This window comes from Chenopodium quinoa, unplaced genomic scaffold (genome assembly GCF_001683475.1).
Source record: "Chenopodium quinoa cultivar QQ74 unplaced genomic scaffold, ASM168347v1, whole genome shotgun sequence".
NCBI lineage: Eukaryota > Viridiplantae > Streptophyta > Magnoliopsida > Caryophyllales > Amaranthaceae > Chenopodium > Chenopodium quinoa.
In genome coordinates, this window is record NW_018744268.1 from 3,956,761 (window position 1) to 4,028,849 (window position 72,089).

The window sequence follows — 72,089 nt, forward strand, 5'->3', positions numbered from 1 at the left end:
TGGTAATGAAATTGTGAAAAAGGAAGAGCTAGTAGAGGCCATACTAGGGCTAGAATAGCGAGTCCTCCGTAAAGGAACGTTATTTTAGTACCCTCGCTCCCGAACTCATTTCTGGTTTATGTAGACCAATTTGGGCATGGGTAAACTTATAATTCGTGCCAATTATTCCATGAACTCCAAATGGAAGAAAGGCATGAACGAGGTTTATGAGTTTTCCTAAAACTCATTGGCGACTCCTACTTGTTTCTTACAAAAAGGCGTGATGAGAGTATCATTTCTAATTCAAGGTCTCCCAAATAGTCAGGAATTCAAATCCTACTACACCCTAACAAGTGTAAAGTCCTAGGCTTTTAAGTGGTCAAAGGCATTTTAGGAGAGTACCCCTTATGATGGGATCACCCTCCTTACACCTTGTGTTTAGGGTAATTTTACCCCGCCACGTGGTCCAATCAGAGGATGACACGTGTCAGCCTCAGGATGGCCCAAAGTGGACCAATCCCTGTTTGACACGTGTCACTCCAAAAATCAAGAGGAAAAGGCGGCCTTCAGGCCCAAATCCCGAGAAGGCTGCAAAGCGGCGCAACCCACCAATGATTAGGGTTCAGTGACCTAATCAGGGGCACAAATCCCAAAGACCCTATAAATAGGGAGATGTCCCTCTTTTTGAGAGCACGTTTTACCATTTATTACACATTTACTCTTTGATAGAGACATCCTGAGCTTGGAATCCGAGCAGATCCCTACCTAAATTTCCGCACCTTTTTCTCCCTTCAAGTTTCTAACTTGTGCGTCGGAGGTGGAGCACCACCCAACTGGTGTCTCTGTTTGTTTTGCAGGTACAGCTCACTCCAGATCAGTCTTCGTGTTGTAACTCTCCCGAGGGACAAAAACACCCAAAACATTTGGCGCCGTCTGTGGGGAGGGTACCTCGAAGATGGTTCAAGAGTTTGTACCACCCCCTAACCGTCTGGGCGAAGACCCAGAAGTCTTTACAGACCATGAGGATGAAGATCCTCAAGTCGAAACCTTTACAGCCGAAGACGGCTCTCTCAGAATCAAGCGCATCCGGCCCAGAGAGACTCTGGAGCGGGGTGCCTCCCAGGCGAGTGCAAATAGACCCCCTGGGCAGCCGGATGGGAAACCCATGCGGCAGCTGGATTAGCGCATGTCACCCGAGACGAGCTCATGAGATTTATAACAAGTTTCAAGGGTGAAATTAAAGAGCTGATCTCCCAAAGCAGGGATGGCCCAAGTAGAGGTCAGTCGGCCAAGAAGACTCCTCTGGAAAAGGGGAAGTCAGTCAAAGATCGGCAGCCCACTCCTCATCCAAAGGAGAAGGCAGCCGAGACCATTGATTGGTCCAAAATTCTTCTTCCCAAGGGAAATAACAATAACTCCCGTCGGACTCAACAGCCGGTGAGAAGTAAGAAGTCATCTCTTGATGCCCGGGAGATCATCAACCGGAAGAGAAATCAACAACTGTCTGAGTCGGCTTCCACGTCGAACTTTCCTGACATCTTTAACAATACCTCTGTCGGGAATGCATCTTCCTTGCATGAGAGTCAGAAAGGCGGTAATACCGTACATTCTGGCCCTCATATGATTGGAGTTGTACCGTATGTGCCTACTCAGGTCTACGGCCAGTATCCCCCTCATTTCATGCAGCCGGCCCTCTTTGGAGGTCAGGCGGCATATCCAAATGTCCAACCATTGGACTGGCAGCTTCGTCTGCTGCGCCTGGGTGAACAACCTTCTGCGTTCACCCAGGAGATAACTGAGGCGGCCCAGCCGGCCAAGGTTAAGAATGTGTTGGTTGGTACCTATGATGGTACCACCAATTCGGAAGACCATCTCATGACTTATACCAACCTCATGTATCTGCAGGGGTTGGATGATGCCACTTGGTGTCGGTGCTTCCCGGCTACATTGAAGGGCATTGCCTAACAATGGTTTGGTAATCTGCTAGCCGGGTCCATCGATAGTTTCAGGAAGCTCGCCTTCCTGTTTGCTTCTAACTTCTCAATGAACATCCCTGCTAAGAAAACAAGCCTTGATTTGAGCACTGTTAAGCAGGGAGAGAGAGAAGGGTTGCGCTCATATGTCAGGCGGTTCAATTTGATTAGAATTAAGATTCAGGGACTGTCTGATGAGGTAGCTTTTACAGACTTTTTCAAGGGTCTGAGAGACGGGTCGACCTTTAAGTTCGACCTAGTCAGAAAAGGGGCTTACACTTTACAGGCGGCCCTGAGGGAGGCGGAAAGTTACATTCAAGCTACCGACCTCTGCTCGCCTGGTAACCAGTTGGACTCCAAGAAGTCCGACAAACCGAAAGACAGTCGGTCTGCTCAGCCGGCCAAAAATAAAGAAGAGAGCAAGAAAAGAAAAGAAATCTGGGCGGTTAATGATTCTGTCCAGTCACAGAACAAAAATAAATTTTGTTAGTTCCATGAGGAGGTCGGCCATGATACCAACGACTGCTTCAGTCTTCAGCGGGCGTTGGACCGTCTAGCTGACAAAGGGCCGTTGAAGTCCTACATTTCTAAGTCCCCAGCCGGGGCAAAAAAGAAAAACAAGGGTCAGTCCTCCAAGACTACCCCCCAGCCTACTAGTAGCTCGGATACCGACAAGGAGCTGGTCTACATAATAGCAGGCGAGTTCTCCTGTGGTGGCCCTACCATCCGGGGTACCAAGAGCCATCTTCGAAAGAAGGACAAGGATGATGATGAGCAGGCGTCTGCAAGCACCTCCTTCCAGACGTCTTGATCACTGAGAAGGACAGGGGCAGCGTCCGCCGTCCGCATGATGACCTGGTTGTCATTTAATGTAAGGTTGCCAACCAACTGGTTGGAAGAATCCTTATTGACACCGACAGCTCATCAGACATCATCAGCCTCCGGTGCCTGCAAAAGCTGAAATACAATGTCAGCAGCATGCATCCGGTCACCCACCCCTTGGTTGGTTTTGGGGGTGGGATGGTCTACCCAGCCGGAAGAATTGACTTACCCATCCGGCTGGGGGAGAAAGGCTAGGGACGACATATTGTCGTCAGATTCTTGGTCGTTGAGGAGTTGACCGCCTACAACATTATCCTTGGCCGGCCAACCCTCAACGTAGCCAGGGCAGTAATCATCCCGTCTCTGATGCTCATAAAATATGAGAGGGATGACGACTCTGTTAGTTCCTTGAATGGGGATCAGAAGACGGCCCGGGAGTGCTATCTCCCATCCGTCAGAGACACTGTGGCCCTAGGCGGTCAGGAACCAATTGACCTTGACAATGTCAAGGATGTCGATCCAGCACCTGCCCCACCAGCAGCCGGAAAGAAAAGAAAGGCACCTCTACTGGTGGAGGTGAAGAAAGAGAAAAAATAGCAATCACTGACCGGTGAACGATCAGATGAGCTCCGTCCCCAACCGGCTAGTGAAAGCATTGATCTCATTCTGGATGACAGCCGTCCGGAACGTACTGTAAAGGTTGGGACGGTTGCTCATGCTACTTTGGGTGCACACTTTCACCTTCTGCTGAAGGAATTCAAAGACATTTTTGCCTTTGAAGTGGAGGAGATGCCATGCGTCAGCTTGGATCTTGTTGTCCACAAGCTCGCCGTGGATCCTAAAAAGAAGCCCATCCGGCAAAAGAAAAGAAACCACGGTGAGGAAAGAAGTCAGGCGGCAGCTGCCGAAGTCAAAAAGCTACAATAGGTTCATCCGGCCTTGTAATTTTCCCGATTGGGTGACCAATGTGGTCCTTGTTAAGAAGCCGAATGGCACCTGGCGCATGTGTGTTGATTACACAGACCTCAACAAGGCGTGTCCAAATGACAGTTACCCGCTTCCAAAGATCGACAATCTGGTCGATTCTACAGCCGGTCACGCCTTGATGAGTTTCATGGAAGCCTACTCCGGCTTCCATCAAATACCCCTGTGGAAGAAAGATCAAGAGAAGACGGCCTTTGTCCCTGATCAGGGGTAATTCTGTTATACTGTGATGTCGTTTGGCTTGAAAAATGCGCCTGCCACTTTCCAACGGATGATTAATACGGTCTTCATTAATCATATTGGGAGGAATGTGGAGGCGTACATTGACGACATGATAGTCGAATCAAAGCTACAGACGGATCACCTTGCTGATCTCCGAGAAACATTCACCACCCTCAGGCGGCATAAGGTTATGTTAAATCTTAAGAAATGCATCTTTGGTGTTGAGTCTCGGAAGTTTCTCAGATTCCTGATTGATCAAAGGGGGATAGAGGCTAACCCTGAAAAGATACAGGCGGTGATAGACATGAAGTCACCCCGTTTTGTCAAGGAAGTGTAGAGACTCACCGGCTGTCTGGCCGCCTTGGGGAGGTTCCTCAGCCGGTCAAGCGACAAGTGCCTCTACTTCTTCTAAGCAATCAGGAAGAAGACCATATTTGAATGGGGGGGTGATGCTGAGGCGGCGTTCCATAGGTTGAAAGAGAATTTACATTCTCTACCTAGGTTGGTCAGTCCTTTACCTAGGGAGACATTGTACATGTATTTAGCCGTCTCAGATCATGCCCTCAGTGTCGTTCTCCTTGCTGAGCGAGACGACGTGCAACTCCCGGTTTACTTCATTAGCCATGTTCTTAAAAATGCTGAACTCCGGTACCTCATGGTTGAAAAATTTGGTCTGGCTTTGTATATGGCTTTCAAAAAATTGAAGCCCTACTTTTTGGCATACCGACCAGCCACTCAAGCGGCCAATGTCTACCTTGGACTCATCCGAGAGAATGTTGAAATGGGCTATTGAAATGCAAAGTCTTGAAATCACTTACGAACCAAGAAAGGCAGTGAAAGGTCAGGCGTTTGCCGACTTCATTGTTGAAATGACCCTTCCGGTGGCTCCGGATAATCTTGATCAAGTTTGGAAAGTGTATGTAGACGGGATCTCTACAAAGAACGACTGTGGTGCAGGCTTAATCTACGAGTCTCTTGAAGGGGACAAATTTGAGTATGCACTACGCTTCAATAGGCGGAATATGAAGCCCTGCTAGCCGGCATTCGCATGTGTAAGGCGGCAAGGGCCACAAAAATTGACGCCTACTCTAATTCTCAATTGGTTGTTAGCCAGTATGAGGGAAGCTACGAGGCTACTCATCCAGCTATGATCAAATATCTTAAGGCAGTTAAAGGAGAGACCAAGGCACTTGAGGAATTCCGGCTGTGTCAAGTGCCTAGGTCGGAAAACAACCCCAGGCGGATGCATTGTCAAAACTGGCGTCTTCCGCCTGCCATGATACGCCTCGGTCAGTCTTTTGGGAAGTTCTTGAAAAGAGAAGCATCTATGAGGATCCCATTGGAATTCTAAACCAAAGCTCTACCAAGATGGATGGCATCCGGGCCTATCTTTCTGACGGCACACTTCCTAATTCGCCATAGGAGGCAGCCGTCCTGAAAAAGCAAGCTGCAAGCTTCGAGTTGAAAAATGGAGAACTCTTCAAGGCAGGTTTCCTTAAAACCTCTGTTGAAGTGTGTCACCCCTGAAAAGGGGAAGGAAGTTCTTGAAGACCTGCACTCAGGATTCTACGCCTCCCACATAGGCGACAAGTCCCTAGCCGTCAGAGCCAGACGACATTATTTTTGGCCCACTCTTGAGGCAGACGCCAAGGAGCTGGTAAAGAAATGTGACAAGTGCCAAAAATTTGGCAAACTCATTCACCGTCCGGCTACTTATTTGACGGCCATCCACAGCCCAATCCCGTTTGCAAAATGGGGCATGGACATTCTAGGTCCTTACACGCCTGCTCCAGGCGGAAAGCGCTACATCTTGGTAGCTGTGGATTATTTCACCAAGTGAGTAGAAGCTGAGGCGGTTAAAAACATCAAAACCTCAGACGTGATTTCCTTCATCTGGAAAAACATTATCATCCGGTATGGGGTACCTATGTCTATGGTGTTTGATAATGGTCCTCAGTTTGAGACGCCTCAGCTAAAAACTTGGTTGGGAGATCAGGGGATCTCAAGCTATTTTGCATCTGTCGGCCGGCCCCAAGCAAACGGCCAAGTTGAAGCCTTCAATAAACTCATCTAAGACGACATTAAGAAGAAAATAGAAAGAGTCGGTGGCTTATGGGCAGAAGAGTTAATCCATGTCCTATGGGCCATCCGGACTACAGCAAAGGGGGAAACCGGTGAAACCCCATTTCTCATGGTTTACGGTGCTGAAGCCGTCTTGCCCATTGAACTTTACGAGCCGACCCTCATAGTCATACTATATGATGAAGAGGCAAATTGGGAAGCAATGCGCCTGGCATTGGATTCACTCCCAAAACGCAGGGGCAATGCTGCCTTGCGTCATGAGATTTATCGTATGAGAATGACTAGAGCCTACAACAAGAAAGTTCATAAGCGTCCTTTGAAAGTTGACGACATAGTGTTACGAAAAGTGGAGGCAACCGGTAGGGCCAATGAGCTGGGGAAGCTAACTCCAAATTGGGAAGGCCCCTACCGGATCTATGAAGAAGTAAGGGATGGCACCTACCGCCTGGAAACTCCAGACGGCAAGCGCCTGCCTAGAACTTGGAATGTAGACAATCTGAAAAAGTACTACTTCTGAGAATGTAAATTTTTTGTAAACAGTCAGTTAATGAAGATTCAGACTTTGTTTGCAAAATTGATTTATTGTTTGATTATCCATCTGGGTAATTCCCAGACGGATTCTTCATTTTCCTAACTAAGTTCGATACTTAGTAAAGGTTACGTTTGTTTGACCGCCTGGGTAATACTCGGATCTCATGTTTATTTAAGTTTGATACTTTGTTTATTTAACTAAGTTTGATTATCCGCCTGGGTAATACTCAGACGGATTTTTCATTTACCTAACTAAGTTTGATACTTGGTAAGATTAAATAATTGCATGTCCGTCTGGGTAATACCCAGACAGACTCGTTTTTTTTACACAACTAAGTTCGATACTTAGTGTAAATTCAATACTCCGACTAAAAACTAAGCACAAAAACGTTTAGTGGCTATACAACCGGTCTCAAACAAGACCAGAGGCTAAAATGGCCGGATGGTTGCTCATTTTATAAAATCGCCTGTCCCAACATGGACAAAGGCGTCCGGCGACACCCCTCCGGGTGCAATCGTCGCAGAGAACAGACTATTTGTCGGTTCTACGTACCCATGCAGACGACAAAAATTGAACGACCAAATTGGTCAACTCATAGCCGTCTGACCGAAATGACCTATGAAGAACGATAGTTTCCAGATACTGGATTCCCAGAGGCATCAGTAGGTCACCGGCTGAAATTCTCACTTAGGTTATTTATGCCAAAATTGCACTTCCCACCCCAATTGGGGCAAAAGAGTTGTTCAATGGCTATGAAATCTCTACCAGGATGGACAAACGCCGTCTGGGTAGTGACTGGAACGCCTGTTGGTGTACGGTTGTGCACTTGGTTTGGGGAAATCACTACTGTGATTGATTGACTTACAAACGTATCATGCTCTTTGCAGCATCAGACGTTTTCAAGTCAATCAACCAACTCCACTTGAAACCAATCACACAGCCGTCTAGGGGCAAGGACAGCCGGACTATTGATTAGTTAGGCAAAAATGAAAAATCGCCGCATGCTTTTGATAAGTTAGGCAAAGATGAAAAATTAAAATTTGCAAAAAATAAAATTGCTTTTGATAAGTTAGGCAAAGATGAAAAATTAAAATTTGCAAAAAATAAAATTCAGATGCAAAATGATCAAAACCGACTCAGTCGGTGCATTTCATAAAGACCACCCAACCAAACGGTTGTAGTGGATTAAAATGTTAACCGGACCCCGTCCGGGAGAAAGAGATTGTTAATTAACCCGACTCCTTAGCCGGTAAATACAAATATACTCGGCACGCAGGCCGGAAAAACAAGTTTTGGCATACTGCCGCAGAACTAAAGAAAAAATAAAAAAGAGGGATTGGCATACTGCCGCTGAAAAATCACTTCTGGCCTGCAGGCGGCTCCTCCTGGTCCTCCTCCTCATCATCAAAGGGTATCTCCTGCGCTTCACCCGGACCAGGTAGCTGAGGTACGAGGGGCTCATTGTTGGCATTAACCCAGGCGTCGAAGGACTCAGGCTCTGGATCACCGTTCTCTCTCAGGTACACCACGTCCTCGACGTACCTGTGAGCCAGTGCCCAGACTCCATAATCCGCGTCCGGGTACAGGGCAGCCCAGGCGATCTTCATTCGGGCATCATTATCAGTGTCACTCTCAGCAACAAGGCGGTTTTGCTCCGCCTCTAGGGTTGCTGCAAAGTTCTTCAGAGCCTGAGCAGCCTCCTTCTCCAGTTTTTTAGCCTTGGTCTTCAGGTTGGTGTTCTCTTCAGAAACACCCTGAAGATTGCCAAGGTCCGTCTGGGCCTTCTTGAGCGCCTCATCAGCCTTTTTGGCACTCTCATCAGCCTTCTTCTAGGCCTCCTCCGCCTTCTTCCGGGCCGTCTCAGCATCAGTCGTCCGCTACTTGGCCGCCTCCAGATCTGACTCCAACTGCTGGATTTTAGACGCCTGTGTCATAATGATTTCTTTAGTTTTAAGTTCATTTACGATATTTGAGTGTAAAGCAATATTGTCAGCGTCTATGGCGGACTTCTTGGCCCTTTTTACCTCTTCCCGTTTGCGGGAATAAGGACGTTTGAGCCCGTCCACCCGCAGCATAGCCTGCAAAAAATCAAGCGGTGTGAGTATTGCAGGCGGGATAAAACACTTGGGAAAAATAAAATTGAATTGACAAGTTTCTTACCTCAGCCAGAAGGGATAGAATGCGTTCAAGATTGAACGTCTCTATCCCAGGGATACTGTCTTTATCCCTTTTGCGGACGGCTTCCAGCATGGCCTTGGCATGCTTCTGGACGTCTGGCCAGCGGGGAGATTGATCTGCACCACAATCAATAGTGATGAGTGCGAAACTAAGGCAGCACCTATTTGTTGCCGGCCGTCTGAAGATGACGTCTGTTGAGAGTGGGATTTCACTCGCAAAGGCCACCCCAGCTCAAGCGGGGATTCAAAAGGGTTCTTACCTTCAGAGCCAACCAAGCGAGAACCGCTTGCAGGCGTGGAGAACCCTCCGATCGCTGTTACGGGGTTAACGAGGCTGAGGCCCAGGCTGCCGCCTACCTTCTCGTTACGCCCCGCTATCCGCATCTGCTGATGCCCGGATGAGGCGCCAGGAGTTGACGCGGAGGTGGATTTTTTGATTTTGTTGAGAACGGAGGGGGTCTCCTCCCTAGCCCGTTTGAGTTGTTTCTCAAACGTCTTTCCAACCTCTCCCCCCTGCGAAAATAACCAAGTCAAAGTTAGCATCCGGGAAAAATAGTTTTAAAGATCAATTTAAGAAAGGGTCAGGCGTTTATTACCTTGGCCTTGACCTCAGCCGCAGATTTTTCCGCAAGTTTCTTGCGGATGAATGCAGAGGACCGCTTGGGGGTCTTCTCCGTCTGCAACATATTTAATGCTTCTTCTGCAAAAAGAGAAATTGATTAATATCATAAATCAATTCTGTTAGAAAAGATACTACAGACGGATATAAACTCAGGCGCATACATTTGGTGAACATGTGCCCTAGCCCGCAGGCGGCTAGGAAGCACTCGTTCCTGAACCACGCGCTCTTGGGGATCCAGTTCTTGGGGACTTTTATTGTTTCCCCGGTTGACAAGGTTGCGTCTGTGAGGCCAAAAAAGTCTGCCTCAATGATTTTGTCAAAATCTTCCTCTGGGATCCGGGGAAGAGCGCACTTTCGGCCCATCAAGTCGGGCTTCTTATTGTACAGACGGAACTCATAATTCTCCCGTCTGGTTGGAGCTGACATCAGGTAGAACCTGTGTTTCCAGCCGTCGAATTTTGAGACCTTGTCCAAGGTTATCATGTATTGTGATGCGTGGTTAGAGTATACCACGCCCTCCAGCCACCTGGGCTTCTGCTAAGATAATGCATGCTAGCAAAAGCCTCCCAGCCGGGGTTAAGCCCCTGGAACTCGCTGGCGGCAACATACCCCAGAATGTTTGTCCAAGAGTTGGGGGTAAGTTGCCAAACTCCAAGGCCGTAGCCTCTTAAAATTGCCTTCACCGCCTGGTGAAGGGGGAAGCGAAGGCCAGCCTTGAACGCCGCCTCATAACAGCCGAAATAGTTGTTGGCGTTCTCTTGATCGTCCCCCAGGCGATGGTGCCATTCTCAGGCGGCACCGGGATCCTATACCCGTCTCCTAACGGGTGCATTTGAGTAAAATTCTTTAAGTTTTCTTCCATTTGGATCCGATCCTTGGAGGAGACGTGGATATTGAAGGGGTCGTCCTTCTCGTTCCATTTTTTCCTTTCCTCCTTCTCGCTATCCTGAAGCGGGGGTAAGTCATCACTGCTCTCAGAGGTAAAGGCGGAGCTGTCGCTCTCCGTCTCTCCCTCACTTTGGGATAAGGGGGCAGAGGCGGCCTCGTCGCCGCCTTGGTTGCACTCTTCCAAAAAAGAGTCAGTGGGGGTTGAAGGGGCGTGCGGAGGGGATCTCTCCAGAGCCGTCTGGTCACCCTGACCGGACGTTTCTCCCTCAGGCGTTTGGTCGCCAGAGCCTTCGCTCTTGTAATTTGGATCAGTCGCCGTCTACATTGTCCGAGCCATTGTGTCCTGCACATACACATAACTGGTCGGAATCCAAGGCAAAGGGTGGTCCCAACCCCCGAGACGACACTCCCAGTCCTAGACTCAGCCGTCCCTGGTGACCGGTTGGACTCTAACCTAGGATGTGTCGTGTGTGTTTGTGATGCATCCATTTATTGCAAGAAATATGTACAAGCGTTGAAAAAAGAAAAAGAGCTGAGAGAGGCAGAGACGATACCTTTTGAAGAGATATCTGAAACTAGACGGGTCCGGCTAGGTCTCTGGAAGACGAGCTTTCTTGCTTGCGCCTGACTCAAACGGATGACTTCTTCTCTCTCAAAGTTCTCTCTAGAAATTTTTTTGTAAACGTACAAAATTATGAGGGTAAATCGGATATATATAGAGGGTAAATAGGGGGGCATTTCCGTAATTTACCTAGAAGGTGAACGGTTACTCTTTAATGGTAAAATTACCACCAATCGGAGCGTGACACATGTCACAGATGCCACGTGGCGTGCCACGTCACATCTGTGAGGGGAAAATGTTTAGGGTAATTTTACCCTGCCACGTGGTCCAATCAGAGGATGACACGTGTCAGCCTCAGGAATGGCCCAAAGTGGACCAATCCCTGTTTGACATGTGTCACTCCAGAAATCAAGGGGAAAAGGCGGCCTTCAGGCCCAAATCCCAAGAAAGCCGCAAAGCGGCGCAGCCCACCAATGATTAGGGTTCAGTGACCTAATCAGGGGCACAAATCCCAAAGACCCTATAAATAGGGAGATGTCCCTCTTTTTGAGGGCACATTTTACCATTTATTACACATTTACTCTTTGATAGAGACATCCTGAGCTTGGAATCCGAGCAGATCCCTACCTTAATTTCCGCACCTTTTTCTCCCTTCAAGTTTCTAACTTGTGCGTCGGAGGCGGAGCACCACCCAACTGGTGTCTCTGTTTGTTTTACACTCCGGATCAGTCTTCGTGTTGTAACTCTCCCGAGGGACAAAAACACCCAAAACACCTTGTAAGTTGCTTCAGATGGGAAAGCTCAGAATTTGCTTTAATGGAGGAACGGAAAAGGCTCGGAAGCTTCTTTAATGGAGAAAAAAGATAAGAAAGTCACGTAGCTACAATTCAGCGAAATCAATATTCAAACAAAAATTGAAAATGAAAATTGGAAGAAACAACGAATTTAACAAAATCAAAATTGAGCAGAAAATCAAAAACGAAAATTATTAAAACAAATCAAAATTTTAAAAGAAATACAATTTGTTAATTAAGAGAAAATCAAAGAATTCACCTTGAGGAGAGAAATTGAAATATGAGGAGAGAGATTGAAATCTAAGGTAAAGATTGAGGAGAGAGAGGAAAAGTAATCAACAGTTAACAAAACACAAGCTAAGCATTTTGGTAGAGAGAAGAGTGGGAAACAGATCACCACCAAGCAAAAAAGCAAAAGAATGTGAGCCAACAGTTCACCAACAACAACATAAGGGCATAATCGTAATTGTACTTTTTGTGGGGTAAAACAGTCACTACACTATTACTAAGCATTTTCCAACTTGCCAACTTCTCACTTTTAATAATTATAGATATAGATATACTAAGAACACACCAAAAGATGACATGTGTCATTGCTGGTGTGCCTTCTAATATACTTCCTCCATTCTTATATTATTGCACCACTTGCCTTTTTAGGAAGTTTCACAAATATTCCACAATTTCCTCTTTAGGAAAAAAAATTATTTGTGTTCACACTACAAATACCTAACATACCCTTGCTTTTTCACACTTACTTTTTAGTTTATCAATATGTCACATGGGCAATTATGCATTTTTAACTTTCACTCTCTTACTTTGCTCCACTATCAAAATATTTGTACCCAATCCCTATAGTGCAATAAAAAAAGAACGGAGAAAGTATAGTTATTGATTGATTGATTAGACTAATATCTACATGGAGGGCCGCATACCAAAAAAAAATTAATTAAAAAAAAAAAATCGCCACATGTCCATTTCGAATACGACACTATTCGTCGATGAATTTGGTCTAGCTTTGTGTTAGTTAACTCACCATACCTTTTCTCCGAAAGCCTCTGCTCTGAAACCCTAATCTCACTTTCACCCCCAAAATGCCGCACGGCGGCTATGGCAAACGCCGAGTTGCCGAACGGAAGCCCAGCAGGAGTCATCGTTCCAAGGCTGTTGGAGGTGTTGCCAAGAAACCCAAGGCCACTTCTCTTAAAAATCAAATTCGTTCCATTGAGCGTATGCTCCGCAAGGTATTCTTTTCTTCACTCTCGTTCTTCTGTAATTTGATTTCTTTTTTTTCTTAATTTTTTTTTTTTTGGTTTTTTAGGCTACAATTTGAGTGGTTTTTGATGTTTTGTTTTTTGAAATGTATATTATGCTATTACTATACATTTTGATTTATGCATTTTGCCTTACTTTAAAGTATTTGGTTGTCAATTTAGTTCTATAAGTTGTTGGTAATGAAACTAATGCTATCTGATTGATAATTGTTCAGTAGTCGAGTTTAGTTTGATAATAGAAATCGAGCTTATCCGGTTTATGTGTTGAAATTGAGCTACTTAGTTAATTTATTATTCAGGAATCGAGTTTTGCTTCATTTGGTGAGTGAAGAAACTTTATGCATTTTGACCTAATGACTTAATTAAGAATTATTCGGAAGTCCGGTTAGTTTCATAGAAATAGGAGTAAATTTTTATGAAACCAAGTAATAGTACCATGTATTAATGGACATTTTGTCCATGAGAACTTACGGCGAGATTACAGAAGGACAAAAGTTTTCTCAAACTTGTTTTACGCCCAAAGGCACTACACTAATTCCCATCCCTCTTAACATGCAACCAAGAGATAAATCAAAAGCATAGCTAAGAGAAAAAACACATGTAAAATAGAATCCAAGTCAGTAAGGTAGGAGGACATAATTTTATAGGTATTGCAAGTATGTACATGCAGTAGTCATTGAGAGGTGTTGAATAAATATATTTTCATCTAATTTATTTTGTTGGTCTCATTGTGAAGGATCTTCCACCTGAAATGAAGGCTGCTCAAGAGAAGAAGCTAGAAGGGCTGAAGAAGCAGCAGGACCTTCACACTCGGTTGGCTGTAGAGCGTAAAGTTTTCCTTCGAGATAGGAAGATCAAATTCTTCGGTATTTATTTTTTATTTTTTTATCTTTGTTCCTCTCTATTTTAGGCAAAATTTAGTCGTTTATGGCTGTCAAATTTTGGTTTTTAGAGAGGAGAAAGATAGAGAGAAGATTGAGGCGTTTGGAGAAGAATCTACGCTCATCTTCTGGTCAAGTACAAGAGAAAGAGATAGCTCAGTTGAAAGAAGATCTGGAATACGTTCGGGTAAGCAGTGTATGAAGTACGTGTTACTGTCGTAAGTAGCTGTAATATGTGTAGGATGACTGCAGTTTGGGCTAATGTATGGAAGTTGACATTTCAACTCATTAGGTTGGCCATAACTTTTGACAGAGATAATTGTTTTTTTATTACATAACTGAAGCTAGTATCATAGGGATCGGTAGAGTTTGCTAATCCATCCTTTGCCAATCCATCCCATTTTTACTTTGTATTCTCTGGTGTTCATAATATATCGTGATTTGGGTTCTATTTAGAATTTATTAAGGTTAATTACTACCTCAGAAGGCTAGGTAGCACAAATAGCCACTACCATGTCCTGAACAATTGTACATGAACACCAATAAAACTATAGTGAAGATTTGGTACCTCAAGTCTGAAGTTCCCTAGTGACTTTAGTCTATCTAGTGAAGAAAGAACAATCACGGATTCGTCTTGAATTACCTTTTATACTTGAGAGTCATGCCTCTGTTTTTTTTTCCCCTCAAATTTTTACTCTAGAAAATGCTCTTTTGAATCCTATTTTATGTACTATATTTTGATTCCAGCTGAACTGTCTTGCACCTCATTGCTTGTTAGTTTCTGATGTCCAGGGAAAAACAATATCACCCTGTTTCTTCTTACCTAAGTACGGTATTAATTATTTGTGAGTAGAGTAAAAGGTGCTTTTGGTATTGCTTAATCTTGTCTATTGTACTATAAAAATCATTTTCTAACACTTGAATCTAGTCTTTAATTTAGAAAATAAAGGTTCATTGGAATAAATGAAAGACATTATTTATGTTTGACGATGAAAAGATGTATTGTTGTGGGAACAAAAAAACACTTGCCCTTATTCATTTAATCTATTGCTACCTCCGTTTCATATTATTTGCAGCAATTAGACATTTTTCCTCTCTAATTTAGTATGATGTTATTTTAAGCTTTTGCATTATTGCTAATTTAGTAATGGCTTGCATGCTGGGTAAAAAGCCCACACCTTGATATCAACATAGATTCTGCATATGACAAAATTGTCTTGCTCTTTAGTTGTATTATATTTTAGCTATTTTGAATAGCTCTAGAAATGTCAGTTTTGTAGTTGTCTATACTTTCTTTTGTTTCTCACTAATTGAGCTACTTCATTGTGTTGCAGTTTTTCCCCAAGACAGAAAAATATGTGTCATTATTTACCGGAGATGAAAATTCAGACATAGTAGATAAAAGGAATAGATTGCGGAAGCAGATTAAAGCTAACATAATTGCTGCTGCAGCCAGTGGAAAGGACTTGGAAGGTATCCCCCTTTTCTATAAACTGAAGAAGTCAATGCTAATTCTTCTCATTTGTTATCCTAGATTTGGATTTTGGAACATGGGAAGTCATTTTCCATGGTCATTTGCTATAAGTTTATCTCAGCTGGTTTGTTAAATATAGCACAAAGTCATATTATGTTGGTTAACATGAGGCTTTCATGGCTGGTGCTTATTGGAAAAGGAAGGAGAAAAAAGTTCTATATAGGATGTCCTATTCAGTATCACATTTTAAGTGAATTTGAACTAACCGCATGTCAGCTATGGTAAAAATGAAATGTAGACTAACGTTAATGAGAACTTTATGAACCAATGAGAATTGATTCACCATACAGTAAAAGTTATTATGGTGGATATGATCTTTCAATGTATAATTGTACTGTTCTCATTTAACATGAGTGGCTGTTGTTGCTTGTTCCCTTGCCCTTGGACATGTTTCTTGCTTCCATACTGTAAGTGTAGACTTGAATTGGTGGAGCAAGTATCAGCTCCATCACTGTATGGATTATTTTTAACAATAGGCTCGTGGAAGATAGTATTTATTTATTTATTTTTAAGCACGATTTCAAAATCAATAAAGCTTACAATATCCCTGAACTAATTGCCCCTTGGTTGTCTATTTGCTCCCCTTTTTTACATTATTGTTGGGAGCAAATTTGAACTTCTTTTAGATCCAATCCCTTTTTTTTTATTTTTTTTATGTGGTTCTTAATAAGATTCCTTTGCTAACGAGTTCCAAAAGTGAGTTTAGTTTTCTGTAAGTTTGGTTAGAGTGATTTTATCCTGCTGTAGTAAATAGTAATCACCTGTGTTGGAAAAGAGTGGCAGTTAAGCTTATTCTGTAATACTAGCACATTTAAGATTTCAACACATACTTGTCCAATTACAGTTTCACTGAATTTCAAGTATGCTTGTCTGATGCCTCTTTCCTTCAATATTTGGGTTCTCAGTCAGCGCATTGTCTAATGTGTGAAGTATGAGAATTGTGTTAACTCAAACTTATACCGTATTTTGTTTGTTTGCAGAGACAGGAAGTGAGGATGATGGGATAGCTGATCTCAGTGATGATGATTTCTTTGTATCAGGGACTTCAAGTGATGAAGCAGATGCAGATGATGAGTTAACAGATTTAAGTGCGAGGTGGCCCATCTCTCCCCTCCTCCTGAGGCTTCTGTTTTCATTTCTAATTATATTGAGGATGCAGAATGATTGTAATGGCATTAAAATTTTTGAAGCTCATGAAAGCATATTAATAAACAATTAATATTTTGGCTCCATTTGTCTAAATCCTTGGCCTATTTTAATCGCAAAACTTGTCTGATGTTGTTAGGGAACAAGCTTCTAGTGCTTCTGGACATTCTGGTAAAGCTGCATCTGGCTTATCCAGTGATGAGAGGAATCAGGTATGTGCTTGTCCATTTGGTATATATGCTTTGAGAGAATTTAATTTACTAAATTGCTGTACTTGGTTGATGCAGAAACAAAAGTCGGCTCGATGTTTAATGCCACCTCCTCGTCCTCAGAAATCTATAACACGGAGGAATATCACACCCAGGAACACATCAAACCATCGAAACTTTAATTCTTATAACAGAGAATCCTCTAATTCACAAACAGGCCAGAGTAGCAACATGAGTTCCAATTCTGATGCTCACAAACCACGGAGAAAGCGTAGACCTAAGAAGAAAAAGCAGTAGGTTTCCGTTCTTGCTTTCAGCTTGGTTATATGTTGAAACATTTATTACTGAACAAAAGAACCCAAAGAGATCTTACATGAAAGTAATGTTGAAACACTTATGTGTTGAAGAAGCAACTCAAGGGAGGTCTTACGTGAAATGAATAGCCTGGTGTTACGTGCTGTGATAATTAAGAATATGGAAAATGTTTAGTATGAGATGCTAAAAAGCAGTCAAAAACACTCGAATTTTAATACTCTGTAGAAAATTTCTCGGTTATGTAGTTACGAGCTTTTAGATACTATGAGGATTGCTTGCTATCAAGTAGTATTACTTAATTGATTGTTTTTTTGGCCATTAGTATTTGATCTTATAGTGGCCATGAAAATTGTGTAACCTCACACCAAGTTACTAGCAGAAATTTGACGAGTAGACAAAATATTTACGTACATAAGTAGTAGATTGGGTACTCAAAAACAATAGTTACAAGTCTTTTTTATTTGGAAAATTTGTGTAGAAGGGATTTATATCTTCACTCTTTTGTCAGGAAGGACCTTATATGTTCAAAGTTGTCTAAAAGGACCTTATAAGCATGTTTTGTTGTCTAGAGGGACCTTGACGCTGGATTTCGGCGTTTGACTTTTTTAATCCGGCGTTAACCAGTCACATGATTATCACGTGACTTTAAAATTCTCCCTCTTATTTTTTTCCCTTTTCCCTCCAATTCACATTCTCTCTCTTTTGTTCCCCCTAAATTTTTCCCCAAATTGTTTCTCTCTCATCACGCAACAAGCTGGCTAACTCTGATTTCAGAAATACAAGCAAGCAGCGTTCGATTAAGTCCTTTTCGCTTCAAGTCCTTTTCGCATCAGGTGAGAACAATTCTTACGTTTTTTTTCCAATCCCATTGTTTTAAGCCTAAGTTTAGTTGTTTGGAAATTAGGGTTTATAACTCAATTGTTCTGAAATCATGTTTTTTTGGTTGTTGAAGGATCTTTCGACTAAAAGGAAGTTATCAAAGTGCAATTGTGGTCTTCCTCTTGCGCAAAGGACTTCATTGACTCATGAAAATCCAGGTAGAAGGTTTAAAGCTTGCGAATTTAATAATTTCGAGACATGTGAGAAGGGTTGTGACTACTTTGAATGGGTTGTTGATGAAGATATTTTAGAGTGGCAGAAGGATGTAACTAATGTTCTACTATCTGAAAAACAAAGATTGGCTACATATATGAATGTTTTGCAGGCTAAGGTGGCTTGTATGGAAAATGAGAGGAGAAGGTTGATTGATGAACATGAAACTTGAAGAACAAGATGATGAGGAGTAAGGAAGGTGTACATAAACTCTGATGAGGAAAATTTAGGGGAAAAATTTAGGGGAACAGAAGAGAGAGAATGTGAATTGGAGGGAAAAGGGAAAAAAATAAAAGGGAGGGTGATTTTTTTTAAGTCACGTGATAGTCATGGACTGGTCAACGCCGGAGTAAAAAAGTCAAACACCGGAATTCGGCGTCAAGGTCCCTCTAGACAACAAAACATACTTATAAGGTCCTTTTCCACCACTTTGAACATATAAGGTCCTTCTAGACAAAAGAGTGAAAATATAAATCCCTTCCAGACAAATTTTCCTTTTTTATTAGGTACAACAGGTAATAATTCAAGTAAAATGTATTTAATTACATAACAAACAACTTAGGGTTTGTTTAACATTGCTGTGGTTTTCTGTTTTTAGGTTTTTTGTTGTACAAAAGTATATGATATATGTCACATAATGAATCAAAAATTATTTAAACTTATAAAAATCATAATAATTTTGAAAACTGACAACAAAAAAAGTGAAATCACCTTTTTCTTGTTTTACGTTTTTGGTTTTTAGTTTTCAAAAAAACAGGAAACTGAAAACCAAAATTGATGCCAAACAAACCTTTAGTTATAAAGAATATATTGTGCTTGTATAATTAACAAACAATTGATAATAAATATATTGTTAACAATTTACATATTTCCTACCATCTTACATGATCAATTTTCCACAAAAATCAAAATTGAATTGGAAAAATTGATTTCAATGGTCCTAACTTTTGGTCTTCCGCTAAAAATAGTCTCATCTTTGATTATCCCATAATGGACTCAACTTTTGGAAAATTCTTTCCAAAATGGTCCTAAACCTCAAATGACCAGGTTAATCAGTTACTAATGTCATGTGTTGCAATTATGTTGATTTTTTTTAATAAAAAAATAAAAACGAGAAACTCTTATTTCATATTGGGGGTCGAGGAATAAAAAAATCTAGAAGGTGGTGGTCATGGTAGGCTTGGTAGCTTTACAAGATAGGGTGGTGGGTGATTTATGATCATAAGAGAAAGCCAAAATGAGGTGATTTGATTGTGGACAGGAAGGTGGATAAAGGGATCAATGATTAAGGGGTGTATGGGAGGCAATTAGACTTAAGGGTGGCTTGGTAGGTTTAGTGGTGAAAAAGGGTGAAGGTGGGGTAAAGATAGAGTGGTAAAAGTTATATATATATATATATATATATATATATATATATATATATATATATATATATATATATATATATATATATATTAACATGACACTCTTAATTCATTAGTTATAAGAAGTTAACGACCATTTTGGGAAGAATCCATAAAAGTTGGACCCATTATACGATATTCAAAAGGTAGATTGTTTATGGTGGGTGGCTAAAAGTTGGGCTTGTTAAAATCATTATTTCAATTGAATTTCATTGTTTTGTTAAGAAACATTTCTTCACCACATCATATAACTAATATATAAAGCTAAACTATTAATAGTCAGGTCACGAGGCAACGACACTTGGCGTTCCAACTTTTCGCCAAGTGTCGCGCCACATTGGGTAGATTTAAATAGATTTCGTAAGATAAAAAGTTGGTTTAGAATTCTATTTGGATACAATTTTCGAATAAAATTGTTAGGTTAGAGTTTTAGTTTTGATAAAATACCAATATTTCAGATGTACAAATTGAATTTTAATTTTATTCAAAAAAAAATTATTAGATTATAATTTTCAACAATTATCAATAAATTTATTTTTTTATATCATAATATTTTTCTGGTGCGAAAGAAGTAGTTCTAAGCGTAAAACATACATTTATAATACATACTAATCGGTTAAAATAATATACTTTACGATTTAATACTTCCTTTTTTTTTTTTTTTTTTTTTTTTTTTTTTTTTTTTTTAAGTTGACACCTTTCCATTATTATGCTTACCAACATAGAAATACATGTCTCAGGACTGGAGGCATATATCCAAATTCAGTGAGAGGGAAGAAAGTCAGCAACTCTCTCATCAGTTTTGTCCAAAAGATGAGTACACTTGTCTCAAGACCGAGGGCACGTGACTACATAGGTGCGACATCGTCTCGTCGCTTCTTTATACAGGGGGTGGATTCGACACCCTAACTGTCCGGTAAGTTAGTAAGCGCACTAACTACCGTATCCATTCAAGAAGTGCCTGTTCCTGAAGGTTCGGCGCGCATGTCGACTCGTTGAGCTAACGCCTACAGTAATCCTCTACCTTTTAGTCCCGAGAGGTAGATCTTGCAAAGCTTAAGCTGAGTGAAATTTTAGGCATCACCTACGCCGTACAATTTTGCGTTGTACGATACGCCATTTGCATTTTTACGCTGCATGAAAACGCCTTCCTTTTTGCTTCGGACGTGAAAAAAGAAGAAAACCCGGACATTTGTAACGTTAGTACAGTAAAATGACAAACCTATCTATGGGTGCTTTTATGTAAAGCACCACCACGGAACATCTTAAGGCTCTCTTATAAAAAACGTTCAAAACGTATGCTTGGGGAAGGCACAAAGCACGGTGTGCATGCAATATGATGCAAAAAACTAACAAAAAAGAAAACAAACTACAAAATGCAAAGCAATTAAAAAAAGATTTTGATAATTTGTGCGCCATTACGTCTAATAACGAGCAAAAACCATTCAAAAATGATCAAACGAATCAAAATCAAAATCTCGGTCTTTTAGTGACCAGTATCTGCGCGCAACTTTGAAGGTCGCGCTGGCCAGGTGCGCGCATCTTTCTGAGTTGCGCTGGTATGTCACGCGCAACATCTGAAGTTGCGCGCGACATTTATGTCAGTAAAGTGAAAAAAACGCAGACGCGATTTTCGCTTCACTCTTTTCTCCTTCCTTCGCTATTTTCGACTCTTTCTCTCTCTAGAAAGCTCGGTTTTTGGAGATTTTTGAAGCTAATCTAATTCATATTTGCCGTAATCCAATGTAAGTTTTTTGCTAAAATTTTCTCTTTTTCGACTGAATTCGAACGTTTTTTTGAATCGTTAAACCCCAAATTTCGAATTTGGGGGTTTTCGATTCGACTTATTTTTCTTGAAATTGTTTGCTCTATGTTGTTATGCTATGTTTAAGGAGTGTTTTGCAACAAATTTCATGATAAATGGTTAAGTATTGAACCTTGTATGAGCATTTCGTTGTTCAAGTTCGTTCTTTGCAATTTTTTTTTCGAATTTGGCTTGATTTTCTGTTATTACGTTTGCCCATTTTGGTTATACTTGTTAATTATGCAACAATTGTAGTATTGGAACTAGCTTTACTTCCATAATTAACATTTTGAAAATTTGGAATCCGAAAAAATGGCGCGAAGTGTATACTTAGCCTATTATTGCCATATTCGAACTCCAAAATTGATTGGTAGACGATAATTATGCTTATACTATTGTTATTCGTCTAGAATTAGTTGATTCTTTAAAATTTTGGAATATAATACCTTGAATGCTTAGTTGAAACTGGTATAAGATGACTTTTGTAGGTGCTAAAAGCCCCCATTTACTGAGTTTAACTGCAGGTATCGTAGCCCCCAAGTATGGGTGGCATTCGATTTTCGTGTTTTGCCCTATCGGTAGCCGTTATGCTGCCGAAATAGGTCTTGAATACGTATATTAGTTTAGTTTAGGAAATAAAATAAACTAATTAAAGAAATTTTATCCTTCATAGCATGGACTCGCCTCCGTTTGTCGATACTGAGGAGGTTCTCGTTGGTCCGGACGAGGCGATTCGCCCTCAGAAGAGGGTGACTCGTCCTCGAGAGGAGGTTCGAGAGCGACGCGTCGCGACTGATCGATGTTGCTAGGAGGAGGTGATTTGGGAGGCTCCTCCCAACTAGGACCCTAGGGTCCTTAAATGGGACCTAGATCACCACGTTTCGATCCGTGGGTGGTGCGGCATCGTGAGTTTCCCACGCTTTTTCTTCTTTCTCTTTTCTTTTGTTTCTTCTCCTTTTTAAACCTTAACCGTTTTTTTTATTTAGAGTTAGCCTGGCATGCGTTTGTACGACTCTGGTGACCTGCGAGCCCGTTTTGAGAGTTTGCCCGAGGTGGCAAAGGAGATGGTAGCACTTTCAGGGATTGACTCCCAACTGGCGGCTCTTCGGGATTTATCGAGCCAGTCTACATTGTCAGCTTTCCTCCGTGGATTGCTAGAGTTTTGGTGGGATTCCCACCCCTTGGTTGGTTTTGGGGGTGGGATGGTCTACCCAGCCGGAAGAATTGACTTACCCATCCGGCTGGGAGAGAAGGGCCAAGGACGACATATTGTCGTCAGATTCTTAGTCGTTGAGGAGTTGACCGCCTACAACATTATCCTTGGTCGACCAACCCTCAACGTAGCCAAGGCAGTAATCATCCCGTCTCTCATGCTCATCAAGTATGAGAGGGATGACGACACTGTTGGTTCCCTAAATGGGGATCAGGAGACGACCCGAGAGTGCTATCTCTCAACCGTCAGAGATACTGTGGCCCAGGCGGCCAGGAACCAATAGACCTTGACAATGTCAAGGATGCCGACCCAGCGCCTGCCCCACCAGCAGCCGGGAAGAAAAGAAAGGCACCTCTGCCGGTGGAGGTGAAGAAAGAGAAAAAATAGCAATCACTGACCGGTGAACGGTCAGATGAGCTCCGTCCCCAACCAGCTGGTTAAAACATTGATCTCGTTCTGGATGACAGCCGTCCAGAACGTACTGTAAAGGTGGGGACGGCTGCCCATGCTACCTTGGGTGAAAGCTTGCACCTTCTGCTAAAGGAATTCAAAGACATTTTTGCCTTTGAAGTGGAAGAGATGCCAGGCGTTAGCCCGCATCTCGCTGTCCACAAACTCGCCGTGGACCCCAAAAAGAAGCCCATCCGGCAAAAGAAAAGAAACCACGGTGAGGAAAGAAGTCAGGCGGCAGCTGCCGAAGTGAAAAAGCTACTAGACGCCAGGTTCATTCGGCCTTGTAACTTCCCCGACTGGGTGGCCAATGTGGTCCTTGTTAAGAAACCGAATGGGACCTGGCGCATGTGTGTTGATTACACAGACCTCAACAAGGAGTGTCCTAAGGACAGTTACCCGCTTCCAAAGATCGACAGTCTGGTCGATTCTACAGCCGGTCACGCCTTAATGAGCTTTATGGATGCCTACTCCGGCTTCCATCGGATACCCCTGTGGAAAAAGGATCAAGAGAAGACGACCTTCGTCACGGATCAGGGGTTATTCTGTTATACTGTGATGCCGTTTGGCTTGAAAAATGCGCTTGCCACTTTCCAAAGGATGATTAATACGGTCTTCATTAATCAAAATGGGAGAAATGTGGAGGCGTACATTGATGACATGATAGTCAAATCTAAGCTACAGACGGATCACCTTGCTGATCTCCGAGAAACATTCACCACCCTCAGGCGGCATAAGGTCATGTTAAATCCAAAGAAATGCGTCTTTGGTGTTGAGTCTGGGAAGTTTCTCGGATTCCTGATTGATCAAAGGGGGATAGAGGCTAACCCTGAAAAGATACAGGCGGTGATAGACATGAAGTCACCCCGTTTTGTCAAGGAAGTGCAGAGACTCACCGGTTGTCTGGCCGCCTTGGGGAGGTTTCTCAGCCGGTCAGGCGACAAATGCCTCTACTTCTTCCAAGCAATCAGGAAGAAGACCAGATTTGAATGGGGGGGTGATGCTGAGGCGGCATTCCAGAGGTTGAAAGAGCATTTACATTCTCTACCTAGGTTGGTCAGTCCTTTTCCTAGGGAGACGTTGTACATGTATTTAGCTGTCTCAGATCATGCCCTCAGTGCCGTTCTCCTTGCTGAGCGAGACGGCGTGTAGCTCCCGGTTTACTTCATTAGCCATGTTCTTAAAAATGCTGAACTCCGGTACCCCCATGGTTGAAAAATTTGGCCTTGCTTTGTATATGGCATTCAAAAAATTGAAGCCTTACTTTTTGGCACATCCGGTGGTGATTTACACCGACCAGCCACTCAAGCGGCCAATGTCTACCTTGGAGTCATCCGGGAGAATGTTTAATGGGCTATTGAAATGCAAAGCCTTGAAATCACTTACGAACCAAGAAAGGCAGTGAAAGGTCAGGCGTTTTCCGACTTCATTGTTGAAATGACCCGTCCGGTGGCTCCGGATAATCTTGATCAGGTTTGGAAAGTATACGTAGACGGGAGCTCTACAAATAACGGCTGTGGTGCAGGCGTAATCTACGAGTCTCCTGAAGGAGACGAATTTGAGTATGCACTACGCTTCAAGTTTCAGGCCTCTAACAATGAGGCGGAATATGAAGCCCTGCTAGCCGACATTCGCATATGTAAGGCGGCAGGGGCCATGAAAATTGACGCCTACTCTGATTCCCAATTGGTTGTTAGCCAGTATGAGGGAAGCTATGAGGCTACTCATCCGGCTATGATCAAATATCTTCAGGCAGTCAAAGAAGAGGCCGAGGCACTTGAGGAATTCTGGCTGAATCAAGTGCCTAGGTCGGAAAACAACCAGGCGGATGCATTGTCAAAACTGGCGTCTTCCGCCTGCTATGATACGCCTCGGTTAGTCTTTTGGGAAGTTCTTGAAAAGAGAAGCATCTATGAAGACCCCATTGGAATTCTGGATCGAAGCTCTACCTGGATGGATGGCATCCGGACTTACCTCTCAGACGGTACACTTCCTGATTCGCCACAGGAGGCAGTCGTCCTGAAGAAGCGAGCTGCAAGCTTCGAGTTGAAAAATGGAGAACTCTTCAAGGCGGGGTTTCTTAAGCCCCTATTGAACTGTGTCACCCCTGAAAAGGGGAAGGAAGTTCTCGAAGACCTGCACTCGGGATTTTGCGCTTCCCACATAGGCGGCAGGTCCCTAGCCGTCAGAGCCAAACGACATTATTTTTGGCCTACTCTTGAGGCAGACGCCAAGGAGTTGGTAAAGAAATATGACAAGTGCCAAAAATTTGGCAGACTTATTCACCGTCTGGCTACTGATCTGACGGCCATCCACAACCCTATCCCGTTTGCAAAATGGGGCATGAACATTCTAGGTCCTTACACGCCTGCTCCAGGAGGAAAGCGCTACATCTTGGTGGTTGTGGATTATTTAACCAAGTGGGTGGAGGCTGAGGCGGTTAAAAACATCAAGACCTCAGACGTGATTTCCTTCATCTGGAAAAACATTATCACCTGGTATGGGGTACCTATGTCTATGGTGTTTGATAATGGTCCTTAGTTTGGGACGCCTCAGCTAAAAACTTGGTTGGGAGATCAGGGGATCTCAAACTATTTTGCACTGTCTGCCGGCCCCAAGAAAACGGCCAAGTTGAAGCCTTCAACAAACTCATCTCAGACAGCATTAAGAAGAAAATAGAAAGAGCCGGTGGTTTATGGGCAGAAGAGTTAATCCATGTCCCATGGGCCATCCGGACAACAGCAAAGGGGGCAACCGGTGAAACCCCATTTCTCATGGTTTACGGTGTTGAAGCCGTCTTGCCCGTTGAACATTACGAGCCGACTCTCAGAGTCATGCTATATGATGAAGAGGCAAACTGGGAAGCAATGCGCCTGACATTGGATTCACTCCCAGAATGCAAGGGCAATGCCGCCTTGCGTCATGAGATTTACCGTCTGAGAATGATTAGAGCCTACAACAAAAAAGTACACAAGCGTCCCTTGAAAGTTGACGACTTAGTGTTACGAAAAATGGAGGTAATCGGTAGGGCCAATGAGCTAGGGAAGCTAACTCCAAATTGGGAAGGCCCCTACCGGATCTATGAAGAAGTAAGGGACGACACCTACCGCCTGGAAACTCCAGACGGCAGGCGCCTGCCTAGAACTTGGAATGTAGACAATCAGAAAAAGTACTACTTCTGAGAATGTAAGGTTTTTGTAAACAGTGAGTCAATTAATGAAGATTCAGACTTTGTTTGCAAAATTGATTTGTTGTTTTTTGATTATCCGCCTGGGTAATACTCAGACGGATTCTTCATTTACCTAACTAAATTTGATACTTAGTAAAGGTTACTTTTGTTTGACCGCCTGGGTTATATCAGAGGGATCCTTTGTTTATTTAATTAAGTTTGATACTTGGTATGATTTAATAATTGCCTGTCCGTCTGGGTAATACCCAGACAAGCTCGTTTGTTCAAACAACTAAGTTCAACACTTAGTGTAAATTCAATGTAGTAATAACGATCGGCTAATGCTCCAACTAAAAACTAAGCACAAAAACGTTTAGTGGCTATACAACCGGTCTCAAACAAGACCAAAGGCTAAAATGGCCGGATGGTTGATCATCTTATAAAATCGCCTGTCCCAACATGGACAAAGGCGTCCAGCGACACCCCTCCGGGTGCAATCGTCGCAGAGAACATACTATTTTTTCGGTTCTACGTACCCATGCAGACGGCAAAAATTGAACGACCGAATTGGTCAACTCATAGCCGTCTGACTAGAATGATCTGTGAAGAATGACCGAGTTACCAAATACCAGATGCCCTTGGGCATCAGTCGGTCACCGGCTGAAGTTCTCACAGGATTATTCCAAAAGCGCACTTTCCATCCCAATTGGGGCAAAAGAGTTGTTCAATAGCTATGAAGTCTCTACCAAGACGGACAAACTCCGCCTGGGTAGTGACTGGAACGCCTGTTGGTGTACGGCTGTGTACTTGGTTTGGGGCAATCACTACTGTGATTGATTGACTTACCAACGTATCATGCTCTTTGCAGCATCAGACGTTTCCAAGTCAATCAACCAACTCCATTTGAAACCAATCACACAGCCGTCCAGGGGCAAGGACAACCAGGCTTTTGACAAGCTAGGCAAAAAATCGTCGCATGCTTTTGATAAGTTGGGCAAAAATGCAAAAATTGAAATTCAGACGCAAACACAAAATGATCAAAACCGACTCAGTCGGTGCATTCCATAAAATTCCACCCAATCAAACAGTTGTAGTGGATCAAATATTAACCGGACCCCGTCCGGGAAAAAAAAGAAATTGTTAATTAACCCGGCTCCACAGCCGGTAAATACAAATGTACTCGGCACGCAGGCCGGAAAAACAAGTTTTGGCATACTTCCGCTGAATAAATAAAAGAAAAGATAAAAACAGAGATTGGCATACTGCCGCTGAAAGGTCACTTCTTGCCTGCAGACGGTGCCTCCTGGTGCTCCTCATCATCGGAGGGTATATCTTGTGCTTCACCCGGACCAGGTAGCTGAGGCGTGCAAGGCTCGTTGTTGGAGTTGACCCAGGCTTCAAAAGAGTCAGGCTCTGGCTCGCCTTTATCCCTTAAGTACACCACGTACTCGGCATAACTGTGAGCCAGTGCCCAGACGCTGTAATCCGCGTTTGGGTACAGGGAAGCCCAGGCGATCTTCATACGGGCGTCATTGTCAGCATCACTCTCGGCAACAAGGCGGTTCTGCTCCGCCTCCAGGGTTGCTGCAAAGTTCTTCTGAGCCTGAGCAGCCTCCTTCTCTAGCTTCTCAACCTTGGTCTTCAGGTTGGTGTTCTCTTCAGAAACACCCTGAAGTGTGCCAAGGTCCGTCTGGGCCTTCTTGAGCGCCTCATCAGCCTTTTTGGCGCCCTCATCCGCCTTCTTCCGGGCCTCCTCTGCCTTCTTCTGGGCCGTCTCAGCATCACTCGCCCGCTGGTTGGCTGTCTTCAGATCCGCCTCCAGCTGCTGGATTCTAGACGCCTGTGTCATTATGATTGCTTTAGTTTCAAGTCCATTTACGATAGTTGAGTGTAAAGCAATATTATCAGCGTCTATGGCAGACTTCTTGGCCCTTTTTATTTCTTCCCGTTTGCGAGAATAAAGACGTTTAAGCCCGTCCACACGCAGCATAGCCTGCAAAAAATCAAGCGGTATAAGTATTGCAGGCGGGATAAAACACTTGGAAAAAATAAAATTGACAAGTTTCTTACCTCATCCAGAAGGGATAGAATGCGTTCCAGATTGAACGTCTCTATCCCAAGGATGTTGTCTTTATCCCTTTTCCGGACGGCGTCAAGCATGGCCTTGGCATGCTTCTGGACGTCTGGCCAGGGGGGAGATTGATCTGCACCACAATCAATACGTGATGAGTGCGAAACTAAGGCAGCACCTATTTGTTGCCGACCGTCTGAAGATGACGTCTGTTGAATGTGGGATTTCACCCGCAAAGGCCACCCCAACTCAAGCGGGGATTTAAAAGGGTTCTTACCTTCAGAGCCAGCCAAGCGGGAACCGCTTGCAGGCGTGGTGAACCCCCCGGTCGCTGTTACGGGGTTGACGAGGTTGAGGCCCAGGCTGCCGCCTACTCTCTCGATTCGCCCCGCTATCCGTATTTGTTGATTCCCGGCTGAGGCGCATACGTTTTGTTGAGAAGAGCGGGGGTTTCCTCCCTAGCCCATTTGAGATTTTTCATAAACGTCTTTCCAACCTCTCCTCCCTGCGAAAATCAACAAGTAAAAGTTAGCATCCGAAGAAAATAATCTTTATGGACAATCTAAGAAAGAATCAGGCGTTTTTTACCTTGGCCTTGAGTGCGGCCGCCGCTTTTTCTGCAAGATCCTTGCGGATGGCTGCAGAGGACCGCCTGGGAGTCTTCTCCGTCTGCAGCATGTTTAATGCTTCTTCTGCAAAAAAGAAAGATTGGTCAACATCATAAATCAATTCCGATACAAAAATACTACAGACGGATATAAACTCAGGCGCATACGTTTGGTAAACATGTGTCCTAGACCGCAGGCGGCTAGAAAACACTCGTCCCTGAACCAGGCGCTCTTGGGGATCCAGTTCTTGGAGACTTTTATTGTTTCCCTGGTTGACAAGGTCGCGTCTGTGAGGCCGAAAAAGTCTGCCTCAATGATTTTGTCAAAATCTTCCTTTGGGATCCGGGGAAGAGCGCACTTCTGGCCCATCAAGTCGGGCTTCTTATTGTACTGACAGAATTCATAATTCTCCTGTCTGTTGGGAGCTGACATTAGGAAGAACCTGAGCTTCCAGCCGTCGAATTTCGAGACCTTGTCCAAGTTCATCATGTATAAGGGATGCGTGGTTAGAGTGTACCACGCCCTCCAGTCGCCTGGGCTTCTGCTAAGATAATGCATACTAGCAAAAGCCTCCCAGCCGGGGTTAAGCCCCTGGAACTCGCAGGCGGCAACATACCCCAGAATGTTTGTCCAAGAGTTGGGGGTAAGTTGCCAGACTCCAAGGCCGTAGCCTCTCAATATTGCCTTCATCGCCTGGTGAAGGGGGAAGCGAAGACCAGCCTTGAACGCCGCCTCATAACAGCCGAAATAGGTGTTGGCGTTCTCTTGATCATCCTCCCAAGCGATGGTGCCATCCTCAGGCGGCACCCGGATTTTATACCCGTCTCCTAACGGGTGCATTTGCGTAAAGTTTTTTTAAGTTCTCCTCCATTTGGATCCGGTCCTTAGAGGAGACGTGGACGTTGAAGGGATCGTCCTTCTCGTTCCACTTCTTCCTTTCTTCCTCCTCGCTATCCTCAAGCGGGGGTAAATCGTCGCTATTCTCAGAGGTAGAGGCGGAGCTGTCGCTCTCCGTCTCCTCCTCATTCTGGGTCAAAGGGGCTGAGGCGGCCTCATCGCCGCCTTGGTCGCACTCTTCCAGAAAGGAATCTGCGGGAGTTAAAGGGGCGCGCGGAGGGGATCTTTCCAGAGCCGTCTGGCCTCCCTGACCAGACGTTTCTCCCTCAGGCGTTTGGCCGCCTGAGCCTTCGCTTCTGTAGTTTGGATCAGTGGCCGTCTGCATAGTCTGAGCCATTGTGTCCTGCACAGACACATAAATGGTCGGAATCCAAGGCAAAGGGTGGTCCCAAGACCCCGAGACGACACTCCTAGTCCTAGACTCAGCCGTCCTAGGTGACCGACTGGACTCTAACCTAGGTTGTGCCGTGTGTGTTGGTGATGCATCCATTTATTGCAAGAAATATGTACAAGTGGTGAAACAAGAAAAAGAGCTGAGAGAGGTAGAGATGGTACCTTTGGATTTGATATATGAAAACGGACAGGTCCGGCTGGGTTGATGGAATACGAGCTTCCTTGCTTGCGCCTGACTCAAACGGATGACTTCTGCTCTCTCAAAGTTTTCTCTCTAGAAAATTTTTGTAAACGTACAAAATTATGAGGGTAAACGGCTATATATAGAGGGTAAATACGGGGGCAGTTCCGTAATTTACTCGGAAGGTGAACGGTTACTTCTTTATGGTAAAATTATCGCCAATCGGAGAGTGACACATGTCATAGATGCCACATGGCGTGCTACGTCACATCTGTGAGGGGCAAATGTTTAGGGTAATTTTACCCCACCACGTGGTCCAACCAGAGGACGACACGTGTCAGCTTCAGGTTAGCCCAAAGTGGACCAATCAATGCCTGACACGTGTCATTCCAGAAATTAAGGGAAAAAATGGCGGCCTTCAGGCCCAAATCCCGAAAAATATGCAAAGCGGCGCATCCCACCAATGATTAGGGTTCAGTGACCTAATCAGGGGCACAATTCCAAAAGACCCTATAAATAGGGATATGTCCCTCTTTTTTAGGGCACGTTTTACCATTTATTACAAACAGTCCATGTGATAGAGACACCTGAGCTTGGAATCCGAGCAGATACCCACCTAAATTTCTGCATCTTTTTCTCTTCCTACAAGTTACTAACTTGTGCGTCGGAGGCAGAGCACCACCCAACCGGTGTCTCCGTTTGTTTTGCAGGTACAGCTCACGCCGGATCAGTCTTCGTGTTGTAACTCTCCTGAGGGACTAAAACCCCCAAAACATATACTTAGCCTATTTTTGCCATATTCGAACTCCAAAATTTATTGGTAGACGATAATTATGCTTATACTACTGTTATTCGTCTAGAATTAGTTGATTCTTTAAAATTTTGGAATATAATCCCTTGAATACTTAGTCGAAACTGGTATAAGATGACTTTTGTGGGTGTTAAAAGCCCCCATTTACTGAGTTTAACTGCAGGTATCATAGCCCCCAAGTATGGGTGGCATTCGATTTTAGTGTTTTGCCCTATCGGTAGCCGTTATGCTGCCGAAATAGCTCTTGAATACGTATATTAGTTTAGTTTAGGAAATAAAATAAACTAATTAAAGAAATTTTATCCGTCATAGCATGGAATCGCCTCCGTTTGTCGATACTGAGGAGGTTCTCGTTGGTCCGGACGAGGCGGTTCGCCCTCAGAAGAGGGTGACTCGTCCTCGAGAGGAGGTTCGAGAGCGACGCGTCGCGGCTGATCGATGTTGCTAGGAGGAGGTGATTTGGGAGGCTCCTCCCAACTAGGACCCTAGGGTCCTTAAATGGGACCTAGATCACCACGTTTCGATCCGTGGGTGGTGCAGCATCGTGAGTTTCCCACGCTTTTGCTTCTTTCTCTTTTCTTTTGTTTCTTCTCCTTTCTAAACCTGAACCGTTTTTTTTTTATTTAGAGTTAGCTTGGCATGCGTTTGTACGACTCTGGTGACTTGCGAGCCCGTTTTAAGAGTTTTCCCGAGGTGGCAAAGGAGATGGTAGCACTTTCTGGGATTGACTCCCAGTTGGCGGCTCTTCGAGATTTATCGAGCCAGTCTGCATTGTCAGCTTTCCTCCGTGGATTGCTGGAGTTTTGGTGGGATTCCACCAAAACATTCCATTTTCCATGGGGAGAGATCACGATTATCCTTTTTGATTTCTCTATGATTACGGGTTTTCCTTTCGGAGGCGAGCCTGTAGTTATAGAGCTCGTTAAGGGGTCAGACAAGAGATTGCGCGACCTTGTGGGGGACCGTCTTGCGTCGACCCTTCACGTGTACGCGCAATCTTGTCCTTACTCGGTTCTTGCCGACAAGTTGTCGGCTGACGAGCTTGACCGACAGTGTACACCTAAGCAGCTGGCTCGGATATACATTGCCCACGTTCTTTCCGTCACCATCTTGAGTGATCGAGGAGAGCGCTTTGCATTGGGTTACTTATTTTCCTCAGCGATTTGTGGCAAGTAGGTACCCTGAGTTGGGCGGAGGTGTCGTATGCCCGTATGCTTACGGCTATGGGCAAGGAGACCCGGGTCATGGATTCCACGGCAGCTACTGAGGTGCCTCGGATCTCGTTTACATGGCATGGTCGTATCCTTGAGGTACGTCTTTTAAGCTTTTTTTCGGTTATTACTTTCGTTTTTTCCTTTAGGCTTATCTTTTCTCGATTTCAGGCTTGGGGGTACTCGTACCTGCCTTTCTTAGCCCCCAGGGTGCTTGGGGCTACTCGTTTTCCTATTGGACATCAATTGGTGGTGATTAAGAGGAGACGAGCTAAAATTGTCGGTGACTTTCGCCAGAGGATTCTTTCGGCGACTCGTGCGTCGGTGAGTATTCCAAACTACATGTTCTCTTTTCGTGTTTTGATTTTATTTAGTTTCTAACTATTTTTCATGTGGTTGTGTTTTATAGATCGATCTCCGTCCTTGGAGTTTGATTGTCGGAGTCCCTAGGCTATCCGGTCTGGCATGGTTCGTTACCGTTTCCGGACCCTCTACACAGGACTCTCGATGTTCCAGAGGACCGAGGCTTGGTTCTTAGGCGAGCATGTTCTCTGGCAGCTTTCGACCGAGGAGCCTTTGGTTCCTGCGGATCCCCTGATCCGGATGCTGCGTCCGGACCTGCTGTCTACCGAGGATCGAGCTCAGGCGATCCTTGGTTATCCAGCAGAGCAGTTGGTGCTGCTGGATGCTTCTTATCCGGCTTTTATAGCATCCAGGCTGATGTTGGGGTTTGGTAAGTCCAACTTACCGCGGAAACAACCCCGACCCAAGGAACCACTCGCAATTAATAAAACCATAAAGTATAACAAATAAACATAAAAGGATAAAATCGGAATTTACCTTTGACGCGTGCTTCGCCCTCAAAGTCGGGCTCTTACTTGAAAGCCTTAAGCTCCGAAAATACGCAAGCCTCCAACGTAAGTCCACCCGCAAAAACTACTAGCGACTTTTAAGTCCGTTACCTCAAGGATAGCGAGGTCCGACCAAAACCCGAGTATTATGTGAGTATAAGAGTTTTTGCTAATGCAATGCTCTATTGAACTCCTACTCAAGCACTCTTCCCAAAAACCCAAGATGGGTATTAATAGGCAAGAGGGAGAGTGAGAATTTCTATCCCATCAATGTGGGAGTCATGAAATTCCACAATTTATTTTAAAGCTAAATTAAAATAAATAAGCAAACTAATAATAAATCTACAAGTGGCACTATCATATGTAAAGGGTGGTGAGGACCACATGGAGAGTAGGGGACCATACTTGCTCCCCACTCAATACTCTCCTTGTGCCACATGTCCCTCACCCCACTTGCTTTCCATATGCTCCCACTTGCTTCCCCTAGTACACGGCCCTATGGCCCAGCCACAGCCCGACCGAGAGCCCAGCCCCCTTGCGTGCGCTGCTAGGTGCTGCTAGCACGCATGCTTGCGGCTGCTAGCATGCGTTTCTTGCGGCTTCTAGCTGTGGTGCGCTAGCACGCACCAGCCGGCAATTCATGGCTCGGCATGTTGCACTTGCTAGCCACCTATGCTTGGATATTTTTGCCTCTAGCACTCAGATGCTAGGGGTATTATAGGAAATATTTGCGATTTATTATTATTTGTGCGTCTCGTCATTTATTATTTTTGACTCGACTTCCGAAGCTCGGTTTCAACGCTCTAAGCTCGAAATTCGGACGTTTAAATATTTAATACTCGGGCGACGAATTAATTTCTTCCGAATTAATTCGTCGAGTCGGTTCGTTTACTGCTAAGGGTGTGACCCGAAGGATTCTGTCAAGATTAAGCTGTAATATTAATTATGCATTAATATTACTAATTGGAAGCGGCGTCCACCTATGCATTCCGATCACTTGACCTTACTGAATATATTAGCTTTCTAATGATTTTGAACCCACTAACAGAATAGTACACTTGTTCGAAGGACACCGTTCTTTTAATCTCCCACTTGTCCTTCCGGACAAGTGCGCATTTAGTGTACATCCTTTTTCCTATGTCGCTTAATGTCACTTCATGAACTATAAGGTAAGATTATTTTGTCATTCTTATTACGTCCAGAAGTGTTTCTCGATTCCGAGTCCGACTGTCAATAAACAAATGATTTCTACAATCCATCTGAGCACGGCCATGCATTTTCACAGTCTCGCTCTACGAGAGGCCTTGTATACAACAAAGACATCTTCCCTATTTTAGTAGGGGGACATTCCCAGTCTTGTAATGTAGTTCTTCTTATTGAGAAGACCTAGCCGCCCGAGTGTTGTCGTTATAATCCCCTATTACGACAGACGTTTGACAACATCAAGGCGGACTAGTACTCAAACAAGAGAACTCACAATACTCATGGTCGAGGAAATAGGTTCCGATAGCCATAATGAGGAAGTATACTTATGACGTTTTAATCTCTTAAAGTATTCTCATAGGTCGATCCTGTATGGTTCTAAACCAATACCTGTGCAAATGATTTATGACATTCATGTCCTCGTAGCACAACAAACGGTGTTATAAATTAGACTACACAATAATCTCAATTGGTCATTAATCGTCCATCGTTTAAATGACCTCGATTAGGGATTATTTTCGATTATAATATTCAATGTTCACTTAATAGGTGTTTCCTTACCAAGACTGGTCTTGATACCCTATTTTGAATATTCCAAGAATCGAATGGACTCATTATTTACTCCTAAACCACAATTAAATAGCAAACGGAGTGGTAAAATATTGCATGAAATTTATATTACTCCAAAACTTGAATGGTTTTTCTTAGTGCTTACATTAAATGTTCAAAATTTTAACTAAAACACTAAACAAGGAAATCAAAGTGTAGACACCTAAAAATGTCTCCCAAAACCAAACTCGATGATGAACAACCTTTCACCGCCACTATTGGTCGGGTTCAGTATTTAATCCCGAGAGTGCTTAAAAAATTGTATTTGATTAAATTCAATTTTTGAATAGTCCATTGATTAGTCTTGATGTTTGGTCAAAGCATAGTTTTAATTTCAGCCCAAACTTATTATTTAATTTTAGCCCAAACCTTTTTTTTTTTTATTTTACTGTTTTATTATTTATTTTGGCCCAAACTTTTTATTTATTTTATTTATTTTAGCCCAAATAATAATAAAATCATAAAATGGCCCGAAATTATCAATCGACACTTAAAATGGTGAACGGAATTAGGGTTAAAAATGAATTTAGACGGAAAAGCAGACTGAAAGTTCCCGCGTCACGACAACAGTCCACCGTGTCACGGGAAAATTTCTCGTCTGACGGTGGGGTTCCCTGTGACACGGGAAACCTGCTGTGACACGAGAATTTCCGTGTCCTTTCCGCGTAAACCCTTAACGCGTTTTCTCCCCCGTTCACTAAATATTTCCTGCGTCACACAAAATGTGCACCGTGTCACGGGAAAGTTTCCCGTCTGACGGTGGGATTTCCCGTGTCACGGTACACTTTTCCGTGTCGCGGGATACATTTTTAGGGTTTTTATCATTTTAGGGTTCCGTGTGTTCCCTTAACACATTTTTTCTATAAATACCCCCTCATTTTTTATGTACGGGGCATCAATTAATTCTCTAGTTTTTTCTCTCTTCTATGCTCTAGCCTAAGCACTAGCCTACCCTTATTCTTTCAAAATTCCTTCTTCAAGCACTCCCAGGTGTCCATACTTTACTCGTGGTTCTGTCCTTAAGCCAAGGCGTGAAAGGTAGAACTGTTTGAGGGTTTGGCCCTAAATCAACTCTACTTTATTTCATTTAATTTAATTATTGTTCTATTATTATTTCCTTGAAGTTACTAACTCGTTTATTATTTTGTAGTTGCAAGCAAACAAAATCAAAGTAAGAATTATATTCTTTTATTTTATATTGTTGGAATTATTGTTAAATTGCTTCCAATATTGATGTTATTCTATTGTTTTTAATGATCACCATATTGCATGTTTAAAGGGAATATGTAATTGAAAACCACGCCTAATAAGATAATTTGGATAACCGGTTTAGGTTCCTTTTTAATCTTGTTGCTTAATTCAAGTGATCACAAATATTTTAGAATTATGTGTTGCATTAATATTCAACCAATTTAGCTTAATAATAGTTTAGAGCAAATTGAATCTCTGTTTGTATGCCTTTGAGATCGCAGGAATCACTTTTCACTATAAGAATCTAGTAGAGGCCAATACGGGCGAATGTGACTCCATGACTCACTTCGTACCATCATCCCCGATCCTCCTTTCGTGGTTCCGAACCATATGTAGTTAGTAATCTCATGGATTATGAATGAGGTGTAACCTTCACGGGTCAATCATTGTTGCCTATCGTTGTCTCTTAATCGTGGTTGTCTTTTTATGATCCGTGAACGGTTTACAAGTTCCTTAAAAACTTGTTGGCGACTCCCTACTTTCCTTGTCCCTAATCGCATACGTCAATTCCCACTTCCTATGAGTGCCAAGCATATTCACCACATGCTTTAACATAAGCGCACTTCGAGCGACACCTACACAAAGCCAGTCTCCTACATGCTTGATTCCCATTGCCTTAACGTGCTTGTTGTGCTTCTCTTGAAGCAAAGGTTTAGTAAGTGGATCGGCTACGTTGTCATCCGTTCCAACTTTGCAAATTCTGATTTCACCTTTTGATTTCCATTTTCGAATCATGTGAAACCGCTGTTGTACATGTTTGACTTTCTGATGTTCCCTTGGCTCTCTGGCTTGAGCAATAGCTCCATTGTTGTCACAATAGAGGGCTATTGGACCCTTTATGGAGGGTACAACATCAACTTTGCCAACGAACTTATGAATCCAAACAGCTTCTTTAGCCGCTTCAGCAGCTGCTAAGTACTCGGCTTCAGTTGTAGAATCTGCAGTTATACTCTGCTTAGCACTCTTCCAATTGAACGCTCCTCCATTCAGATAGAACACATATCCAGATTGCGATTTGAATCGTCTTTGTCTGTCTGGAAGCTCGCGTCGGTATAACCTTCCACAACTAATTCCTCTTAACCACCATACACCATGAATTTATCCTTTTTCCTTTTCAGGTACTTTAGGATATTCTTGGTTGCAGTCCAATGGGCCTCTCCTGGATCTGATTGGTAACGGCTCGTAGCACTCAAGGCATACGATACATATGGCATAGTACATATCATGGCATACATGATCGATCCAATAAGCGAAGCATATGAAATCTGATTCATTCTTACCCGCTCATCAAGTGTCTGTGGACACTGCTTCTTGCTTAGGGTTATGCCATGTGACATTTGCAGGTTACCTCTTTTGGCCTCCTACATGCCAAATCGAGCAAGTACCTTATCAATATAAGTACTTTAACTCAATCCAATCGTCCTTTTTGATCTATCCCTATAGATCTTGATGCCTGTATGTACTAAGCCTCTCCTAAGTCTTTCATTAAGAAGCATTTTCCAAGCCAGGCCTTTACAGACTCTAACAACGGAATGCTGTTTCTAATGATAAATATGTCATCGACATATAAGATTAGGAAGGCGATGTCACACCCACTGACCTTCTTGTAAACATAAAATTCATTTGGATTCTTGATAAAACCAAACTTACCGATGGCTTCATCGAATCGCAGATTCCAACTTCTGCTTGCTTTCTTTAGTCCATAAATGGACTTCTTAAGCTTACAAACCTTCCCAGCATTGTTTTGGTTGACAAAATCTTCAGGCTGTGTCATATACACAATTACTTCCAAAATACCATTAAGGAAGGCAGTTTTGTCCATCTGCCATATTTCATAATTGTAATATGCAGCAATTGCTAGGAGGATCCGAACGGATTTAAGCATTGCGACTGGTGAAAAGGTTTCATCGTAATCAATACCATGAACTTGTTTGTAACCTTTTGCCACCATTCTAGCTTTTAAATGAATACATTTCCATATTTGTCGGTTTTCATCTTGAAAATCCACTTACAACCGGTAGGTGTATAACCTTTGCGTAAGTCAACCAAGTCCCAGACTTGATTTTCAAACATGGAATCCATTTCAGATCTCATGGCCTCTTGCCATTTAGCAGAGTCGGTTCTTGCCATCGCTTGCTTGTAGGTTGCCGGTTCCATCCATGATCAGGATGTCCTAATTCTCGGTTAATACTAAACCAAGATATCTATCAGGTTGAAATCTCGGCCTCTGAGACCTACGTAGGGTAATGGATTGAGCATTTGCATTGTCGGTTTGACTTTGCACATTTTGATCATTTTGACCTGCATCAACAGATGATGTTTAAGCACTTTGACTGTCATTTTGATTTTTTTGCTCATCCTCATGAACTTCGTCGAGTTCGATTTTCCTCCCACTTGTCATTTTGGAAAGGTGTCCCTTCTCCAAAATGACACCATCGCGAGCAACAAATACTTTGTTCTCTGATTTTTTGTAGAAGTAATACCCTTTGGTTTCTTTTGGGTATCCCACAAAATAAACCCTGTCAGATTTGGGATGAAGTTTGTCATAAATCAATTTCTTGACATATGCTTTGCATCCCTATATCTTTAAAAAAGACAACCTAGAAGGTTTTTTCGTCCATAATTCATATGGAGTCTTTTCTACAGCTTTTGATGGTGCACGGTTCAGTGTTAGTGCCATAGTTAGAAGTGCGTGTCCCCAGAAAGAGATAGGAAGATCACTAAGACCCATTGTTGATCGTACCATGTCTAACAAGGTCCGATTTCTTCTTTTGGATACTCCGTTCCATTGTGAAGTTCCTGGAGGTGTCAATTCTGAAAGTATATCCTTTTCTTTCTAATGGTCATCGAAATCTTGGCTCAAGTATTCACCACCTTGATCCAATCGAAGGGCTTTGATTTTCTTGCCAAGCTGATTTTCAACTTCACTACGAAATTCTTTGAACTCTTTAAACGATTCAGATTTATGCGACATTAGGTAGACATAACCATATCTACTATAGTCATCTGTGAAGGTGATAAAATATCGGTTTCCATTTCTTGTGGTGAAGCTCATTGGTCCACATACATCAGTGTGTATTAGACCTAATAAGTCTCCTGCCCTTTCTCCCAACTTGGAGAATGGCTGTTTAATCATCTTGCCTGAAAACATCCCTCGCAATTCTCAAACGATTTTAAATCGAAAGAGTCAAGAACACCTTCTTGTAAGTCTAGAACACCTTCTTGTAGAAGTCTCTTGATGCATTTGATGTTAATGTGGCCAAGACGACAACGCCACAAGTAAGTTTGGTTTGACTCCATGGTCTTAGCTCTTTTGTTAGTATCATAAACAATTTTGTCTGAACACACAAAAGGTGTAATTTCCATATAAACAAGACGTTTAAATAAAAGGTCTTGTGATCAAGGTTAAAATGACGTCTAACGTCGCAAGATCAAAGTATGGTAGATAAAACTTAACAAGTTTTAGAATTTAGACAAAATACATGAGATTACAAGCTTTCTTTGGATATATTTTCTTCATCTTCCACTTGTGTACTCATGACCACTTGAAAACCACCGCTCATTTCGTTCTTGAAATAAGAGCATAAAATGAGTCAATTTTCCGGTATCTAATACTTTATAAATTGCTTATTTTCAAGTGTCTAGATGATACCTGAGATTGAGGCTTTCCTCTTGCCTCATCTTCTAGATACTCGCTACATTCTCTTTTGTAGTGGCCTTGCTTACTACAATAGAAGCAGCGCATCTTTGCCTTGTTTTTAAACTCCTTTTTCTTGAGCCTTAGAGCAAACTTAGCCGCCTTGCAAGAATAGGTTTTCTGGAGCTCTTGGACAACTTCCTTGTAGGATAGTTTGTTCCGATTGTTGGTAAGTCGCATATTAATTGAAACGTATCCCAAGTGGAGTGAGCTTAAAAGCATATAAGCCGCTTGCTCATCCTCCACCGGTTTACCAATCAATTCCATATGGTTAAATAACCTTGTCATCTTTTGCACATGGGCTTGAAGTGGCATCCCGGGTCTAAGTCTTGCACCATAGACCCTAGCCCATACTTCTTGCCTTTCTTTGCTAAGACATCCATCTTGTAGTGGCTTGATCCTCATGTTAGACAATGACCTAGTCACTTCTTCCACGATTCCATCATAGTTGCCCTTATCGCTCTTTGTTACCCTCAAATTAACCACATCTTCTAGAGCCTTGAGAAGTACATCAGGAAGGTAGGTAGTTGGAGAATTTCTTCTTCCACTCTTCCGGTATGGAGTTTGCCATGAGTCGAGAGACTCTCTTGCAATCATAACTCCACTCTTCATGAGCCATATCGCTCATAATCCCTTTTGAGTAGAAACTCGGGATGGGCGTATTCAAGATATGCTCTAGGTAGCAATTGCGGAGGGTCAAATAGAGCTCCTCTTCCCATTCCTTGAAGTTTACCAAATTCAAGCTAAATGATAACTTCTCGGGATGTTCTGGGAACATAAGATTGTTGTTGATAGTTGAAGACATGATTCTACATTTGAAAGAATTTTGAAATGAAAAACCATTCATAATACTTTAAATAAGATTGAATTCATGCATTTTTAATCAAACTTACTTAAAACGTCTTATTCACACTGAAGGTTCAATGGGCACTCAAGAGGGGGGGGGGGGTGAATTGAGTGTTAAGTAATCGTTGGCTAATTTTGCTTCTTTTCGGATTATGTGTGAGGAACCAGTTGTGCTGGTTCCCGTACGCAGCGGAATATAAATAAGCAATAAAGAAGACAACAAATTTAACGAAATAAAATAAAGCAATAAAGAACACAACAAATTTAACGAGGTTCAGCCAACTCAGGCCTACGTCCTCCTATCCTAAGTTCTTTATTAATCTACTCCGAAAAACAAAGACAAAGAACACTCTGCTGTTCCCTACTCCGGGAACCAGCAAACCCCACACTCTACTCCGAGTGTGCTCTCGACTTACACTCGTAAGCCCAATGTGTTTGAACTCACAAACACTCACCCAGCCTTTAACCCCTTTGTTAAAGACTCAATACAAGAATCAAGAACTCCCCTTTGATCTCACTTCTACAAAGCTAATTAAGAGAAAAAGTTTAAGTACTAGAATGCTCTTGTATATAACTTGATGAATGGGATTAGTGCTTAAGTATATGCTCTCAAATAATTGCTCTTTTAATTTCTAGAGAGGCACACGAAATATGTGAAATAAGATGAGTTTATATAAGCTTAGATTCCTAAAACCTAGTTTCCTTAAATCACACAATCTTAGAGAATAAGATATAATGTAATTTTAGGAAAGTTTTTATCTTATTTGATTTAATCACAAAGATAGAATCAATTAAGATAAATACTCCTAGATTTTAGGTAACCAAGAATATTTCATCTTATTTCCAGCTGCACAAAATATTTTCAAGATAATCTTTTCGAAAAAATCTTTTTGTAAAATCTTTTTCCAAAACGGCAGCTCGAATACAGTGAACCTGGTTCCCCGACCTGGTTCCCTGAATTGAAACATGTTATGAAACCTGTTCCAACTTTGTACCAGATTTCATATCATACTTCAATATATTTTTAAGCACTTATATAACCCAAACATGCAAGCATACTACGGAGCATATTACATGAAAACCTAGATAACATATTAAAGCATAAATCGTCTTTTCTTCATGTAATCTTCAAGACTTGAATCTTCCTTGAATACTTCTATTATGAGCAAACAATCTTTCTTCGAAATATCTTCGAAAGGCTTCTATGCTCCAAGTCTTGGAATCAACTCAACTACTGCACATGTAACATGGTTAATGCACAATAAAGAGTATGTGACTGCTTTACCACGTAGCAACCATGGAAACATTACATACTGGTTCCCTACCAGTACATAACACTTTTATCATATAACTGTTCCCTGTATAAAGACAAGTTAGTTCAATAAGAAAACTCATGTAAGTAATAACTTGTCTGGGGAAACAGTGTTCTATGTTAGCTGGTTCCCCTAACTGTATCGAACACTTTCAAGGACCTGTTTCCCTTAGCTGTTTGTCATCATTCAAAACTATCAATCAAAACCTAAGGGACTCAACAAATTCCCCCTTTTTGATGATGACAAACTTTTGAAGTTCCTGAACCTGTGAACATGCTCAAAAGGAAAACCGTCAAAAACTTCAAGGACTCAAGACTCTTTGGAACAAGTCAGTTAGGCCAACTGGTTCCCTAAACAGAAAATAGAAAATACGAAATAAAAAGACTCAAACTGACTCAATCTAAACTAGCTAAACCTTAGGCTTCAACTTCAGACTACTTCCCCCTTTTGGCATCATTAAAAAGTATCCACAAGTAAAAGCAATGTGCACAAGTTAATGTGCTTATCCATACAATGGCATCAACCACCATTCAAGCATTATGCTGCAAAAAGAGATTAGTCAAACAGTTCATACCATAGCAGAGTTAGTAGTTCATACAAGCCAACAAAGTTCAACCAAAGAAGCCCAAATCCATCCAAAAAGAAAGTTCATGGAATGGAGAGAAGTAGACAGACCAACAAAATCAGTTATTTTAGAATAAACATGAGGGTGAGGAAACAAGAACAGAAACAGCATCACTCCTCATCATCATTCTCGTTCCCTTCCTCCTCCTCGAACTTTGCAACATCTTCTGTATTATCATCTGATTCCTCTTCATCCTTGTCACCATGCTCTGCTTAAACCAAAATCATTATATTACTAAGCATATTCTTGTGATTCCCCAATCTGCTTCAAAACCACTTCCTGACCTGCTGGTTCCTCTTTTTTTTTTTTTTTTTTTTTTTTTTTTTTTTTTTTTTTTTTTTTTTTTTTAAAGAAAGCATGAGAGATATGTACTGATTCAGAATGTTCTCCTTGTTGCATAACGAGTGCAAAACTAGCATCACATCAATCAAGCAAAGAGGTTCTTGCTGGTACCCTTTTTCTCTTGGTTCCTGGAACAGCGTCAATGGACTGTTCCTCCTGCACCTTCTCAGTGAACTTCTTTAATTGAGTTACTCTACTTCGTACCATGGTCTTAGCAGTGGGTGTCTCCTCATAATAGCCAACAACCTCTATTTCATCCTTTTCACTCTGACTTTTCTGAATTTCCTCCAACTTCGGGCTTAAGGACATTTATGCTTCCTTCTGATGTTCCCCCTGAGACTGAGCTGGTTCCTTGAGTGAACAGTAACCGAATGAACAATGATGAATTTAAAGCATACGAGAGAGAGAAAGAGAATTTCGAGTGATGATGATTGATGATCTGCACAAAGGGTTAGTGTATATTTTAACAATGAAGCACAAAGAGAGAAGAAGGAAAGAAAAGAGTTAGTTGAGCCAATAAAAAGCAACTGTAAAGGATATTTTTAAATTGAAATCAAAAATTTGGTAATTATCTTTTACCATAATTATCTCAACCAACTATAAATAAGGCATATGATATGTTTGCCTTTTATATGGGATTAAATAACTGAAATAAGATAAATTCCTTCCAAAAGGAAATATCTTATAGTAATCTTCCGAAAATAAAAGATATTATCGGATGACATATCAGAGCTGGTCTGCTGTTTCCCTTTGCTGGTACCTGTATAGAACCATGTCACGCTGTTTCTGGCAATTCAGCCTGATTTCACCTGTTTCTTACAACAATGATTCTCAATCCTTTTGAGATTTTGAACCATCTACACAACACTTGAAAGATATCAACATAAGTATGTACACACACTATACAAGAGAATACCATTCTAACCAATCATTGAAGGAAGTAATTGAAGCCAATACCTAAAGTCTAACTAGACCTAAAAGGACTCTTAACCTACAAAAAGACTCTCTACACAAAGGCTTTGTGAAGATATCAGCAATTTGATCTTCACTTTTACAAAACAACATCTCCACCAATCCTTTTTCCACATTGTCTCTTAAAAAATGGTGTCTTATTTCAATGTGTTTTGTCTTGGAGTGTTGCACAGGATTCTTTGAAATATTGATTGCACTAGTGTTATCACAGAAAATAGGAACACTTTTATAAATAACACCAAAATCTTTCAGCTGGTTCCTTATCCACAGTAGCTGGGAACAGCATGAAGCTGCAGCTATATATTCAGACTCTGCTGTGGATAGGGCCACTGAATTTTGCTTTTTAGAACCCCATGAAATTAGACAAGAGCCAAGAAAGTGTGCCATACCTGATGTGCTCTTTCTATCAACTAAGAAACCAGCATAATCTGCATCTGTGTATCCAATAAGATCAATGGTACTGCCTTTGGGGTACCACAATCCCAGATTTGCTGTTCCTACAAGATACCTAAGTATCCTTCTAACAGCCTTCAAGTGAGATTCCTTTGGATTGCTTTGAAACCTAGCACACAAACCAACAGAAAACACAATGTCAGGTCTACTAGCTGTTAGGTAAAGTAGAGAACCTATCATTCCTCTATAAAGAGAAGCTTCAACATCTTTTCCCTTAAGATCAGCATCTAATTTTGTAGATGGGGGAACAGGTGTATCATAAGCTTTGCTGTTCTCCATGCCGAATTTTTTCAGCAACTCTTTTAAGTACTTTTGTTGATGGATCATTATTCCATCATCCATTTGCTTAATCTGCAGCCCTAGGAAGAATCCTAGTTCTCCCATCATGCTCATTTCAAATTCACTCTGCATAAGATTAGCAAATTCATCACATAAAACCTGATTAGTAGCACCAAATAAAATATCATCAACATAAATTTGTACTACAATCAAGTGTTTCCCCCTGGTTCTTATGAACAAGGTCTTGTCTATTGTTCCCCTCTTGTAATCATTTGCCATCAAGAAATTGGACAATCTTTCATACCAAGCCCTCGGAGCTTGTTTCAACCCATATAATGCTTTGTCCAACTTGTACACATGTTGGGGGAACAGTGCATCTTCAAAACCAGGTGGCTGCTCCACATATACTTCTTCCTTTAAATATCCATTGAGGAAGGCAGTCTTTACATCCATCTGAAACAGCTTAAAATTCATGTGAGCAGCATAAGCAATTAAAATCCTAATAGCCTCTAGCCTAGCTACTGGTGCAAACGTCTCATCATAGTCAATTCCTTCTTGTTGATTGTACCCTTGCACCACTAGCCTTGCTTTGTTTCTGACTATAGTACCAAGGTCATCTAACTTGTTTCTAAAGACCCATCTAGTGCCAATGACTGATCTTTCCTTGGGACGGGGAACCAGGTGCCAAACCTGGTTCCTCTGAAACTGATTTAACTCATCTTGCATAGCTAGTACCCAATCAGGATCAGTCAATGCCATTTTATAGTCAGTAGGCTCTACATTAGACAAGAAAGAATAGAAAGCACAAAAGTTTTGAAAAACATTTGTTCTCGTTTGAATCCCCTTATTTATATCACTAATTATTTGATCAGTGGGATGAGAAGATTGATATCTATAACTTTTAAAATTAAGACTGTTTTGTGCTTTCTCATTAAGTTGGGAACCAGCATGTTCATGGATCTCTCCTTCTTCTGAGGAGCCAGGAGGATTCACATTCATGCTGTTTCCTCTATCATTACTTACCTCAGGTTCAGGGGTGGTACCTTCTTCTGTTCCCCCTGAACTCATTACCTGTCTATTATTTGAGGAACCATCAGGACTTGGTTCCCCTTCAGAGTCCTCATTATCTTCATTTTCTTCTCTAGGCACTTCATCATTATCATCTGGTGGAGTATTTGGTAGGCCTAGATCTGCTTGCACTTCATCCGTGGGACCAGTATACTGGTTCCCCGTGAAATCCATCAATCCAATCACTTCATCAGGTTGTACCTGCGCAATCTCAGAAGACATGTTAAATTCATCAAAAATGACATGGACACTCTCCTCAACACGAAGAGTCCTTTTATTAAAGACTCTATATGCTTTGCTGTGAGAAGAGTATCCAAGGAAGATTCCCTCATCACTTCTAGGATCAAATTTATCAAGCTGGTCCTTCCCATTATTATGCACATAACATTTACATCCAAAAATGCGAAAATATGTAATGTTGGGCTTTCGACCTTTAAGCAGTTCATAGGGAGTCTTATTTAACTTTGGTCTAATGAGACCTCTATTCAATATATAGCAAGCAGTGTCAACAGTACCCAAGTGTACCTGGAATAATCATCAACCATAACACAGACATATCTATGACCTCTTCGACTTTGTACTCTCATGGGACCACACAAATCAATGTGTACAAGTTCGAAGGGTCTGCTGGTACTCAAAACAGTTTTAGACTTAAAAGAATTTTTGACCTGTTTCCCCCTTACACATTCAGAACAAACTTTATCAGCTTCATACTTAATGTTAGGAAGGCCTACAACTAAGTCACGTGTTTTAAGTTTGTTTAGAAGTGTTAGGCTAGCATGTCCAAACCTCTTATGCCAAATCCATTGATTATTGTCAGAAACAGCTCTCAAACAGATGGACTTGTCTTGAGGGATTTTATCTAAGAAGGTAATGTAAACATCATGCTTCCTGGTTCCCTCACATACAAGTTCTCCTGTTTGTGAGTTAACTATGTGACATAGGTTGGCTTGAAACTCAACTATATTACCTTTGTCACATAATTGAGAAATACTCAAGAGATTATGTTGCAAGCCTTCAACATAATAAACATCATCTATTGCGTTAGAAAGTGTCTTACCAACCTTACCTAAACCAGTGATGGTTCCCTTGTTGTTATCCCCAAAGGTGACACTTCCTCCATCAAAGGCCACTAGTGAAAGGAATTGATCTTTATCCCCGGACATGTGTCTTGAGCAACCACTGTCCAAATACCAATAGGTGTCTCCCTTCACTCTAGCCTGCAAGAGCAAATCAAACATTAGTTTTAGGAACCCAAACATACTTGGGTCCCTTTTCAACAACATTAACATCTTGTTGATCCTTTCTTCTCCACACATATTTTACACCCTTGCTGTTCTTATTAGCACTAATTTTCTTAGCTGGACATTCATGTATCTTATGTCCATTTTTACCACAATGAAAACACACATGCATTTCTTTAGTCATGACATACTTGCCTCGTTGATATTCTTTGATCCAGGTGGTTTCTCTGGGAGACCAGTTAGTCCTGGTTCTCTGTCTAGTATAACCAAGACCAACTTTTCCTCTGTTTCCTCTTGATGAAGTCAGGTAATTTAAGGATTCTTGAGCATTCAATAATTTGTCCACATGTCTATGACTATCATTAAGTTCTTTTTCTCTGGTTTCAAGTGTTTTAGTTAACAATTCGTTTTTCTCTTTAAGAAAATCAAAGTTACTTTTTAAAGCTTCGAATTGTAGATTAAGTTTTGAAACCATAGAGTCAATAGACATGTCAACAATCACTGGTTGCTTGTCCTTTTTCAGTTGATTGATTTCCGCATGCAAATCACAAATATTACTTTCATACTTATCAATCGTATTACTGACATCTACACTGGTACCTGTAGGGGAAACAGTGAACTGTGCAGCTTTAAGTGAAGCAATTTCCTTGTGAGAGTTTTCCAGGTTGTAAGCCAATGTTTCAAAGGCCTTCAACAAGGAAGTTCTAGTACACGAATTTGCTTTACTTATAGCTACTGAAAAATCAAGAGTATCACTAGTGGTTGATAAGTCTCTAGGGAACCAGGAGGTCAGATCCTCTTCTCCATCAATTGGTTCAAACGATCTTTCCTTTTCTAGTTCCACTTTACACTTGTCCAATTCAACCTCTAGTTCTGCTACTTGATTTTTTAGTTCATAACAGACTCCTTCTAGATGATCACAACTAGCAATAGCAATATTACATTCACCACGTTTTTCTTTTAATTCTCTTTTGCAAGTTATGTATGTTTCACTTAGTTTATAGCATTCATCTAGTAAGGAATCAATACAAGCAAGCATATTTTCTCTATCATATTCATGCATATCTTCTCTAATTTGCTCTAAGCTTACCTTGCGTTCATGTAGTACATCCTTCTTTGCCATAAAGCATTTGTTGAATGTACTGGTTCCCCCTCTGGTTCCTGGACCAGTGCTGTTTTCCTTGATGTTTGTAAAGGCAGTTAGGCAAACATCTGAGTTGGATGACCCTTCTTCTTCATCTGACCCTGAGTCAGAGTCTCCCCACATGGAAGCTATCATGGCATTCTTGTATGCTTGTTTATCTCCGGATTTAGACTGTTTGTCATTCCACTTAGGACAATCTCGAATAAGATGTCCTTTTTCTCCACACTTGAAACATCCTGTAGAAGAAGAATTAGAGTTAGATTTTTTATAGTTTTTAAAATGCTTACCTTTGAAATTCTTTCTTTGATCTCGAAGAGATCTCTCAAATCTTTTTGCAATCATGCTAATTTCATCTTCATCATCTTCTACTGTTCCCTTAAGCGCCATGCCTCTTGCTGGTTCCTTCTCAGACTTAGAGTCAATCAGCATCTCATGAGTCATAAGGGAACCAATCAGCTGTTCCAGAGACAAGGTAGACAGATCCTTTGCTTCATATACTGCTGTTACCTTGGCTGTCCATGCATCTGTTAAACTACGCAATAATTTTCTCACAAGATCCTCGTCAGATAAATTTTTACCAAGAGATCTAAGATCATTTACAATAGTCATAAACCTACGAAAGCAGTCATTGATTTTTTCATTTTTATTCATGGCAAACAATTCATATTTAGACATGATTAAATCAATTTTAGACCGTTTTACCTCGCTGGTTCCCTCAAACGCAAGTTCAAGGGTGTCCCATATCTCCTTAGCGCTACTACAACCAGAGATACGATTTGTTTCGGTCTCACCTATTGCTTGTTGTAGTATTGACATTGCCTTAGCATTCTTTTCCAGCAACTTGTAATCAGCAATGACCAATTCGCTATCCTTCTTGGGAACCTGGTTCCCCTCCACATCTGTCTTGAGAATGATATTAGGACCATTTTTAACTACGAGCCAGCATTCATAATCAATACCCATGATAACATTCTGGATCCTGTTCTTCCACCAAGCATAATTATTTCCATTAAACTTGGGTGACTTGTTGTCATAACCGATTGCACTTAATTCTTGAGTACTCATTCTTAACTCCTCTAGATGTTACTCTTTCGAGAAGCTTAGGCTCTGATACCAATTGAAGGTTCAATGGGCACTCAAGAGGGGGGGGGGTGAATTGAGTGTTAAGTAATCGTTGGCTAATTTTGCTTCTTTTCGGATTATGTGTGAGGAACCAGTTGTGCTGGTTCCCGTACGCAGCGGAATATAAATAAGCAATAAAGAAGACAACAAATTTAACGAAATAAAATAAAGCAATAAAGAACACAACAAATTTAACGAGGTTCAGCCAACTCAGGCCTACGTCCTCCTATCCTAAGTTCTTTACTAATCTACTCCGAAAAACAAAGACAAAGAACACTCTGCTGTTCCCTACTCCGGGAACCAGCAAACCCCACACTCTACTCCGAGTGTGCTCTCGACTTACACTCGTAAGCCCAATGTGTTTGAACTCACAAACACTCACCCAGCCTTTAACCCCTTTGTTAAAGACTCAATACAAGAATCAAGAACTCCCCTTTGATCTCACTTCTACAAAGCTAATTAAGAGAAAAAGTTTAAGTACTAGAATGCTCTTGTATATAACTTGATGAATGGGATTAGTGCTTAAGTATATGCTCTCAAATAATTGCTCTTTTAATTTCTAGAGAGGCACACGAAATATGTGAAATAAGATGAGTTTATATAAGCTTAGATTCCTAAAACCTAGTTTCCTTAAATCACACAATCTTAGAGAATAAGATATAATGTAATTTTAGGAAAGTTTTTATCTTATTTGATTTAATCACAAAGATAGAATCAATTAAGATAAATACTCCTAGATTTTAGGTAACCAAGAATATTTCATCTTATTTCCAGCTGCACAAAATATTTTCAAGATAATCTTTTCGAAAAAATCTTTTTGTAAAATCTTTTTCCAAAACGGCAGCTCGAATACAGTGAACCTGGTTCCCCGACCTGGTTCCCTGAATTGAAACATGTTATGAAACCTGTTCCAACTTTGTACCAGATTTCATATCATACTTCAATATATTTTTAAGCACTTATATAACCCAAACATGCAAGCATACTACGGAGCATATTACATGAAAACCTAGATAACATATTAAAGCATAAATCGTCTTTTCTTCATGTAATCTTCAAGACTTGAATCTTCCTTGAATACTTCTATTATGAGCAAACAATCTTTCTTCGAAATATCTTCGAAAGGCTTCTATGCTCCAAGTCTTGGAATCAACTCAACTACTGCACATGTAACATGGTTAATGCACAATAAAGAGTATGTGACTGCTTTACCACGTAGCAACCATGGAAACATTACATACTGGTTCCCTACCAGTACATAACACTTTTATCATATAACTGTTCCCTGTATAAAGACAAGTTAGTTCAATAAGAAAACTCATGTAAGTAATAACTTGTCTGGGGAAACAGTGTTCTATGTTAGCTGGTTCCCCTAACTGTATCGAACACTTTCAAGGACCTGTTTCCCTTAGCTGTTTGTCATCATTCAAAACTATCAATCAAAACCTAAGGGACTCAACACACACATTTAAAGTTGTCCCCATTTTGGGTGAGATTAAGTCGATTCCAAGATCCGAAGAAACAAAGAGTGGTTAAGCATGCTTTGGCTTGTCTTAACACTCAATCTCCTAAGGTAAGCAACGCTTTGCTAATGGTTCCAAGCCACTCTTGGTTGAATAAATTGTCGCATCTAATGCTCTCTCAACAATTTATTCACTTTTCCACGACATGTTAGGACATCATCACTCATATCGTTGAGTACAACCAAAACCAACTTGCATACCCGGTATGCCTTACGCTCCTAGGAGAAGTCCTTTTAGTCATTAATTATTTTATTTAGGCTTATACACAAGTCAACAAACGGTTAGGAAAAACACATAGAGTATGCACAACAAATAATGCACAAACAGTCAAGTAGGCACAATATGATGCAATGAGTTTGCAACCTAACCATGGCTCTAGTTCTCTATAGTTCGGGATATGGGTTAGTAAAGAGGGTCCATGGTTATGAGTCAAGATGCACCGCGCGGAATCCTTACCTTTGTAAGGGTTGGCGCGAGTGGATGGGATCCTAAGAGTTAAACTTGCTTCCAAGGTTTGGTGAATTCAACATTCTCGGATGTACCCTTTGTTGCTCAGAGCGTTCAATCAGGTAGATGGTGCATGAATTCCCAAAGGGTTATGTCCATATGCAGACACTTATGGGTTTCAAAAAGGTGAGAAAAACTCAATCAAGAAGTAGAATCGAGCAACAATGCTAGAACTAGTTGAGAAAAGAACTCATATTTCTGGCCCGGTATTGGAATAACGCAGCGCTAGCTAACAGGGACTGTCACTGTGATATGAGCCATGTCGCCTAGCGAAAAAATTGTTGCTCGGCGACAGAGCCTTATCTTCGGCGATAGGCTCTGTTTTCTAGACGCCAGTTCCTACATGCCTCAGCAACTTTCTGTATTCTTAAGTTTTCCAGTTTTTTGCAGCATTATTAAGATTCTAGTTGTGAAAGATATTCCTCAAATTTCCTACGTGTAAAAATCCTATGTTTTTGACTCATTACGGATGGTCTTTCCAATGAGAACCTTTTTTATGCATATGAAAATAATGTTAATCAAAATTACGCACATGAAATAATTAGAACTTTTCGAGTCTCATCTACTCATTCTAAAATCATTGCCGAAATAAATTTAAAGAATTAAAATAGAAATACTCCCCATTGGAGTCACCAAAAACTGTAAGGAATATTTCAAGCATTACCACAAACTTGAACCCCACTGTGATCATACACTTAAGCATAGAGGGGTCCTAAGGGAAAGAAGCTAGAGTAAAAGAGTCGCCAACAAGTTTTAGGAACTTGTAAGCAATTCACAGGGTGAAGGTTACACCCCTTAACGATCCGTGAGATCCTCAACTTCAATAGGTCTAGAACCAAGACTGGAAGTTCGGGGATGAAGGTACAAATCCATTCTAAAAGAGAAAGAACCTGCCCTAATAATAGGCCTCTTCTTTATTCTTATCGTATTCATGTGCGCTTTCTGACTAACATGCAATCAATAGGTTTACCCTAAACCTGTTTATCTAGGTACATCATAAATTTATTATTGACGATCACTTGAATTATAATCAAATTAACCCTAAACAAGATTATTAATTATCTTATTAAGAGTGATTACAAGTACAAATTTCTTTTAAACATGCATAAAAAGTCTGATCAAGCAATAACAAATATATCAAGCAACATAATCATAATAATAATCATAATCATAACAATTATTATATCAATTATAATCATAATCATGTTAAAAATAAAGCATAATAATAGCAAGATCCTAGGCATGATACTAACAAGATTAATAACGAACCCTAGTATGTCACTAAACATATAAAAATCAAAGCTTTAGCCCTAACATGATACTAACGTGTTATTAAAATAGGAAGCATCATAGAAATCACAATTGACATTATATTCTTTACCCTAAACATCATACTAAAAAAAGCATCCTAACATGATACTAGGAATCAAAATAACAACCTAAACATGATTTCTATATCATAATATCAATTAAACAATTAAAGCACTTACTTGGATGCCTCGTATCTCTTTCTAATAACAAAATACACACGTTATAACTTCAAGGAAAATAATAAAATCAAACAATTAAATCAAATAATAGAGATTTGGGACCAAACCCTCAGAAATACCAAACCTTTCATGTCTAGGGCGAAAGCAACTTCGAATTGGGCTTGGTGTATCTAGATCTTGTGAATGCGAAATTTTGTTTGTAAAAAGGTGGTTTAGAAAAAGAGAGAGAGAGTATCAAGATTTTCTTGATGAGAGTTGGTGATTAAAAATGGAGGTTTAAGGACGCTATTTATAATGGAAAATAGTCTGGAATAGATAAAAAAGAATCGAAGTTTCAAGAAGAATAAAACATGACGCTGGCGCCGCAACAGCCTATGTCGCCACACGATAGGCTTGTCGCCTAGCGTGCGACGCTGTAGGCAATTTTCAACACGTTTCCATATTTTTTGATAAAATTAAGCGATAAAGTCCATACTAGGGGTAAAATCGTAATTTTATTAAAAACACTTCTTTTATTCCAAATAAGACTCATAAAACTCAACAATCAATCCTAATCACATTAGGATTCAAAAGAATCGTCTAGAAGATTCTAGAAGGCTATAATCAATCCTAATTTCTTTAGGAATGATAAATCATAATAGGCTCTTCTCTAGATCATTGGGCCGCTCATAAGAATCAAACCGGGCCCAGTTTTGTAATTTGGCCATAACTTTCTCATTGTTCATCGGAATTGAGCTTATAATATATCGTTGGAAACCTGTTTTCGAACCCCATCCAACTACACTATTATTAAACCCTTTCTATGGACCAATATAACTATATTGGCTATTTTCATAAAATAGGTTTTCGAAAACAGAGAGAAAGAACTTAATTAAAACTAACCGCAACACTAGACTTTTCACACTTTCACTTCATTCGATTAGTATTCGACGTGTAAGGTGTTCATCACCAGGTCTGGTTTTGGGGAGACACAAATGGATGTCTACACTATGCCTACAAATAGGGGTCTTCGTTCAGCTCTAAACGGACAAATAAATTATGTAATACCCCTCATGATTGCTTTAAAAGGATTTGATATACTACTCATATCAAAAAGATGCATCTTCCTTTTAGGGAGATCATTTGCTAAGATACTCCATAGTTAAGCGTGCTTGGCTGGGAGTAGTCTTGGGATGGGTGACCTCCTGGGAAGTTTTCCTGGGGTGCGCATGAGTGAGGACAAAATGTGCCGAAAGGACTCGTGTTGGTTTGTGAGGACAATTATTGGCCCTTGATGCGCATTTCGTGTCAATAGGCCCCTCCCTAATTTGTTTGGGGCCGGGGTGTTACAAATTAGAATTCTAAACCCCTAATTTTGAAAACCCTAATCTCTCTCAAACCCTCTTACTATCATACTACTTTTTCTTCTTTCTTCCCAATTACTCTTCAACCCTAATTGAATCCATTGAAGCCCTTGGAGGTACAAAGAAGAAAGAAGGTCCATAAACATCCAAGACGGAGATCTAAGCATACAAAAAAGAACAGTTAGTTTTCTGAGCACTTAAATAAATCACTTTTCTTTTATTGTTTAAATAACTTTAATTGAATAAATAGTGTTATTTGATCACTTTAAACAAACTTTAAATTAATTAATTCACATATTATTCTTTCATGTAATCAAGACTAGAATCTGATAATTAATTGTTGTTTTATCAGTTAAGACAAGGCGAGTATTGTTTATTTTGTTCTTTTCACAAATATTGATTAAATAAAGAATAACGGCTTTTGCAATGCAATTCCTACGTTATTAGTGCTTGTAAATAAAATCAACTAACTTAGTCTTTAAGTATCAAGTTGCATATACATTTTGGTAATCAAATAGTGAAAAAGGAAGAGCTAGTAGAGGTCTCACTATGGCTAGAATAGTGGTTTTCTTCTAAAGGGAACGTTATTTTAGTACCCTTGCTCCCGAACTCATTTCTTGTTTATGTAGACAAATTTAGGCATGGTTAAACTTATGATTTGTGCTAATTATTTCATGAACTCCACATGGGAGAAAGGCATGAACGAGGTTTATGAGTTTTCCCAAAACTCATTGCCGACTGCTACTTGTTTCTTACAAAAAAGCGTGATGACAGTATCATTTCTAATTCATGGTCTCCCAAACAGTCATGAATTCAAATCCTAATACACCCTAAAAAGTGTCAAGTCCTAGGCTTTTAAAGGTCCATGGGAATCTAAGGAGAAAGACCCCTACGATGGGAACACCCTCCTTACATCGGCGACTCCACTGGGGACTTAGAGGTTACAAGATTAGTTCGTAGGTATGGTTCATTGTTTCCAACACTATGTTGCCTATGGATTGTAACGATAACTAACTTGGATAATTTCTAGTTAGAGAGCGAGACTCAAACGCATAATATCTTCCTTTTTCACAAAAGTAAAAATTAAACAAGCAACATTGCATCATGCATAATCATAGCACACTTTAACCATTGGGGATTGGCTCATTGACTAGGGGTTGCCACCCATATTGCCAACAAAATTTTGGGAGGGCTATGTCATGGGTCAACATGTTGAGTGACTGATTCGTGCATCGTCCCTTAAGATATGGTAAAATCGAACACCCAAGCCTTGACCTTAGAATGACATTGTATGCTTTGACGGTTCCTTTTATGTGCTTATGTGACTACATGAATATGTGCTTTGTGTCTAATCTAACTAATTCCAACTTGTTACCTAGAGATATAAAAAAAAAATCGCCAAAATAATGGTTCGACAAAAAAAAAATGTTGTATGCACTTTGATTAAAATAAAATAAAAAATTGTCGAACCTACCAGGTGGCACGCGCAATAATCAAAGTTTCGCGCGCCCTCCAAGCGCAAGTTCAAAAGTTGCGCGTGACACTGATCGAGGGTTGAAGTAGGTCGTTGGGACTACTAACCCTAACCAAATTAGAAATTTATAATACCTAAACTTACACTAAACTAGTTAGTGGCAAGTAAAGGGTCGAACCCAAAAGGACTAAGTGTATCAATTTGTGCTAACTAGACTAGTAGGAAAGCTTGTGAGATAGAGGGAGGTTCAACTAAACACAACTAAGAAAAAATAACTAAAACTAGGGAAAGTGGAATCCAATCACATCAATACATTCAATAACATCATACAATTAGATGAAAATGACCTTGATTAGGAACAATCAACACATTTAACTCACTCTCGCATAATTAAGAATGTTAATTATCCTACTAAACTAATTCGCTCTCATGCAACTAGCCAAGCAAAGGTATGGAAGAATTTAGGGCTCTCAACCAACTCACTCTCGCACAATTGATTGAAAGCACAATTAAGAGCATAAAATCGATTAGCTAGAAAGATTCTAATCCATAAAAGCATCACCCATACACAATAATCAAGAAACAATTTCATACTAACCACAATCAATCATTCAATTCATTAATATAACCTTCATCCAATTCCCTAGAACAAGACCTAAGCTAACATAATGAAGAAAGACATAGAAAACAAGGTAAAATAAGAATAAAAATAGGATTAAATAAACAAACTAATTAATCTACTCAAATCAACAAACAAAAAGCAAAAAAAAACTAAGAATTTTGAAAAGAAATAAAGATGAGAGAAAGTTAGAAAATGCTCATTGAATAGATGAGAAGAAGTTCCACAAAGTTGCTTCTTCAACCTCTCAAAAACTCCATGGAAATCCAAGCTTTCTCTCTCTACACTACTCCTAAACTAACCCTAAGAGAGAGAAAATAAAGGCTAAACTAATCTAAACTATCTAAAATAAAATGTTGATTGAAAGTCATGATAAAATAACCCCAAAGGGGTATTTATAATACAAGTTAAATAAAAATAAAATAAAAATAAATAAAATAATTAAAACTAAAAACAACAAAACTAAAATAAAAACGAAATTAAAGAAAAGGAAATGGAAAAATAAACCCAAAAACCCCCAAAATTCCCCACCCAAACCCACGATTTCACCAGACCTCCTAATTCCCCCTTCACTTTCGAATTTGGCTGCTCCAATTTAAACACCATCAGCCATCATCCCAAACAACCATCATCACCGTTCATCGGCATCATGATCATCTAGCATCCAATCGTGGCCGTCCGATCTTCATTAAAATCACGTGAAAAGCTCGTGATTGACCCACATTTGCGGGCCCGCACAAAAGTCGCGCACAGGTCGCGCAAAGCTACTGCCTCGACTATGATTTTGGATTCCAATTGCACGCTTTCTGACAGGGCTGCGCGGCCGCGGTGGTCTGGGTTGCTACATATGCTGATTTGGGCGAATTCAGAGGTTCGATTGAAGTGGCTTCTCTGATTGGTGGGTGGTGTTTGCGTGGGTTTGGTTGGAGGTGGTGAATTTGAGGTGAGTTGTAGGTGGGGTGGTTCGAGTTACGAGGCTAATTTTTGTTATTGCGAGTGGAAACAAGGGAAGGGCGTGGTACAGGTGGTTTGGTGAATTGAGGCTGGTGGTTGATTGGTGGCTGACGGAGGTGGTTCTTGATTAGAGTGGAGTGCTGGTGCGGTTGTGGTGGGCTGATAGGTGGTGTTGGTTGCGGTTTATGGGAGCAAGGAATTGGTTGCGATTTTGGTGGTGGTTTGGTGAATTGAGGTTGGTGGTTGATTGGAGTTGCGGGGTGTTGGTGGTGATTTTGGTGGCGAAATGGGAGGTGAGGCTGGGTTGTTGTGAGGGAGCAGAGGGTTGGTTGTTGCGGCATTGGTGGGTGATGGTGGTGGTGATTGCTGGCGGTTTTGCGTGGCAGTGGAGGCTGTTGGTGTTGTTTGGTGATGTTGGTGGTGTTGGTTTGGTTGTGGTTGAAGGTGGTGCTGGTTTGGTTGTGGCTGAGGGTGGTGCTGGCAGCAACAAGAGGTTAGGGGCAGCAGCTTGTGAGAATTTTGTTGAACTTGATTGACTCGGGTCCCGAACTTCCAATGCAAACCATTTGACTTTGAAATCCGTGCTTCAACCCGAAAACATACCTACACAACCAAAAAAAACAAGAGAAATAGGGACAAAAACTAAAATAATAAAACGAAGTAAAATAAAATAAAATACAAAACTAAAATAAATAAGAAAACGAGATAAAAATAGAAATTATTAAAAATAAAAACTAAGAACTTAAACTACAAACATTAAAAGTAAGAAAAAGAAAAATAAAATAAAACACGAAAATAAACTAAAAACTATTAAAAATTACAAAAATACTCAAAATAAAGATAAAAGGCGAGAATAAGCAAATAATAGAAATAAAGGATAAAAAAGGGTTAAATTATTGGAAAATAAGCCGGAAAACGAATCAATAAACACCCTAAAAGTGACATAAAAGTCACTTATCAGGCACCTCTGTGCAACTCTATATCTTGCATGCGCCCACCGTTCAATGTTGAATTTGATTCGTTACGAGCAATATCATACGGAGAAAACGATATTACCCTTTCAAGGTTAATCGTTAAGTAGGTGCTAAAAAATCTCTTTGGCTAACAATGTTGTCTAACTTGGTTACCTTTACTTTGATCGTCGTTTTCGTTTTTTCAAAAAAAAAAAAAAATAACCGTTCTTTTTGCAATTTCACAAAAACAAAAATCGAAATTTTTTTTGTTCTCTTTGCGTTTTCACCAAAAAAAAAAGTTTCACTTTACGAAAAATTGCGCGCAAATATTTTTGATTATGATGATTTTTTTACGTACTTTATAATCAACTAATGACATTACTTCTTATGAGGTTTGTCATTAGAAGTTCGCATCCCTTAATAGGACATCATCAATATGTTTATTCTGAAACGTGCCTATTATCGTGTTCACAATATTTTAGTTGTAATTGATAAACCTTGATTTAAGAATATAATTTATTTACCTCTTCTATGGTTTAAAAAGAAAATCCCGAGAACCTTTCTTGGGATGTTTGCCTCACAAAAAAAAAAAAAAAAAAAAGAGAGAGAGAGAAATAGATTGAAAAAAAATTGTTCTTTAAAAAAAAAGAATATGATACAAAAAAAAATTATTGTATTTCTCAAAAAAAAAAAAGAGAGAGAAGATAATGAATGATAAAACCGAGAAAATTATTTAATTATTTCTTGGATTTTACATTTGGAGGCCATCATTCTTTTTAAGCAAATAGTAAAATATTATCCTTTAAAGATGAGCAATATGAGAATCATAATTGAAAAAAAATGATATAGATCTCTATTGCAATCTAAGTGATCAACGAATACCATAGTATATTTGATCATTTTAAGGAGTATGTTCGGGTTGATAAATATTCCTAAAATTTGATGAGCATTTTCAATCCAACTTTCTTTTCTTTCTCTTCTACCTTTTTCGAAAACAATTCATTTAAAGTAAAATCCTTAGATGGTTGCCTTGTTGAAGTCAACATAAATCATGACATTCCATTAATGATTGTACGTGAATTTTTTACATTCTTCATCAACAAACTTGCTTAAAGTGAATTCGTATTACAAGGATTAAAAAAAAGAAATAAAACAATCATTTTGACTTTGGTTCTTTGTTTGAATGCTTAGCAGAAAAGGTTTAAGTGAATGCGCTCAATTTCTAGTAATACACATTACTAGATCATCATCCACATTCGCATACTAGTCTAATCATGGGTGACAAAGAAGTATGGGAGAAACGTAGTGAGAAAATCCAAAACCTAAAGGCCCTACGAGAAGAAGAAGCCCAAATGAAGGCTCATAAAAAAGCAAAAAAGGCTAGAATAAAAGCAGAAAAAGAAAAAGAAAACATTCTGTAAGAAAAAGCAAGAGCCGAAAGAGTAGAGGTCTTGGAGAAACTTGCCCTTCGAGCTAACTCAGGGAATGAGTACTTCAATTATGAGCTTGCAACACAATCTAGTGGAAAGACTTTCCCAGAAAACTTCTTGACTACGGATTTTCCAATCTTTAAGGTTACAAACAATCCTAGGACTCACTTAATGAGCTTTATTGGAATTATGGCATTGAAAGGGGTTGAGCCAAGCCTATATGCATGTAATTTTCCTCTTTCATTGAACCCAACTGCTAGATCATGGTTTATAACCTCGATGCAAAAAAACTTCCACTTGGAGTGACGTTGTAAAAGCGTATTTAACCTAATATGGAGATAACATCGAGCTCACAACTACCTTGCGCGATCTCAAATTGCTTAAGCAAAAGCAAGGGGAAGAAGAAGGCTTCATTGACTTCTTTTCCAGGTGGCGATCAAAGGTTTCTCTTATTTAACAAAGACCTCTAGATCATTAAATTGTCCCAAAGTTCGTAAACAATATGTCTCCACCATACAAGTGCTATTTACAATACCTTGGTTTAGACACATTTTAAAAAGTCTATACTGTTGGAACATTAATTGAAAGGGACTTGATAAATGAAACCATGAATCATATATATGGACTTGATATTTAGAGAGGATTTCACCTACGTCGGAAACAGACAAAGCTCGAAGACGTAATCTCAAGAAGTTGTCAACAATTCAAGATGTAGCACCTTAGGTCTTGTTTTTTTTCTTTCCTTTGTTTTTTTATTTTTTTTTATGATAGACTAAGAGATTCATGCTGTTGAATCTACTTATTTTGTACTCTCATTAAGTAATGAATAAAAAAAATATTTTCAAGTATGTCTATCTTGTTTTCTTTTCAATATCTTTATTGTTATTGACTTGAATCAAATAAAACGTACAGATATAAACAGGCAATATCAAAAGGCATACACACTCAACTCTTTAAGAATATTGATGAGCTTTGGCTTACAAAATGTATTGAATTGAAAGAGGCCCATCATAGGACCAAAAAGAAAGGATATGATGATTTCACCAACGCAAGAGGCAACTTGAAACTCCACAAATATATTCTCATGTTCTTAACCTTAGAGAAAATCCATCCTTTTTAAAGCCCTTTTGAGCCTCGTCAATTGAGCCTTAGTTATTCAACCTACAATATTCCATACCTTGGGATGGGAATAGTGAAAAGATATAAATAGGAAATTGGGGGAACGAAACATAAGAGGGGGACACAAAGTTATTCTAAACCCGAAAGGAAAGATCAAATGCAAAAGAAAAAAAAATAGTTCTAAACCCAAAACAAAACTTGTCAAAAAAATAAAATAAAAATAGAGGTGACAAGGAAAAGACACCTAATGTAGGAGTTATCACACAAAGTATAAAGGTTTTAATTTGAGAAGCACCAAAAGTAAGGGATTTTGGGAGCATACTTGAGCCTGTCCATTCTTCATAACCCCAAGCCTAGCCACATTACAACCTTGGAAAGGCCCTCCTTGAGGTAGACACTAACCATGTACCAAAATCATCATTCCATGAAAATATGGCCAATCTTAGGCCTTTGCACATATGGACCTGCTATTAATTAGTCATGCCCATATATAAAATGCATGAAGTGTTGAGTTATGATTACAAGATCATATTAAAAAAAATTCAAATGATTCGAATGATTTGATATCCATTGGCTTGATTACATCATGTTAGTAAAGCAATCGAATCAAACAAAAATTCGATGTTTTCCATATCTTTTGCCAAAGAAAAATGAGATGACCATCACTTTTTTTAAAAAGACATTCATCTTATTTTCTTTAAATAATAGGGATATTTATTACCAAGGTAATTCAGGTTCTATATGCATTGCCTAGAAAAAAAAGAGTTTATACAATAAATTGATTTGATATTATCGACAACCTTGACGTCAACTTTAGATTTCTTTTACAACTCTGGAGAATTGGTCTTTTCCACTAGTAGAAAAAACGTTATGGGAAGCGGTTCAAACCCCCTAATGGGAAGCGGTTCTGAACCGCATGGGTTTAGGGGGCTTGCCAATTGCCATGTAAATGGCAAGCGGTTCAGAACCGCTTCTCATTAGGGGGGAATGGCAAGTGGTTTGGCGCCAAAACCGCTTGCCATTTGAACTTGACATAACATTATGTCCAGTGCAAATGGCAAGCGGTTTTGGCGCCAAACTGCTTGCCATTTGTAAATTTAATTTATTTTTTTATTTATATATATATATATATTAATTAATAATAGTAATATTATTAGTGACCTGTTTTGATATGCACATTAATCTGTAATTTTAAAAATTATTATTATTATTATTATTATTATTAATATTATTATTAATTAATATTAATAATTAATAATAATTAATTAAAAATATTACAAATTTAAGAATAATAATTCAATAACAATAAAATGCATAATAATAATAACATATATAAAACTCATAAATACTATTTTGGACTAATTACAAATAAGTAATATAATGTACATATATAATTAAAAAAAATAAAAAAGATAGTAACTAAATATTAATTGTTCATAATAAAAAAAACTCAATCTCATTCATTATCTAACTAACACATATATATTATATATTCTACCTAGATGCCATCAAATGTCACAAAAAAAGCCCACATGTCGCGAATTTCATCAACTTCTTCCCTTGTCAAAGGGCCTTCCCTTTGAATCTTACAAACCTTTGGAAAGAAAAAAATACCAAACATTAAACATCATTCATATATTACATAAATTCAAACTAATAATTAAATAATAATAATGTATATGTTAAATATTTCAAACATCATTCTAACTTGCCCGATTTAGCATTCTACTAAGTTTTAGGGCGGCTTTTACCAAAAATCGCCTATTTGTCTTCTAACTTGCCCGATTTCTACATTTCTTATCTAATGAACTATTTCTTTATCATAACATGTCAATTATAACTAGTCTTAGGTGCCTATGTTTGAAATCATAGCAAATTAGTATTCTACTAAATTTTAGGATGGCTTTTACCAAAAATTGCGTATTTGACTTCTAACTTGCCCGATTTCTACATTTCTTATCTAATGAACTATTTCTTTATCATAACATGTCAATTATAACTAGTCTTAGGTGTCTAATATTTGAAATCATAGCAAATTAGCATTCTACTAAGTTTTAGGACGGCTTTTACCCAAAATCGCCTATTTGACTTCTACTTTGCCCAATTTCTACATTTCTTATCTAATGAACTATTTCTTTATCATATCATGTCAATTATAAATAGTCTTAGGTGTCTAATGTTTGAAATCATAGCAAATTAGCAAATTAGCTTCTAAAGAGTCATAGAGGTATATTTTATCTCTTTAAAAGTTAGCTCTAGACTCTTATTAGCATTTGTTGATATTCTTCTATCCTTATAGATCTGGTTCTACGAATACTTTTCTTCACTTGCTCCGACGAGACCATCTCCTCGTGAGCTCCCTGTTGGCGCCTGCTGAGGAGGTCGCATCAATTGACCACTGCCCATGATCCTCTCGGTATGTTCTTTTGAACAGTTGACATCTTTATATTGCCTTTTGATAGAGTTTTGTCTTATAGATATATTTTGTAGGAGCCTAAGGTAGTATACCGGCCATGGGACGGTCTGGTTATTTCTGCGCTACCTGCGCAATGCACCGCTGAACGTCGCTACTTTCAGGGGACATATGAGGCGACAGTGTACTGACAGGGGTTAAATCAGTCGCTACAATCTAACTCTCAATCAAACAATACTTATACGAACACCCTATAACCAAGTACAATGGCAAATAAAGGTTCGGTCCACGAGGAACGAGAGTAATTGCAAATCAATCTTAAACCTAAGCTAGTTCGAAATCAATGGAAAATGGTGTTCTAAAATACTACTAATAAGATGGAATAAATCAATAAACTAAGACACTAGGGAGAACGGGAATCCGCCTAACCATTGGTAACTAAGCAACAAGGAATCACAGAGACAAACGGGATATGCAAAGACTATAGGTCTGATCAATATCATGTGATAGGAAGACAACGGGCAATACTAAGCTTGGATTTCTCATGCACTTAACATTACTCGATACATAATCAAACCACATTCAATAATGAAATACTCAATTCACAATCTCTTGTTCAAATCCAGAATATCATGCAATCAAATTCAAGATTCTAGGTTAGCTACTCCTATTATAATGAATTAACATGCAATCGCATATAATCAATTTAATCACAATCCGTTTATCAAAATCAATCCTCAATTACATAGATTACCTAGGCCGGGTTTCATCCCGAAACCCTAGCTAGGAGACTACTCACACATATTCATAATCAAAGCAATAATGAATTCCAAAAGCATAATAGATATAAACATGAATTCTGATTAAGGAATAATAAAGCTTGATTAATAAACAAGAATGAATAATACCAATTGTATTGATGCGAATCAATGGAAAAGTTCAGAACTTTGATATCCGTCGTCAATGAATAATACAAAGAACCTTCGCAAATCTTGCTTCAAATCAATCCAAGAAAACTAAAATCTCTAGGAAATTCTCTAAGAAAACTAATGAATCTCTAATACTAAGAACGTTCTCCAATAACTCTCTACAAAAGCTCTCAAAACTATCTCTAAAAACTGTCTTTTAATCCTCTTAAAATCGGGCCTTATATACGTCTTCTAATTCGGAGAAGTCAAGCGCGCAGTTAACCCTGGATCAGCACGGCCGTGCTGTATTTGGCACGGCCGTGCTAGCTTGTCAGTAAGCAAACCGGGTTTCTTCTTCAAGTTGGCATGGCCGTGCTATATATGGCACGGCCGTGCAGCTTCCTGGCACGGCCGTGCTAAAAATGACACGGCCGTGCTGAATATGCTCTAGCACGGGGCTCATACTGAAGCTGACACGGGCACGGGCAACATCTGGCACGACCGTGCTAATGGCCTGCACGGCCGTGCGGGTGCGTGGATACTGACACGGCCGTGTTATTGGGTTGCACGGCCATGCTGCCTTGCCTGGGGTTGCTTGCTTATAGGCCAGCACAGGTGTGCCTATGGTAACACGGCCGTGCTGCCTGTGCTATGTAATCAATGCACGACACTTGAACTTCCTTAACTCCTCGGACTCCGGTCAAGGCTAGCTCGGTTACGCATCAAGGGCTCGGGATCCGATTAAACTCGGTTGATATTACCTGAAAACACATAAAAAACAAACCGAAAACCCGTGAAGCACGTAATATGGGGAACGTAAGCATAACAAGGTAATAATCGGCCAAAGCGGCCCCAAATACATCCAAAATCATCCTAAAATATGCTCTAAAGCGCGCCCTAAAGTGCGCTTGTCAAAACCCCCCAAGCTACACTTTTGCTAGTCCTCGAGCAAAAACCAAGGGATACACACACACACAGGATCAAATAAACTATTGCCATTACATATAAATCCAATTTGGCACGGAATGAAGTCAATGGATCCTACTTAGAACAACCATGCACGGAATGAAAACTCACTCAAACAAGCAACGAGACACACAATCTAAGGTATCGTTGATCAAAATGCAAACAAAACCTAAACCAAGCATAGAGAACAAAGAAGTCATGCTTCCCTCTAAACCCAACCAAACCGGCCACGTCCTCCCCTTTTGCTTCAAATTACCACCCTAATTGGCCCCTCGTGATTCCTCGAAGGAACCGGAAAAAGTGATATTTTGAGGAAATAACAAAGGTATCCCGACATCTCGATTACGCATAATCTTTCCATAGGGTTGAAAGGTATCTCCCTCCACCGTTTGAGAACCGAACACCTCTAAAGTCTAAGGGTCTTAAAAGGGTTGTAATGTATTGGAAATGGGTAAGGTAGGTGAAAACAATTTAAAAAAGTGGGGTTAATTCCTAAATGAAGCGCAAGAATCACAATTCTCAAAAACAATAGTTCAAAAGATGTAATTCACTTTCCACAATCTCATTGATTCACATTCTTACACATCCCGAATTATCCATATAATACACACTCAAATGACCTCTTTCAAACTTCAAAACTTTATTTATGTGTCCTTGCCTTTTTTCACAATTCGGACGGCTTTTCTCCTTGTTTTTTTTTTTTTTTTTTTTATTTTGATTTTCTTTTCCTTTTTTTTTCAAAAACAAATTTTCATATTACATCTTTACAATTAAGCTCACTTTCAAACTTGCTCAAACCAACTATCGATCATTATTCTTGATTTATACACAATAAGCTCAAACAAACCTTGCGAGGTAAACGCTTCACAACTAAGGGTTGGTAAAACATCGGCCATCGGGTTTGTAACATGGGTAACCAAGAATGGAATTAAAGGCTCAACATGGTTAGCAAGTAAGATGATGTAAAAAGAAAATTAATTTGTAACAAAACAAAAGGAACAAAATAAGAAAAATGAAAAAGGTGCCCTCTTCCTCCCTTAAAAGTGTCAAGTCGGTCTCGGGAGCTACTAGTCAACACAAAGATCGAAAAATGCGTAATCAAGGATCCAAATATGCCACTCAACAAGAATGATGAAGGCTAGAACAAATAAACCTCACGGGATCTAAAAAACAAAGCAACTACCAATTAAGGGGATCAAATCCACAAATGGGAAGCGACTCCATCTTACCACAGCCCAAAGGCATAGAGTTTCACATGACAAAAGTGTTCTAACCAACTACCTTCGCCTAGACTCGTTTACATTGATCAACAATAGACTCAAACTGTGCATTCATTACTGGCTTAAGTAGAAATAGATATTCCACACACATTCATTCACGTTTCGAATCCAAATATGAGCATTATTCCAAAAGTTTATGCAATTAGACAAGTTTATCACGATCCAAAAATATAGGAAAAGACTATGAGGCAAATCATATAAACTAGACTACACATTCTCATAACAGAAGCTTTTCCTATATTGCACACATATATAAACAACTAAGTAATCTAAACAAGCTAAATGGCTCATAAAGAGGCATGAAAATCACATAATAATCCCAATCGACAAACAAGTGATCGAATGATATCAACATCAACGATCCCAGGTTACTTAGAACCGATCAAACATCCTCGAACCATTCAACTTCTTCCTAAACTAAACTATCCTAAGTACACAAAAAAAAGAAAAGATCTCACCAAATTTGCTTCCCGGGAGCTTCAATTAACGGCCATAGAATCGTTCTTCAAACTCATGCCGCGTCTCGAATGTTCCCAATCTGCAAAAAGGAAAGACATACTAGCAAACAAGTTAAGGTTAGTCTAGGAAAGCAGTAAATCTTTTTGTTTTTGTTTTTGTTTTTCTATTTTTTTTTTTTCGAAAGCAAATAAAAACTAAACTACCAAAAATCCAAATCCCTAAATACAAGTAAGACCCCCCCCCCCCCAAGCTAGAATCAAACATTGTCCTCAATGTTTACACATCAAGGACTTACAATAGTAAGGAGAGGGAGGTAACTAAAGGGAAAGGGAAAGGGATCACGAGCTAGGCCCGCCCGGGCCATAAGGGAAACGGGAGGCCATATCATTAACACTCCTCTTCAGGTCTCTGAAGGCGGAGGTCATATCCTCGTTCGACCGGCGCAAATCCGCTACCTCGAGCCTCAAATCTTCCATTCCTTGGCGAAGCCAGGCGAAGTCTTGCGCCGGGATCTGCTGGGCCGCATCCAGGCCACCTTCCTCGTCATCATCATCATCATCAGCATCGTCACCTCCTTGGCCCCCGTGGGCCTGCTCATCCCCCTGGTGAGGCTGGGGATTGCGGTCTACATACTCCGTGCCTCCGTCCTCGTTCCAGGCGAAGTCGGGGTCGAAGATCCAGTTGTCTTTGTTGTAAACCACCGTCCTCTCCGGATCGGGCAAGTAGGCGTATGGCTTGCCTGCTACGAGCCACAAATAGCAATCCGGCTGGGATGTCCCTTCAAGCCACTGCATGGCTCTCAAGGTGCGCATATCAAGCCTCGTAGTGCCTGGGATAGCCTGCAATTCAGAAAAATCAATCCCATTATATTGCGCAAGAATGGTGATCATGCCACCGATAGTAATATCACCCCTACCCCGGGCTACACCGTCGAGGTGGTCTAGTAACCACGCTCCCATGTCTAGACGCCCGTCCCCACGGGTGAGGTGCCAAATAAACTGTAACTCCCTAATGGAGACTACACCCGAACTATCTCCTCTAGCAAAGATAGTAGAGGAGAAGGTCCTGTGGGACAACCGAAAGGCGGGATTGACGATGGAAGTCGCCTTATCCCTACGGGGATCTCTATCCATTTTCCCCGTGATTTGCCGCCAAAACAACCCGGAGTTGTAGTGTTTTGAGTGGCCATCCTTAGGACCATATTTCAGGTCGGATGTCCACCCAAAGGCGGCATTAACTTGGGCCACCAACATTTGAATGGTGCCCGAGTTCATTAGTTGAAAGGACAAGTACCGGGGTGAGTTATTCTCATCCCGATGCACGTACAAAGAAGACAAAAACTCGAGGGTAAGCCTCTTGTAAGTGAGAGCATGCATGGTAAGGAAAGAATCAAAATTGGTAAATGAAAATAGTTGAACCATGTTGCTTTCGATCCCTAGAGCCCTAGCGGCTAAAGGGTCGTAGAACTTGGTAGGCCGGATCGGTCGGTGGGATAATCCTACAAATTTGTCCAAAAAGGACGGGTTATTAAAAACAATACCCATGGTGTCCACCGTGGGTGGAACCATGGATGAGGATGCATCGTCCCGACCCGGTCTCCTAGTCGATGTCTTTGTTCTAGGCATGTTTGATTCAAGAAATTAAGCACAATATACCAATTAACAAGCAAGAAACTATCCTAGCATGCAATGTACTACCCTAACACTACTAGTTCACCCAAACTTGCAACAATAAAGCACAATTCAACAACAAATATTCAATAAAACGAATGAAATTGGACAAAAATTGCGGAAATCAATGAGTTTAAGAACGAATTCACCGAGGACTCCACGAAGTGGAGTTGTGGCGAGCTCAAAGAGGGCTGAATTTTGCGTCCAATCACTTGAAAAATGCTCTAATGCAAGGAGGGTGCCGAGATCTTGAAAGAAGAGTATGGGGAATTAGGGTTTGATTTGAGGAATTGAGGGAGGAGGTTGGGGGTTTGGGTTAGTTTAGAGAGAAAAAGGGTAGGAGAGTTGGAGAATAATGAGAGAGTGTGAGTGAAATCGTGTTTAAAAAAAAACACGAAAAACTATCCGGAACCCGCGCTGCACGACCGTGCTATAACTGGCACGGCCGTGCCAAATTTGGCACGGCCGTGTTGGCTTGGCAGGCTTTTTGCGAAATTGAATTTCAGATGGCACGACCGTGCTATAACTGGCACGGTCGTGCTGAAGTTTGGCACGGCTGTGCCGAAATTGTTAGGCCGTGTTGGCTTGGCAGGCTTTTTGCGAAATTGAATTTCAGATGGCACGGCCGTGTTAAAATTAGCACGGCCGTGCTAGTACTTGACACGGCCGTGCTGAAAATGGCACGGGGCTTTTGAGGTTTGGCACGGCCGTGCAGGATTATGGCACGGCCGTGCTGTCTGATGGCACGGCCGTGCTGTCTGCTGCAGTCTGCAGGTTTTCTTTTCCTTCAAGGCACTCATCACTCTCTTCATTCCGACTTCTAACCAATCTTCTACCTGCACAAAAACACACAAGAGCACACAAAACTCACACAAAATAGGAGCTAAACCAACTACAAAACAAAAGAAACTACTCTAGTAAAAGCAAGAAAATCGGGTTGCCTCCCGGAAGCGCTAAGTTTAACGTCGATAGCTTGACGTGGTCACATTCAACTCTTGTGACCGCATTCGAACACATCTATCACACCAACATGGGCTCCCTCATAGTATGTCTTTAACCTTTGCCCATTAACCACGAAGGATTGCAACCCACTAGAATCATAAAGCTCAACCGCACCGGAAGGGAAAACATCTTTGATAGTGAATGGACCCCTCCATCTTGACATCAACTTACCGGGGAAGAGCTTCATCCTAGAGTTATATAAGAGGACTTTGTCACCAACATTGAACACCTTCCGCTCTATTTTCCGGTCATGGAACTCCTTAGATCGGGACTTGTATAGGTTCGCACTGTCATATGCGTCCATCCGAAGCTCCTCCAATTCATGAAGGTCCAATATCCGTTGCTCTCCCGCGCTTGCTAGATCAAAATTTATCTTCTTGATAGCCCATTGAGCGCGGTGCTCTAGTTCGACCGGGAGGTGACATGCTTTCCCGTAGATCAAACGGTATGGGGTGGTTCCTATTGGGGTCTTGAAAGCAGTCCGGTATGCCCAAAGTGCATCATCAAGCTTATCGGACCAATCTTTCCTATTCTTCGCCACTGTCTTCTCAAGGATGGACTTTATCTGTCGATTGGAGACTTCCGCTTGCCCACTAGATTGAGGGTGATAGGTTGTCCCGAACCGTTGATGTACTCCATTCTTTCGAAGCATCCTTTGAAAGGCCCCATGCACAAAGTGTGACCCGTTGTCACTTATAACCGCCCTAGGAACCCCGAACCTTGGAAATATAATCTTCTTGAAGAGTTTTACCACCACCTTGTGATCATTTGTAGGGGAGGCAATTGCTTCCACCCACTTAGACACGTAATCCACAGCCACAAGTATGTATTGGTTCCCACGGGAGGAAGGGAAGGGTCCCATAAAGTCAATGCCCCACACATCAAAGATCTCAAGTTCAAGTATGGGTTTTTGAGGCATTTCATTCTTCTTGGAAATGTTTCCACTCCGTTGGCAAGCATCGCAAGTCTTCACAAATGCCCACGCGTCCCTAAAGATATGGGGCCACCATAGCCCACATTGCAAAACCTTTTGGGCTGTCTTATTAGCCCCCATGTGACCTCCGCAAGGGTCGGAGTGGCACATTTTCAGCACACTATGAACTTCTTCCTCTGGAACGCGCCTTCTTAGGAGACCATCTACACCTCTCTTGAACAAAATTGGATCATCCCATATGTAATGCCTTGCATCTCTCCTAATCTTCTTCCGTTGGTGCTTGGAGTAATCGGGGGGAAACTCCGCACAAGCTAAGTAGTTTACCAAATCCGCAAACCATGGTAGAATCTTCTCCTTGAGGAGGTATAAAACATCATCCTTCAACTCATCACAAATGGGCAGCCCATCATCTTCTTGTTGCTCCCTCTCCATGCGCGAAAGGTGATCCGCAACCACATTCTCGGCTCCCTTCTTGTCCCGGATCTCCACATGAAATTGTTGTAAAGAGAGGACCCATCGGAGGAGGCGTGGTTTGGATTCCTTCTTCAAAATTAGGTACTTAATGGCAGCATGGTCGGTATAAACAATCGTTTTAGAACCAATGAGGTAGTCCCAAAATTTCTCAAATGCATGAACAATGGCTAGGAACTCTTTCTCTGTAGTGGTGTAGTTCCTTTGTGCTTCATTTAAGGTCTTGGACATGTAATAGATCACGTGAACCCTCTTCTCAACTCGTTGCCCAAGAACACCTCCAATAGCCGTATCACTAGCATCGCACATCAACTCAAAAGGTAGGTCCCACCGTGGTCCTTGCACAATCGGTGCCGAAATCAAAGCTTTCTTAAGTGTGTTAAAAGCTTGTAGGCACTCTTTGTCGAACTTGAAGTCGACTTCCTTTTGCAATAAGGCAGTCAAAGGCTTGGCTATAAGAGAGAAATCTTTTATGAATCGCCGGTAGAACCCCGCATGCCCTAGGAATTGTCTTACCCCTTTTGCATTGACCGGTGGTGGTAGCTTTGCTATAACTTCAACCTTTGCTTTGTCTACCTCTATGCCTGCATTTGAGATCTTGTGACCGAGAACAATACCTTCTTCAACCATGAAGTGACACTTCTCCCAGTTCAGGACTAAATTCACTCTCTCACACCGTTGTAGGCACTTCCCCATGTTCACTAGGCAATCATCAAAGGAGGCTCCCCCAACCGAAAAATTGTCCATGAAAACCTCCATCTTGGCCTCCAACATGTCCCCAAAAATGCTCATCATACACCGTTGAAAGGTGCCCGGTGCATTGCAAAGTCCAAAAGGCATTCTCCTGTAGGCAAAAGTACCATATGGACAAGTAAAAGTCGTCTTCTCTTGGTCATCCGGGTTTATAGGTATTTGAAAAAACCCCGAATAACCGTCAAGAAAGCAATAATACTTGTGCCTAGTTAGTCTTTCGAGCATTTGATCAATAAAAGGGAGGGGAAAATGGTCCTTTTTGGTAGATGCGTTTAGACGTCTATAGTCTATGCACATCCGCCAGCCGGTCACCGTTCTAGTTGAGATGAGCTCACCATTCTCATTCTCAACTACAGTCATTCCCCCCTTCTTAGGGACAACATGCACAGGGGAAACCCATCTAGAGCTTGAAATGGGGAAGATGATACCTGCATCAAGAAGTTTGGTGATCTCTTTCTTCACCACCTCCCCTATTTGAGGATTGAGTTTCCTCTGCCTCTCAATAG

The 72,089-nt window shown here is 40.8% G+C and overlaps 2 protein-coding genes across 2 annotated transcripts; both read left to right on the forward strand.

Moving 5' to 3' along the window:
* Positions 1-12,550: 12,550 nt before the first annotated feature.
* Positions 12,551-17,434, forward strand: LOC110694890 (rRNA-processing protein EFG1-like). Its single transcript, XM_021872090.1, has 7 exons — positions 12,551-12,878; positions 13,645-13,774; positions 13,861-13,976; positions 15,124-15,262; positions 16,304-16,418; positions 16,609-16,681; positions 16,757-17,434. Exons 1-7 carry the CDS (start codon positions 12,729-12,731, stop codon positions 16,973-16,975), a joined length of 942 nt encoding a protein of 313 aa, XP_021727782.1. The 5' UTR covers positions 12,551-12,728; the 3' UTR covers positions 16,976-17,434.
* Positions 17,114-18,578, forward strand: LOC110694853. Its single transcript, XM_021872017.1, has 3 exons — positions 17,114-17,166; positions 17,748-17,826; positions 17,946-18,578. The coding sequence occupies exons 1-3, from the start codon at positions 17,114-17,116 to the stop codon at positions 18,255-18,257; spliced, it is 444 nt and encodes a 147-aa protein (XP_021727709.1). The 3' UTR covers positions 18,258-18,578.
* Positions 18,579-72,089: the final 53,511 nt, after the last annotated feature.

Coding starts and splice junctions, on each gene's coding strand:
- LOC110694890 (XM_021872090.1), top strand. CDS start 12,729: ATGCCGCACGGCGGCTATGGCAAACGCCGAGTTGCCGAACGGAAGCCC. Junction 13,977..15,123: donor AAGATCTGGAATACGTTCGG/GTAAGCAGTGTA, acceptor ATTGTGTTGCAG/TTTTTCCCCAAGACAGAAAA. Junction 16,419..16,608: donor TTAACAGATTTAAGTGCGAG/GTGGCCCATCTC, acceptor TGATGTTGTTAG/GGAACAAGCTTCTAGTGCTT.
- LOC110694853 (XM_021872017.1), top strand. CDS start 17,114: ATGAATAGCCTGGTGTTACGTGCTGTGATAATTAAGAATATGGAAAAT. Junction 17,167..17,747: donor AAGAATATGGAAAATGTTTA/GTATGAGATGCT, acceptor TCACGCAACAAG/CTGGCTAACTCTGATTTCAG. Junction 17,827..17,945: donor TCAAGTCCTTTTCGCATCAG/GTGAGAACAATT, acceptor TGGTTGTTGAAG/GATCTTTCGACTAAAAGGAA.